The sequence below is a fragment of the Rhipicephalus microplus genome, chromosome 6, assembly GCF_043290135.1.
Source record: "Rhipicephalus microplus isolate Deutch F79 chromosome 6, USDA_Rmic, whole genome shotgun sequence".
In the NCBI taxonomy this organism is placed as follows: Eukaryota; Metazoa; Arthropoda; class Arachnida; order Ixodida; family Ixodidae; genus Rhipicephalus; species Rhipicephalus microplus.
Genome location: NC_134705.1, coordinates 109,346,368 through 109,418,456, shown reverse-complemented (window position 1 = coordinate 109,418,456; position 72,089 = coordinate 109,346,368). Strand labels below are relative to the sequence as shown.

The 72,089-nt window shown below is 46.9% G+C and overlaps 1 long non-coding RNA gene across 1 annotated transcript; it reads right to left on the bottom strand.

Annotated features, from left to right (window-relative positions):
• Positions 1 to 48,529: 48,529 nt before the first annotated feature.
• On the bottom strand, positions 48,530 to 68,637 carry LOC119167423 (uncharacterized). Its single transcript, XR_005109214.2, has 3 exons — positions 68,469 to 68,637; positions 64,026 to 64,200; positions 48,530 to 48,717 (listed from the first exon to the last, which is right to left on the bottom strand). It is a non-coding gene; the product is annotated as an uncharacterized LOC119167423 (long non-coding RNA).
• Positions 68,638 to 72,089: the final 3,452 nt, after the last annotated feature.

Genomic DNA, 72,089 nt, shown 5'->3' with positions numbered 1-72,089 from the left:
GACACGAACGCGAATATGCAGCATGTTTTCCGTCACAGATTACACAGTGCGGCTGCTCTTTGCGGTTCTCAGACACGTGGCCTAGGGCACCACAATGTGCACAGGTCTGGTGACCACGAAAGCTTTTAGAGTCATGGCCATACCGCTGACATTGGAAGCAACGACGGGTGCTTGGTATGTATGGCCTGAGAGAGGACTTCGTGTACCCTGTTTGAATGGCTTTTGGCAATTCACTAGAAGCGAACGTGAGGTTTAGGTGTTTGGTTGGTGTTTATTTGTTGTCTCTTCTAATAATAATTCTGTAATTATTGGTCACATTTTGCCTCTTGCACCCCTCCAAAAGTCCAGTCTCGGTCAGGTGAAGTAAGTCCGTGTCAGATACCACTCCGCTAGTTGTGTTTATTCATCTGTGTTGTGTCACGGTTATCAGTACGTCACCGAAAGCTGAGAGACGGTCTAGCTTTTCAAATTGTTCTTTGTCCCGAATTTCGAGTAGAAGGTCTCCACTAGCCATTTTGGTAACCTTGTACACAGCGCCAAGTGTTTCGGTAAGACATCTAGCATTTACGAAGAGAGAGATGGTCCTGGCTTGCTTTTCAGTTTTCTCACAGTGACATGAAAGTGAGGAAATGTTTCAATTGGCCTGTTGAAAAAGTTTATGTCATCGGTTCGTACCCGCTTCAAGCCGGTACGATCGGTAAGTAAAGGGAATGCTCTATGCATGCTTGGTTTTATTTTTATTTAGCAACGTTGGCGACCACCCACCTTGGAGCCCAACGAGAGGTCGTTGCAAGTTTGCAGATGCTGAAAGCTTGCAGACGTCAGCCGTAAACCACTGCGATAACCCAATGCGCCTAGAACAAGGTGAGCTATTAGCACAGGGTTAACCCTTGCCGTCGAGAAAATTAAAAGTAAACAGAAGGAAGAAGTAGGCAGGAAAGATAAAAAATTGGTCCCGTATCTGCAAGTAATCTGCAAATGTCGTCGATGGACGATAGTCTTGCTTGTGGAAAGAGTGAACAAAACATTTATTCGAATTTCTGCGCAAGAAAATCGGTGAATGGTATTCCGGAGGCGCTGCGTTAGAGTGCCTCGAGCATGCAGCGGAGTCGAATGAGCGCATCAAGTCACGTCACACGTGAGACATGAGTGCCATCTGGTAGGTTTTTTTAAAACAAAGCGCGTGGCCATGAGACGGGCGCGCACGCCCGTCTCAGAGGTAATAAGGTGAAGAACGCAAGGCGACGGGTAGGTGCCACCACCGTGTTGTCTTATCAAAGCCTTGGAAGCACTCGCTTGTTCGTGCAAGCGTTGCATGGTAAGCGCAGCTTGATAAGCGCTATGGTCCTTAGAATTACTTATATATGCCTTTTCTAGTAAAAGACGAACATGCGTGTTGTTATGGTGCCTCATATATGCGCAATATTTGCTTCTTAGTTGACAATCGCAAACGTATGAACACTGATTTCTGAGCAACATTAGTGGGCGCTGCGGATGGGGTCGGCCGTTCGGGGTATCGGCTGGTGCTGTTTAGAGTACCCGGGTCGCCGTAACGGTCAACAAACAGACAAATGTACAGACAGACAGATAGACAGACAGACGGGTAGACAGACAGACAGACAGACAGACAGACAGACAGACCAATGTTTTTGCGTTGAAGGTCCCCAAGAAAGACTATCGTATTTAAAGTGAGAAAGACGAAGATGTAGGGAGAGAGAGATAGGAAAAAGCGACTGCCACTTTCCCCTAGGTGGGTCAACCCAGTGGTGCCGTCTACATGAAGGCGGGGCCAAACGGGTGTGTTGCCCCTGCCGGGGGCCCTCAAAGGTCAAATCACCCAGCGTCGGCTCAGCCCCAGGATTCTCTTTTCCCCGGACACGTCAAAGCCCCGCACGGTTAGGAGTGGGAGGGAGTCGAAACTCCACCGTTAACTTGGGTCCGTGGTGTCGCTGCGTACCAAACGCATTTTTGCGCAGACGCCCCTGCGGGGTACAACAATTGGATTTTCTATTTACTTTCTAAGATATGTGTGGTGCGAAGTAACTAATTATTGTCCTTTGTCACAGTTAATAGCGAGTAATAAACTGTTTCAAGTCAAAAAGCACGTTTTCAAGAAGACACTACGGTCAGAAATAAGTTGATGCTGATCTGAACTTACAGATATTGTGCATGTGCGACTAATGCATTGTCCGTGCAAGAGTAATGTATTGCGATCGCCTTTGCGATTCATGCTAAACTGTGTAAGTGTGCAGAAAACGTAGAGCTGTGGGGCTGACAGCCAAAACTTCACGCATTTGTTTCAGTGTTTCCAATGTAGGATTGAACCCAGAAAACTCGGACCATATATGTCAACAATTTTCTCTCTTAGCAGTACGGTGAATTTTAAAAGCTTTAAAGTTATTGAGTTGGTCGTACATATTAGCGAAAAGAATTGTCCAATGCAGCGCTATAGCATCAATGGTTTTTATATTACCATAACCGCACACGGGCTATGATTTTTGTATACTCTTGCTTACGGCACGATAAAACACTTTTGGGCTAATTTTGTAAGATGTTGGCGAGTTGCATTGAATTTTCATTTCTTCGAGCAGCACAGGCCGCCTTTACATTGGCTAGTGGAATGGCATAGTGCACGTTCAGGCTTATTCTGTAATGATACAACAAATGTGCACTTTAACTTAGCACATTTTTGATATCATTATCATTTTTGAAAGCATTACTAGGAAAGCAATACTAGAGACACAACTGTGGCTACACAGTTTTGTCCCTGATAACTGCATTGTGCCAGAAGGATACAAAATCATTAGATCTGATAGGGACTCTCGAGGGGGCCGGGTCGCTATCATAGTAAAAAACTCTGTTGTGGCCACGCATGTTCGAAGCAATGTACCAGAAACGGTGTGGTGTAAAATAAGCCTTTTTAACACAGTACACCTCCTTGGTGTCGTGTATAGACCACCCGCAAAAGCAACAGAATATCTTGATAAATTGAATAACTTCCTTTGTGGCCATGTAAATGGGAACGCCAGGCTAATTCTTACTAGAGACATTAATCTGCCTCACATTAACTGGGAGGCTTTTTTGCCCGGACACGTCGGGAATGATAGTGGAGAAAAGATGTTAGAAATTATGTTCGCTCATAACTTAACCCAAATAGTGCGCAAATATACACGGATGACATCTTCTTCTCGGTAAGTGTGGGACCTGGTGTTCCTTTCAAACAAATTGTGCAATTATAATATCTGTGTTGATGAGGGAATTTCTGCTCATAGATTGGTCTCTGTTACTATTTCACTGAGTGTTTCACGAGCTAGAACCTATAAGACCGTGCAGTAAAAGATTACACAAACGCGGATGACACTTCAATTCTTGACATGCTGGGGTATTCATTTGGTAATTTTGAGCGCGCATCCGAGCGCCAAACAGTTGATGAATTGTGGCACCGTTTTAAAGATATTAATAAATATTGTATCGACAAATTCGTTCGTAGTAGAGTAAAACAAACAAAAAAGCGCAATCCTTGGATAACATGAGATATTATTCACAAAAAGCAAAAATTAAAAAGGCTGCGGAGAAAGAGAAGTCATGAATCCGAGGATACAGCACGTGTACGAAAAGAATTGAAGAAATACTTGTTGGAATCTAAGCGCGCTTTTTTTGGTCAAAAGTTGAGTTCTTTTATTAAACATTCACCTCGCAAGTTCTGGCTTTATATGTCCGATCGGTGCGATAAAACTGACCAGCTGAAACGTGGAAATGAAATCGTGACGAAGAATGTTGATATTGCAGATAGTGTTAACATTTTTTTTTCAGTCAGTTTTTACAAGGCGCAGATGTGACACTGAAACAGGGGATGTAGTATGCCACTTATTTGAGCCGATGGGTGAGGTTACTATCAGTCGAGAAGGAGTATTGAATAGTCTATTGTCTCTTGATTCCAAAAAAGCATGCGGACTTTATAAAATACCCACCCCCTTTTTGCAGCGTTATACGGAGTGGATATCTTACTACTTAGAAGTTATTTTTCAAAAATCTATTTGCACTAGTTCAGTGCCGTCGGAATGGCGCACAGCTGTAGTTGTCCCTGTGTTTAAGAGTGGTGATCGGTTGTCCGCCAATAATTACCGTCCCGTATCGCTCACATCTATCTGCTGCAAAATATTGGAACATGTCATTGTAAAGCATGTCATCACATTCCTAGAAAATAAAAATCACTTTTATCCTTATCAGCATGGCTTAGGAGTGAAGTTTCGACTACAACACAGCTTATTGAAACTATTCATGACTTTGCGACAGCTTTAGATATGAATGAACAAATTGGTGTATTCTGCATAGATTTCGCTAAGGCCTTCGATAAGGTACCTAATGACAGATTACTGTATAAGCTCCACTGCGCTGGACTAAGTAAACTTTTACTTAATTGGATTAAAGCCTACCTAAAAACAGGAAGCAATTCCTGAATATTGATAACTCTATGTCTAGCTCACCAGAAGTGTTTTCTGGGGTTCCAAAAGGCTCGGTGCATTTACTTGATTTACATTTATGTGATTTATTGTAAATAATATTGCGATTGTTATTTCTTGCATTGCGAATCAGGGTGTGTGTTTTTCATTTGAAATGAAGAGCTTTCACGGATTTGTATATATGTATTCCTGGTTTATCATTGGGAGATGTATAGTTATATCCCCAATTTGTTTGTACAGTGTGTCGTACCTTTCCCGTAATGACCCTCAATAGAGGGTTTACAGTATTTCTAAATAAAATACAAATAAATAAATAAATAAATATGCACATCATGTATTATATGGTGTTTCTGGCTATCCGTTTCAAGAAAAGATAAAAATGGAAAGTGTGATGACAATAATTTATTTTCAACGTTCTAGGTAGAATTTAATGTCATTTATGCGATTTTGCTAAAGTGTGTATTAATTATGCAGAAAGGCTCTCATACTGACAATTTTCAGAACTGAAATTCTGGCGCATCAGAATTGAGTAATGTAGCTAAATGAGTTGACGACGGCCTGAACAACGTAATGCATGCCTCAACCACTTATGTCACAATAATGTAGCTGCGAAAAACAGAGTGCTTTGAATTCTGTTATTTCGAATTCAAGTAAAATAATAATTATTGAAAAAATAAATAAAAGAAACTGAATACTGATTTGAAATAATGGTGCCATTTTATTCGGAAAACAAATGCAAAGAGTTTGCGCTGATTCTGGCAAAACTTGGCACATTGAAGCTGGCCGGGCTGCTGCCCTGAAATCACATCTTTGACGGCAATCAGTTTGAGCGTACTTAGCCGAATAAGCGGCAGCCAGAAAACGGCAACGGATTAATCGGGAAGACGTGCGAAGCTTACCAGTCTGAAGCTATTCAAGTCATTATGGCTGAGTAACAGTGTAATAAACTGTGGCGGTTACTATAGCGATTGCTTGGTGGCAATCGCACCTGGGCGCGAAAGTGGCTTTGCAATCTTCAGTTCAGGTGGCGCGCAGCGGTGGCGGTTGCTAAGGCGACGAAGAAACATGATTTTTATGTTTACGGATTCCTTTCTGCCAGCTTTACCAGCGTTGTTTATTTAAAAAAGGAGCTTTTCAATCAGCGGGAAACAATTTGCAGTAAAGTTCTCTATTTATTTTTTTCCCTTTTTCACAAGGTAGCCGATGGATTAAAAGTGACATTGACTCTGCTCTGTAGAATTTGAAAAGTTGTACACTTCAGAGTGTTTTGAGCTGACACATGATTTCCAAGGATCCGTTGAACACATCTTGATTATTGTGCTGTCACACTAAGCACTACGGCTAGCCGCTGTTAAAGATCGCTGGCTTCACGGCAGACGTACTACATAACCGCAAATAGTATCGTAGTCAATGAATCGCAAACGAGTGGTTCTGCGAATGATTGAAACTGATCCAAAAATGAATATTTTAGATTTCATTGAGTGTTTTGTATTTTATGCACATGTAACCCTGCAGCCCGAAGAGCCCCATTATTTTCTTTTTACGTGTTTAACTAAGGAGGCGAGGAATATTGAATATGTTTCAACAAAGTGGTACCAATCTCAATACCAGTCGTAATTCAACGTTCATGACGATGCAACACAGAAATATTGCTGTCCCAAATATTCATTTCATGTATAGAATCTATACACATCAAAGACTAGAGCAACAGTGTCTGAAAATTGCAATGTGAACGAAAGCATTTGTGAAAAATGTTAAAATGTGGGTATTTTGAACAGTCACTACATAAAAGTATCTTATCAACTTTGTCTCCAAAACAAGTTTTGCTTCTACTTGCCTGCAACGGCAGCTATGTTTCCAGTTAATGAATTCTTGGTGGTAGTAAATAACTTTATTTGTGCGAAGGACTGAAGGAAAAATAGTGTTTAAAAATTATAAAAAGCTGTATTGAAGGAGGCCTCTATTTAGGTTCCTGAGTGAGCGAGGTTGATAAATGCATTTTTTCCCACAAGAAAATTTACCGGACGAAAGGTTGCTGCTAATACAAGCCAGCAGAATGGTCTTTCGATGTCCATAGTCTGCACATGCACACCGGTATTGGTAAGGCACGTGCGATATTTCTGTATTCGTAGGCAAGGAGGAGACGACAGATGCAGAGCAAAATACATCTGTCACAGAAGTACAATTTCCCCCTCCCCCACCCAAAGAAAAACAAAACGCACCAATTCCAGCCTCCCCTATTGCCTTTTGGCGCATGGCGCGCCATTTCGAAGGCTAAGTTTTGATTTGGATGAGTTCCACTGGAGGCGCTGTTTATATCAGGAGAAGGACGACTGCAGCAGATGTCTTGAAGGTTGAGCGTTAATTTTCTATGAATACCGTGGTTGATTGAATTTAATATGCCGTACAATGTATCATATAAAATAAAATTGTTTCACTGCTTGCCAAAGAGTCAGAAGCGAGCACAAAAGTTTATACTTGAGCGTGCTTGACAGTGCAACGGTCTGGTACATTTCCACAAATAAAAATCTTTAAATGAGCATTTTGGGCGTAATCTTTGTTTGGATTAGACGTTTTGTGTCAAAGTATGAGATAAAAAGACAGCTCCTATTATGAGTTCCGTAAGCGAAAACCTGCCTATTAAAAACTTATGATTGCGGCGTAATCTCTGAGGTAACATCCGTTACTTCACTTTGATTACAATAGCAGTAAGATGTTATCTATTATTTAAAAAAAACTTATTGTGGTTAGGCATTGTTTTGCATTAGAGCAAGGAGTAAAATATTACGTAACTTTATTTCGGTGGCGCCTACAAAACTGGGGCAGACACAGGTTAAGCGCATCAGAATTGAGCCTCGTTCTGGGAATTGGAACTATTTATAATTATCCTCTTGATCCTTTGTTTCTTAGCACCCTTTCAGTGCTGATAATTATCACTAAACAATGCTTTACTTCTCCCATGGTCACATTAAGTTCTTCCTTCAATTTAATGGTGTAAGGATGCTTCGAAGTATAAACATTTATAAGTGCTTTTCATGAAGTGATTTATCATACTATGCTCTATTAACTTAGCTGTGTATTTTTTTGTGATTACCCTACCATGCCATAACAATCATTGACTGGTCATCTTGGTTAACCTCTATACATTTGCTCTTTATTTCTCTCTCTCTCTCTCTTTCTCTCATGACTGTTCATAATGGGTTCCTTTCTCTAAATACAGGTATTCTGCACCTAACACCATCATGATACTCCAATGAACATTTTTTCCCTTCAGTTAAGTGCTAGGCGAAACCACCTGGCAATCATTTCAGGGAACATTGCACGCAGGAAGAAGGGTTTTGAAGACAACAATTAAAAATTACCTAATTTTTATAAATGAACTATAACGAGCAAATTATTGTGCTTTTGAAGCCGTCGTAACTCTTGGGTTCGTCAAATTTGGCTGTGAATACATCTGCAGAAAACCTACTAGGTTACTTGTTCAGAACGAAATGCACGATACCACTTACCTTTCTTCGATGCGTTCCGTTTTTCATTATTACACGTTTCATTGATTGAGTACTGCTTATAATGCATATTGAAACCAGCATAATGCAAAATATATGCAAATAGGTACACTTTTTTTCATGGCAACTTTATCAAAGTGGTTGACTATAGGAACTTCTAGAGCCACTAGGCTTTAAATACTTATTGCTTGCGTAGGCACAAAGACCTACAGAGAGTTTTTTCATTAGCATACTGTAGCATTGTTTAAACCAGACGAAAATACCTGAATCAAATACCAACAATATCACACGCATATCTCCAGCTTACCTTTATATATTGTTTTGAGCACTTGCGGCGTACCATCGCGCTACTCCGCATCGAGACTAACCAACTGAAAGCATTGATCTCCGAGCGAGCTCTTACAATGTTGCCAGCATATCCTGCCATTAACGCAGTGCTGGATGCAGCTGCCTTGCACGACCTTAAGGCAAGCCCACCGGAGCAACGCAAGGAGCTTCGGTCTTCTCTCATCGAGCTCCCGCACCAGCTCGCCTGCTTCGCGTCGGTGATCTCTGCGTTACCACCTGCCACCCCACTATCGCCGGCCGTCTGCGAACTACCGGAATCCCACGGGTTCCAGAACAACGCCGACAGCTGGGTGGTAACCATGAACGCACTAGCAGTGTGTGAGGCTTGGACGGAGCCTCAGGAATAGTGCGTGGCCATAGACCGCCTTCGGGAAGGTTCCGCGGCGTGACACCGGTTTTTCACCCGCTTTTCTTTCTTCTTATTTACAATATATTGGTTCTATTAACTTCCCCTGTACATTGCTTGGCATTATTGTCTGTTATATCTTATTAATATTGTGTCAAAACACGAAAAAACGAGCCCTTAGGTATACACTTCTTCCCTATATATATATATATATATATATATATATATATATATATATATATATATATATATATATATATATATATATATATATATATATATATATTGCAAGGGAGTTCAATAGCGACGCCAGGTTGTAGGCAGACAGCCGGTACAAACAGAAATACTCGAGCAGTCCAGCGTCTACAGCTCGGGCACACGCTCGCGCTTCGCACTCAGAGATGGTCCCACTGGTCATTGCCTTTCGAGTTCCCCGCTACAATGCCCCGGTGATGAGGACGAGTCATCCTGGTGGTGACTCAAGATGGCGAGAGAACAGGAGGGTCGCACCAGGACTTGAGGCGACTGACGTAGACCGTCTCACGACCAAGGCGGAGCTTGCCCGTGGATGGCTTGAGTGGTTCTATCACATAGGTGACAGAAGAATGGCGCTGTATGACGCAGTAAGGGTCAGTATACTTCGGTGCAAACTTGGTAGCCAGTCCAGGAGAATAGAAAGGAAGTCGAACCCACATGAGAGAACCGACGGGGAAACCTTCCTGGACAAGATCACGTTCGTGGCAATCTTTTTGAATAGCTTAATTGATTATCGGCTGTGAAGGACCGTGAGGGCTGACGACCCTCTTCGGCATGTTCGGCCATTTCAGAAACTGGGCTGAACTCGGAGTCATCAGGATTGTATGGCAGAATTGTGTCGAGAGTGTTGCATGGGTCATGACCATATAAAAGAAACAAAATGAAGAAAAGCTTGTTGTTGATTGAATCGCCGTACTGTAAGCGTACGTCAAGTAAGGAAGAACGACGTTCCAATTGGAGTGGTCGCAATCAATATACATAGCGAGCATGTCTACCAGGGTTCTATTGAAACGTTCCGTTAGGCCGTTCGTCTGAGGGTGTATTAAGACGATCGAGACCATGAACTGCTTCGAACGAATACGGTTTATTAGAAAGAGCCAAGTAGCACGCGCTCGCTCCAGGCAGCAGTCTTCTTCTTCTTCCGGCGTTTGATGATGTTATTTTATAGGCTCCCGCCCGCCCAACTTGAAATGTGATAAGCTTTCGCGGGCTATTTGAAACAACCTTCCTTAGGGTATATGTGGTTCACCAATCTTCTTAAAAGCTCTTTTTTGCCTGTGCGAAGGAGACAAGCTCTTGTTACTCCGTCTCGCCCAGGGTAGAGTTTTTCAATCCGGCACATTTTCCAAAATTTTCTTGGAGCCTTGTACTCAACCAACACGATGTCACCCTGTGAGAGTGGTTTTGCTTGCTGCGTCTTGGCTTTCACCGTCGCTCCTGTTTCCTTGATGTATTCTTGATGCCATCTTTTCCACCAAGCGCGCTCGAGTTTGCATCTGCTTCGCTATGCATCTTCAATGTCACCGTTGTACAGTCTTGATTGTCCGTCTTAAAGCTGTCGCCGTCCACCTGTAATGTCTGCCGGCGTTAGTGGCATTGGCTCGTCAGGCTCTCCATATACGTAAGTCAATGGTTGATTGTTGAGTGTTCCTTCAACCTGTGCCATAATAGTGCGTAGCTCCTCTACCGAAGCTGTGCTTTTCGATAGTATTTTTCGCTTCGACGTCTTCAAGCTTGTTATGAGGCACTCGTAAATCCTCCCCACCATGGCGCGCACTCGGCTATCGTTTTCCACTGAATTTGTTGGCCACTGCAGTAATTCTTTAAGACCTCGTTTTTGATTGTTTTGAGCATTCTGTTGATTTCTTTTCCAGCTTTTATAAATGTGTTGGCGTTGTCCGAGTATATTACTGCTGGCATTCCTCATCGAGCTGTAAATCGTCGGAATGATTGTATAAAACTTGACGATGACAAATCGTTGGTAACTTCCAATTGTACTCCTCTCGTTACCGTGCAGGTGAATATCGGTACATATTGCTTCACAATCTGGTACTTGTCCTTTGCGTAAAGAGGTCCTGTGAAGTGAACTCCCGTAACTTTGAATGGCTCAGCTTCAGTGACTCTGTCTGCCAGAAGTGGAGGTATGTCTTGAGTCGGCGGTCTGGAGTTATGCCTCTTGCAGACTACACATCTATTCAGAACTCTTTTCACTGCTTGTCTACCCTGCAATATCCAGAACTTAGTTCGAAGTTGCGCTAGGGTAACTTGAACTCCTCCATGTAATACCATTTCATGCACGTGATGTATTAGCAGTTCCGTGAAATGCTCATCCTTTGCAATTACTATAACGGGCTTGTTCAATTCTCGGCTGCACTGCAATCATCCCTTCTGTCTGATGACTCCATCGTTATCAAGGTAGACTTCGTGTCCATTAATTTCAAATGATTGAGTGTTTGAACAGGCCTCACCCTTTGTTTGTCTCAGTGATATTTGGGTCTGTCTTATCCAGTATTTATCTGCATTTGTTACCTCTTTTCCTGTGAACGGCCCTTTGTCATTTTCCTTTCTTGTGTTGCCTATGAATCTGAACACCCATGCTGTCACTCTTATAAGCCGTCCGTATGATGAATACCTTTCGATTTCCAAGATTGGCTCAATTTCGGCTCTTCCCATGCTTTGGTGACATTGTGTTTTATGCTGGTCTTCTACGTCTGTATTTGTGCCATTTATGCTTACTAAGTTCTTTTCCAGTGATGTTATCCATTCAGAACTGTTCCATCATAACTTTGACGTTATCAATGCCTTTGCGCTTATTCCTCGTGTAAGTAGGTCAGCAGGGTTGTGGTCACTTTGAACGAATGACCAGCTTTCTTGAAGTGTTTTTTCTCTAATTTCTGCGATTCTGTTGGCAACAAACGAATCTCTTTTGCTTGTTCCCTTGATCCAGTGAAGCACAAACATCGAGTCCGTCCAGCAGTGTATTTCCTGAAATCTTTCGTTGAATTGACCTTTGATGTAGTCGCATAATCTTGATGCTACCACCGCTGCCATCAGTTCAAGTCGCGCCAATGTCAGCTCTTTAATTGGAGTACGCAGCTGTTTGCTGTTACCAGCCTTGATTCTTTGCTTCCATCGTGGTATACTGCTATCAAGTATGCTGCTGCTCCGTATGCTAATGGGCTCGCGTCGGCAAATACATGCAGCTTGTATACTTGTACTGGTTGATTCTTGCTTGTGTAGCATCGGGGGATTTCTAGAACTCCAAAGTCCTCCGCTTCAGACATAAGGTTCTTCCATTTGTCGCATTCATCTTTAGGGAGCTGGTTGTCCCACGTGACGTTCGTTTTCCACAGTCTGTGCAAACCCATTTTCGCACGTACTGTGAATGGTGACAACAAACCGAGCGCGTCAAATATCTTCGATGTGGTTTGTAACACGGCGCTTTTTGTCAAGCAAGTTGCATCTGTTAATAAATTCCACTTTTTCATAGGGAAGCAAACCATGTCCTTTGAGTGTTTCCATATCAAGCCCAGAAGCATTGTAAATCCACTAGATGGAATATCTATGTGAGAATCGTCCCTTTTGTTTTCATCTATTATTTTGTTTAATCTCTCTTCATTGGATGTCCATTTTCTCAAATTCATCGCTGCCTCTCTGAACACTGGCTTTGCCTCTTTGTACAACTTGACTGCTTCATCAAGCGTTGCTTCTCCCAGAATGACATCATCCACGTATATCGCTTTCTGCGGTTTCCCTGTCCTATCAGAAAACAGCTCTTCCACTTGTTTCAAATGGTATTTAATTGTAGCTGCCAGTATAAACGTGCTCGGTGTTGTTCCGAACGTTACTCTTGCCATGCGCCATGTTTGCACTTCATTCATTAACCTTCCTTCAGCGTCATGCTTTCACCACAGAAATCTCATTGCATCTCTATCCTCTTTGAGTATGGAGATTTGTAGAAATGCCTTTTCAACATCTTCAACTAATGCCACCTTTTCTTTTCGGAAATCGATGAGCACTGATAGCATGTCCTCATTCAAATTGGGTCGTGCCTTAAGGTTCTCGTTTAAAGACATGCTTCACTTAAAAAAAACAGCGCCAATAACGAGGGACAAGAGAAAGAAGGAGAAAGACAGCGGCACTGACTTACAACAAGATTTATTTGCTAGAACCGCACAATATATACTTGGGCAAAATCTGACAAAAAGTGAAAAATACAAAACAAACAAAACAGAATCCACCTAACAACCACGTAGTCATCTCCACAACGCACCATGAACAACACGTGTGCTACCGTTCCGAAGGAAATCTATTTCTTTTAATGATAGTGTAATCGAAGGCCTGCTGACACATGCACTGCCCAGCCTTTCTATTTCTGAACCCTCATAAATTTCACGTACCATCTGGTCCCGATGACGCCTAATGACGGTACAAAGCTGAAAATCAGCGACACAACCACAGTCTTGGCAATGAATGCCGAGATGGCCCGAAACTGGAGAGGAGACGTTGTAAGCGTGCTCTTTCAGCCGCTCATTTAAACACCTGCCTGTTTGGCCGATGTACCACTTGCCGCAGGACAGGGGTAGAGAAAGTAATGCTCAAACCCGTACAAACGATAAGGGACGGGAGAAACGAAACTTCGTCGTTATTTCCTATATCCACGGCGTCACCCACAATCTCAAAAAAAGTGGTCAGCAGGTGCGACGTAGATTTGGTTTTTTCTGCCCCAGAAAAACTGGCTAGGTTGTGCAGGGCCGTGAATCCTGGTTCGAGGGGTGAACGAGGCTGCAAAATCAAGCATCGGAAGAAGTACGTTCCATGCATTGAAGGGGTGGTGTACTCTCTACCAAAACATTACACGATTCTCAGCGCAAACCGCGCCTGCAGTTTTCGAGAAGCGTCTGTACTGTAGTAGATCATTTCGATAAGATCACGCCCACTCTGCGAACGGTACAGATTATTCTGGAACCTACGCCACCGCCAGCGATAACGCTAGAACATTCCACGGCAAGAGTATAAATGCCAACGCGCTTCGCCGCTTGTCAGTTGTTGATCGACGGCCGACGATCGCCGATCTAGCTGTCTCTTCTCGAGTCCTCGCGCGAGACCCGTGGTCACGTCACGTGGACGTCGACCCCAGGGGTTCATGTCGACAAAAGCAGTCTACGCGGCACCGGCGTCTTGTACGCCCGACCACCGCCCCTGGGTCTCGGGCCTTGCTGCCTGAAGCCCGCCTAACCCATGCCAGGAGGAGGTGCAAGGTCCCCGGTTCACGCCCGCCGTCCCGGAGTCCCCCTGCGGTCGACCTGGTACCACCAAGACCTGCGCGGCGCCCGCCTCGGCTGAGCCGCTTCCTACCAGAGTGCAGCTCGACTGCACGTTACAAGTCACTCACGAGCCACGCCCAACCGGCGGCCTGCGGGGTTCGCCCACCAGAATGGCCACGCCATTTGAACTCCCGGTTAGGGAGAATTGTTTCATGTTTTCCGCGCCCGAGGGCGATATCTCTGTCGATGAGTTAATTGACGCAATTGAAGAGACAGCTGGTGACGACAGCGTATTAGTACTGCAACATATGGGGGGCGCAAAATTTCTTGTATGCACCCGCAATGCTGGCCAGGCGACGAGGCTAATGGTGGCGGAAGGACTTGAAGTGAACGGGGCGAGGGTGCCAGTAGAGGCAGTCGGGCCACCGGTTACATATGTGAACGTTTACCGTTACCCGCTTTTCTATCAGACGAGGCCCTTAGCAACGCCTTAGCCCAGTTTTGGTAAAGTGAAGGGCATTACGTTCGCCACCCTAGCCACTCGCCAGACCAAGTTAAACGGGGTACGTGTGGTTAAAATTGAGATGTGCCGCCCAGTCCCCAACTTCATCACTATTGCAGGGCACAAAGTCATGTGCGAGTACAGAGGCATGCGCCGGGTGTACGCGCGTTGTGGTGAAGTCGGGCATATGGCGGCTGCGTGCACCACGGCGTACTGTAAGCGGTGCGGCACCTTCGGCCACGATACTGAGGGCTGCTCAGCAGACTGTAAACGTTGCAGGGGTCACCACGGAACACGCGAGTGCTTTCGTAAGCGCTCATACGCTTCGGCCGCCCGCGGCTTCCCCTCGCTATCTGAATCCGCTTCGTCGCACTCTCAGTCAAGCGGCCCCGCCTCTGCCCGAGCAACTTACTCGCCGCGTATGCAGGTCCTTACTTCCAGGTCCGCATCCCGCACAACCGAGAGGGGATCCACTTCCGGGGACCGCGACTTAGACTCCAATCTGACTTCAGGCAGTGGCATGGGCAATCCGTCCGCCAGTGAGGGGGAGAGGCGCGGGAGTTTTGACGAGACTACCACCAGGTCGACCGAAACAGAGTCGAGCGATATTAAGACGGATTCGGCGCAATCGTCCCCCCCCCCTGAGCCGCCTCCACCCTCTGCGAGCCGGGATGACTGCGGGAATTCGCTGACCACGGCTGAAGCGACCCCCGAGTCCAACGAGCAGGGAGAGGCCCTCCTCGCTTTATCCCACTCACCCGTCAACGTCCGGGACCCAGTGACCAGCCTGGCCTTGGAGGCCGGCACCCAAGACCCATCCGGCGACGACGCCCCCATAAAAAGTAAAGGGTATTACTTTCTACCCGGCGACAGCGAATGCGACCATGCTGCACCGACTTCCTCCTCCGCCTCTCATTCGGCACGCCCAAGCCGGAAATCGGACGCGAAAACAGGACAGATGGCCACTGCGCTATAGCAGAGAGCTCGCTCGCGCTCACGAAGACGCCCTGATGACGATAAGCGGTATCTCGGTGAAAGGCCAGCCAGCAAGGAGGCCCGGCAGCGTATACCCGGGCCAGCAGGCCAAAGCAGTGATAGGTGGTGGTGGTAGTGGTTAGAATGAAGAGGAAAAAGGCACCTAATTTCTGTCTGCCTTCAGGCGACACGGCGCAGTGCCTTATAGGGGTGGGGGAAGGAGGGATAAAAAGAATAGAAGGAAAATAGATGAAGAAATAGAGAGGCAAGCAGCGGAAAAAAGAAGGAGATAGGAAAGTGGGGATCCGGTCGAAGCAGTCCAAGGGCGGGGCGCCACAATGCGAGAGCTGCACGGCGTCAGGAGACCGCAGAGGGCGAACCAGTCGGCGGGAGCTACGCTGGCGTCGGAGATCGCGAGGGCACAACCGTCCAGCTTGAAATCCTGCGAGCGAATCCACAGTGATAGCGACGCTCCACCACACGCGAAGAAGCTCAAGAAGGACGGTGTAGGCAAAGGGGAACCACCCCCCAAGCCCCGAGACGCACGTCACTGAAGCGGCGCGCCTGCCCTGTCGGCTTCACGGCCCTTTTCCCTTCCTCTCGTTTGCTCTGGCCGCACTATGTCCCACTGGCCTTCCCTTCTCCTTCTGGTGCAGCACCCTCTTCGCCCCTTTCTGTCGGCACGCGGCTGTCGCCTATCCTGCTCGGTGCATTCGCTCACCCTTCTTCCCTTCTCCCCTCCAGCGCTTGGCATAGCGCCCAATCGGCGGATGACGGCCACGCTGCTTGCTAGCCTCGATACTTGCCGCGTTTTGTTTTCTTCTTTTTAGGGTTTTCGATGGCCTTTTTGAAATTGGCTACGTGGAATATCCGAGGGTTTAGAGCTAGGGCGAAACAAGCAGCCATCCTAGGTTTCGCTAGGAACCAGAACATAGACCTCCTCTTTATTCAAGAGGCGAATTTCCGAACGCCGCTGGCAGTGGTTCATTTCCGCCGAGATCATCAGACCAACGCCTTTTTCTCTCTGGCGACCACGAGAGCATGCGGGGTCGGAGTAATATTCGTACCAGGCAGATTTCGATCAAAATCCCATTGTATTTTCGGGGCGAATGGTAGGTACATAATGAATGACATTTTCATCGAAGGCAAAAAGATACGCATTTTGAACGCCTATGCACCCGTGACAAGAAAACATACAAATAAGTTCTTTCAAGAGGTGCACCAACTCCACCTAGAGCCCATTCCCCACGTACTGGTCGGTGATTGTAATTGCATGGTAGATTCTAACCGGGACGTGAGGGGGCCAAGCCAAGGAAGATCAACCTACAATGCAAAAGAGTTGGTGAAAACCCTTCGGCACCTAAACCTCTCGGACATATGGGTACACCTCTATAAAGACCGCTTCGTAGCAACCCGTACCTCTAGATCAGCAGGAAGTAGAATAGACCGGATGTACTTTCCGGACCTCCTCCTCCCTTTGGTTGAAGGATGCGAAGTACTCGCGCTCCCGGCCAACCTGAAAGAGAAGACGGATCATGCCCCGCTCGTCACGATGGTAAAGGGATCCCCCAGCCCGCACTCTGATAACAATAGCTGGAGAAAAGATGCTGAGCTGCTGAGAGATGAGACTTGCGTAGAAAACTTGAAATCTGCCTTCAGAGCATTAGTAGAAAATGCCGGACATATTACCCCCCCTCTGTGGGATAAACTTAAGGAAGAATGGAAGGCCCTGTTACAAAAAGAAGGCAAAGCCAGAAAAAGACATCATACACAAAAGATGAAAGAACTTCTTCGCCGAATGCAGATCATCAAGGCAGCCGACACGTTGACCTCATGTACAACAGAGTACCTGACCTCGCTCGAGGAGCAATACAACCAACTCCTCAGAGATACCATGAGGCGACCTAGAAGTGAGCATGGACTTTGGGCACGGCGATCGGAGTTGATGTGAGAGAAGTACGTGAAAATGGCTGTTTGCGAATTACGGAGGCAAAGCGCTGAGACGGTTCTGTAACCGACGACCCAGCAGAAATTGAGAACATCTTCAGAGAGTACTTCAGCCTACAGTTCCAAGACACCGAACCAATAGACACCAATAGGGGACCCGACCATGCCAAAGAACTTTGCAAACATCTGCAGCGAATTAAGGAGGAGGAGGAGCCAGCAACCCTTAGCGCTGAAGTCTCCCCTGCAGAGCTTCGCGAAGCCATAAGAAGCATGATCCCCAATTCTGCCCCAGGTGCTGATGGTCTGACTGCAGCCTTTTATGTGACTTTTCTCGAAGTTCTCGAAGAACTCTTGCTCGCGATGGTGAATGCGATCTTCAGGTTCTTCAAGAAACCCGACTCCTTCGGAGTGGGTAAAATATTCCTACTACAGAAAGAGGGTGCAAGACCAAACGAGCCCACGGCGTGGCGTCGAATCACGCTTTTGAACACCGATTACAAGCTGGTAGCCACTATACGGAAGAACAGGCTCAAGCTCCTGTTACCGGACATCATTAGCCCGTACAAAACGTGCGCGATTCCAGGAAGGTCGCGTTTTGCGAACCTCACAGTGATCCGTGACTCTTTCGAATACGCAATGACAAGAGGTATCAATGGTGTTTTTATTTCCCTAGACCAAGCTAAAGCTTTTGACAGGGTACGACACCATTACCTCTTCGACGTGATGCAGGAGTTTGGCTTACCGGCAAGTTTTATAAAACTGGCAAAAACTTTGTACGAGGACCTAACCTGCTCCGTTGTGATAAACGGAGTCACAACGCCGGCATTCAAGTATAGCAGAGGCATAAGGCAAGGATGCCCATTGGGCCCGACCTTTTTTGTCATGTCGTGCGAGCTGCTGATCACAAGTGTTATTGCGCATGAAGGCATTCGGGGCTTCCCACTGACGGGCCAGGAGCAGGTGAAAGTGCTGGCATACGCGGACGACATTTCTCTGTTCGGGATGAAAGCAGCCTCCAAACCTTCAGTGCGATGTTCACAAGATACGCGCAGGCATCCGGAGCGGCGATAAATGCGGACAAAAGCAAGGCGATGCTATTTGGAACTTTCCCCAGAGAAGCCCTAGGAAACATCGAAGTGGTGTCCATCGTTAAAGTACTGGTAATATACTTCTCCAGTGAAGGGATGGCACCAGCCACGTGGCAGAGAGCCCTCGAGAGGGCAAAGCAGGCAGCCGACCACATTCGCCTCCTAAGCCTCACGTTACGTGAAAAAGCGCTGGCAGCAAGGACCACCGTTTGTGCGTTTGCGTTCTACGCCAGTAGGGTAGCGGTGATCCCTAGGAAAACCACGAGCCAACTGAACGCCGTGATCACCGTTTTGCTATGGGAAGGAAAACCGGCACCAGTCAAGCGACACCTCCTTCAACTACCCGAGGACAAAGGTGGCCTCGGCCTCCCACACGTACAAATGACCAGCCAGATACTGGCCCTCAAGATTACCCGCATGCTTTGTTACGCAGCGAGTTACGTTGGGAAGAATCTAATCAACTACTGGACAAGCACCATCACGCACTATCTTGGAAACCACAAACACACTGGCCCACGCGCGCAAGCGCCCTCACACTTTTACAGGATGGCGGCAACTACGACAAAGATCATAGAAAAAGAAGCCCCGAACTGTGACATTGACAAGGACCCACCCGCCCGAATCGTCGAAGCGATAACAGAAAACCAGTTGTCCGAAGAAGAAAAGGAGCAGATTAAAAGCCTAGGACTGTGCAAACAAAAAAAGCAATAAGTACTGACCGCGCGAAGTACATGACTTCGAGTGGAAGCGCAAGTGGCAAGTTTTGCCAACGAGACATCGCCTGCACCGTTTTAGCATCACGCCGAATAGCCAGTGTCCTAATTGCTGCGCTGAGAAAACGATCTCCCACGCGTTGTTAGAATGCGGGGCGGCCAAGTCGGTATGGCGCCTGGTTGCGAGGTGCTTCAGCATCCGCTCTCCTCCGGCCCTCGAAAGGAATAGGGGCTGCTTCGCAAGGCTGGTGATTGCCATCACACTTTTGTGATTTGGAAACGCCGGTGCTTTGCTGAGGTAAAGAACACCCCAGTGAGAGCGGCCTACCCAGCACTAGCCATGATCAGGCAGAAAATAGTGCAGTACTTGGCCAAGCAACTGGAAGCTGGCGGGGAAAACCAGTTCCTTCGCCGCTGGCACACAAAGTTTTTTTCGTCAGAAGTGCGAAACTCCGTACCCCCAAAATCTCCTACTAACCCCTTCTCCCCACAACATCTTGTTACAAGTGTATGTATAGCGCCAGTCTAAGAATTGTAAATATGCCTACCCATGTTCGCGATCTGTTGTAAATATATGTATATGTGATTGTAAATATATATTTGTGGTTTTTTTACGAATGTATGTGTAGATTAGCACAAACTTGTATATATATATATAGAGGTAGATATCTGTGTATGTGCCGCTAGTTTCCTCTATGGATAATGGAGTTTGTATGCTCCATAGTGTACAAGAGGGGTGTCTAAACGAGCACTGTATGTATAAAATGATGTAAAGAGTTTTTTTTGAGTTTGAAGTTAATAAGCTTCTCTTTGTATCAGTCCAAGACGGCTATCTGTGCAAGACTGCTACTGTAATTGAACTTTACGTTTACCGGGCACAGGTTCGCCCAAATAAACAGTTAAATCCCAACACGAAGTCTCCTGTCTTCGGCCACGTCACGACCCCGTGATATCTGGTGGAGGTGCTGTTTCTTCCATGTACCGGACGCCTCCGTCAAGCCGTGAACCCAGCCCACGCCGTGAAGACACCGACACCAGCAACGAGCAGCGAGTTAGCCGCAGGCAACAAGGTCTGCCAACGGAGTGCGGGCTTTTACTGGACAATGCTCAGAAAACCAAGACGTTGACGTCGACCACGGCGACCATGTCAACGCCGGTTCTACCTGCACCACTCCTGCTCCGGCAACCCAAAGAGCTGCCAACGTTCCGCGGTTCGCCACTGGAAGACGCGGAAAGCTGGATCGAAAGGTTCGACCGCGTCGCCGCCTTCAATGACTGGACAGATGATGACAAGCTACGGCATGTGTAATTCGCCTTGGAAGATGCTGGTCGAACCTGGTTCGAGAATCAAAAGCGAAGCCTCACAACGTGGGACGCCTTTCGCGCCAGGTTCCTCACCACTTTCGCAAGTGTGGTGCGCAAGGAGAAGGCCGCAGCTCTCCTCGAAACCCGCATGCAGATGCCAAATGAAAACGTGGCGCTATTCACGGAAGATATGATTAAACTCTTCCGCCACGCTGACTCCGACATGTCCGAGGAGAAGAAGGTTCGTCTACTTATGCGAGGAGTAAAGCAGGAACTCTTCGCAGGGCTGGTCAGAAACCCGCCTGAGACGGTCGCCGAATTCATTTCAGAAGCATCTATGATAGAGAAGACGCTCGAGATGCGCACGCGGCAATATATGCGTAGCTTCTCGTCTACAAGCTACGCCGGCATTCAAGCGCTAGGAACCACTGACTTGCGTGAGACGATCCGAGCGATCGTGCAAGAGGAGCTGCGAAAATTACTTCCTTCAGCGCAGCCTCACGTGGAATCTATCGGGGACGTCGTACGCCAGGAGATCCAGCAGTCGCTGGGCGTTCCTCAGCCTCAAGAGCCGCAGCTGCAAGTCATGAGCTATGCTGCTGCAGCACGCCGCCACGCACCTCCTCCACGCGCACGCCAAATCGCCGCCCCATCGCACTTCCGTCGCCAGACGCCACCGCCGCCAACACCCCCACCGACGACCTACCATTCGCAGCGGGCCAGCGCAGTGCGTCGAGAAAAACCGACGTTTGGCGCACCCCTGGCCACCGCCCACTGTGCTACCACTGCCGCGAGGCCGGGCACACTTACCGCTGTTGCCAGTACCGACAGATGGGACTGCGTGGCTTCGCCGTCGATGCACCACGTCCGCAGCCAGGGGAACGGCCACGTGACATCACCGACTACCTGACAGGAACTCAATGGACACCACGAAGTCCTTCCCGTTCGCCGTCGCCCAGTCGCCGCATGTCACCACCGCACCCCCGGCAGTACTCTGGCCAAACGCGGGGCCGGTCTCCTAGCCCGTATCCGGGAAACTAAGGGCAGCAACCAATGGAGGTGCGGTTGCTGTGCGACGAACTACCGAAGATCCTCCTCCGACGACGACGGAGCTTTCCAAACACAACGACAACCAGGCAAAGCCCTGACTTACCGAAGGTGGCCTGACGACGCAACATGGAAGCAGCGGAACAAGCCGACGCAGCCATGACCCGACGCCACGCCCTAACTGTAATGCGAGACGACGAACTAGTGACCTCGACGTTCTTATCGACGGCCACAGTGTGACCGCTCTCGTCGACACTGGAGCCGACTATTCCGTCATCAGTGGGTCGTTCGCCGCGAAGGTAAAGAAAGTTAGGACAGCTTGGAAAGGCCCTGAAATCCGCACAGCCGGAGGTCATCTCGTAACGCCTGCAGGAATCTGCACAGCGAGAGTCACCATTAACGGCCGAATTTATCCTACAGACTTCGTAGTCCTACAGCGTTGCTCGAGAGATGTCATCCTTGGCATGGACTTCTTATGCCTCCATAGTGCTGTCATCAACCTAAAAACAAAGTCGATAACGTTATCCACAGAAGAAGCACTACCGACGCGCACGCCGTCAGAAAACCATGCCTTGAATGCGCTGGAAGAACAAGTCAGCATTCCGCCTCGCTCAAGCGTCATTATTTCAGTCGGCGCTCCTAAATCACCTGACTTGTAAGGCGTCGCTGAAGGCAGTCAGCATCTGTTGGTCACCCGAAATATTTGCGTCGCAAGAGAAATTGCAGAGCTGCGGGGAGGCAAAGCAACGGTTATGCTCACGAATTTCAGCAATGAGTACAAACATGTGAACAAAGGAACAACGGTAGCATACATCAAAGAAATTGTCGAAGCCACCAGTGCTTTCGCCCTCGCTGATTCTGCGGAACCTGCTCAGAGGAACCAAGCCCCTCCCATAGCTTTCGACGTCAATCCCAGACTTCCGAACGATAAGCAAGAACAGCTCAAGGCCCTGCTCCTGCAGTACGAAGATTGCCTTTCGTCGTCATCGAAAATTCGGCAGACCCCAATCACGAAACATCGCATCATAACCGAAGAAAATGCCAGACCACTCCGTCAGAGTCCGTACAGGGTTTCGACGCGAGAACGTGAGGCCATGAAGAGACAAGTTGATGAAATGCTGCGGCATGACATTATCCAGCCGTCCAAGAGCCCATGGGCATCCCCCGTGGCGTTAGTGAAGAAAAAGAATGGGACCTACGTTTCTGCGTCGATTATCGCCGTCTGAACAATATGACAAGAAAGGACGTGTATCCTATCCCACGAAAAGACGACGCACTTGATCGGCTCCATAACGCCAAGTACTTTCCGTCAATGGACCTCAAGACAGGCTATTGGCAAATTGAAGTCGACGAAAGAGACCGAGAGAAGACGGCGTTTATAACACCGGACGGCCTCTTAGAGTTTAAGGTGATGCCCTTCGGCCTTTGCTCAGCGCCTGAAACTTTTCAACGCGTTATAGATAAGGTACTGGCAGGATTGAAGTGGCAGACTTGCCTTGTGTAATCGGACGACGTCGTCGTGTTTTCCTCGAGTTTCGACGAGCATCTTCGGCACCTTGAAGCTGTACTTCAAGCCATCAAGACGTCCGGACTCACACTGAAGCCAGAAAAGTGCAGATTTGCGTACCAGGAGCTCTTGTTTCTGGGGCACGTTATCAGCATGTCTGGGGTTCGTCCCGATCCACCGAAAACAGCTGCCATCGCCGACTTGCCGCCGCCCACTGACAAGAAAGCCGTACGCCGATTTCTGGGACTGTGCGCCTATTATAGGCGGTTCGTGAAAAACTTCACCCGCATCGCCGATCCTCTCACTAACCTTACCAAGGCCGACGTTGAGTTCAAGTGGGAAACGCCCTAGGAACACGCTTTCCAGGAGCTTAAACATCGCCTCCAGACGCCTCCGTTACTTGCCCATTTCCACGAATTCGCCGAGACAGAAATACATACTGACGCAAGCAGCGTAAGTCTTGGCATCGTTTTTGTGCAGAGGGCTGACGGACATGAAAGGGTTATTAGTCGATCGCTATCCAAAGCTATCCAAAGCAGAACGCCAGCCGATCGCTATCCAAAGCAGAAGCAAATTATTCCACAACAGAAAAGGAGTGCCTCGCCATCATCTGGGCTACGTCGAAATTTCACCCCTACCTCTACGGCAGGCCATTCAAAGTTGTGAGCGAACACCACGCCTTGTGTTGGCTAGCCACCTTGAAGGACCCTTCAGGTCGCCTCGCATGATGGAGCCTGAGACTTCAAGAATATGACATTACTGTCATTTACAAGTCCGGCAAAAAACACTCCGACGCCGAATGTCTCTCTCGTGCGCCTGTCGACAAACCGCTACCCGACGACCCGGATGACGACTACTTCTTGGGAACGATAACTACCGACGACTTCGCTGAACGACAGCGGGCCGACCCGGAACTTAAGGCCCTAATAGAATACCTCGAAGGCAGGATCGCCGAAGTCCCGAAGGTATTCAAGCGCGCACTTGAGTCGTTCTTTCTACGAAACGGTCTTCTACAAAAGAAAAACTTTTCACCGCTTCGAGCTAAGTACCTCCTTGTGGTGCCTTCAGTTCAGCGACCAGAACACCTGCAAGCCCTGCACGACGATTCGACGCCAGGGCACCTCGGTGTTTCTCGCACGCTCGCGAGGATACAAGAAAGGTACTACTGGCCACGTCTTGCCACCGACGTCACTCGTTATGTGAGGACATGCCGGGACTGTCAGCGACGCAAGACACCGCCGACAAGGCCAGTGGGACTTCTGCAGCCAATTGAACCACCTTGCCGACCTTTCCAGCAGATTGGTATGGACCTACTTGGGCCGTTCTCGACGTCGCCTTTCGGAAACAAGTGGATCGTGGTACCTACTGACTACCTCACCCGCTACACCGAGACAAAAACCCTGCCAAAAGGCATTGCATCCGAGGTAGCTAAGTTATTCGTTGAAAATATCGTCCTACGTCACGGCGCCCCGGTGGTCCTTATAACCGACAGAGGAACGGCATTTGCTGCCGACTTAACTCAAGCGATCTTGGCATACAGCCAGACAAACCACCGCCGGATGACAGCGTACCACCCACAGACCAGCGGCCTCACCGAGCGGCTTAACAAGACGATTGTCGACATGCTGTCAATGTACGTCGATGTCGAACAAAAGACGTGGGACTCCATTCTTCCGTACGTGACCTTCGCATACAACACGGCAGTGGAGGAAACGACGCAGATATCTTTATACAAATTGGTCTACGGAAGGAGCCCGGCAACGACGCTCGATGCCATGTTACCCAACGTCACCGACAAAGAAAACCTCGATGTGAGTGAGAAGCTTCGACGTGCCGAAGAAGCCCGACAACTCGCACGTCTCCGTATTAAGAATCAACAGACGACCGACAGCCGCCGTTACAATCTTCGACGAAGCTTCGTGGAATACCAGCCCGGTGAACGTGTTTGGGTGGGGACGCCGATACGCCGACGTGGATTAAGTGAAAAGCTTCTGAGACAGTACTTCGGACCGTACAGGGTGGTTCGACGTCTCGGCCCACTTGATTACAAGGTTGTCCCCGATGGCATCACGAACTCTCAGCGACGTCGATCGCGACCTGAAGTCGTCCATGTCGCGCGTCTCAGGCCGTTTCATGCGCGCTAAGAAACTGAAACAGTGTTTTTTTTCTATTATTGTTGTATTGTAATTTAATCATTGTACTTTCTTGCATTATTGTTGTACCTTCATCTTTAGTTAAAGCACCAGGACGATGCCTTTTTCTGACGGGGGGCAATGCCACGTTCCATTTCCCAAGTTTTGTTATCGTCCAAAAACACCACATGATTCTCAGCGCAAACCGCGCCTGCAGTTTTCGAGAAAGTTCCGGACCGCAGTAGATCATTTCGATAAGATCACGCCCACTATGCGAACGGTACAGATTGTTCTGGAACCTACGCCACCGTCAGCGATAACGCTAGAACATTCCACGGCAAGAGTATAAATGCCGACGCGCTTCGCCGCTTGTCAGTTGTTGATCGAAGGCCGACGCTCCGTTCGCCGCTATCAGTCCGAGACAGCTATCTGTGCGAGACTGCTGCTGTAATTGGACTTTCCGTTTACCGGGCACAGGTTCGCCCAAATAAACAGTTAAATCCCAACACGAAGTATCCTGTCTTTGGCCACGTCACGACCCCGTGACATCTGGTGGAGGTGCTGGGTAACATGGCATCGAGCGTCGTTGCCGGGCTCCTTCCGTAGACCAATTTGTATGGAGATATCTGCGTCGTCTCCTGCACCGCCGTGTTGTATGCGAAGGTCACATACGGAAGAATGGCGTCCCACGTCTTGTGTTCGACATCGACGTACATTGACAGCATGTCGGCGATCGTCTTGTTACGCCGCTCGGTGAGGCCGTTGGTCTGTGGGTGGTACGCTGTCGTCCGGCGGTCGTTTGTTTTGCTGTATGACAAGATCGCTTGAGTTAAGTCGGCAGTGAATGCCGTTCCTCTGTCGGTGATAAGGACCTCCGGGACGCCGTGACGTAGGACGATATTTTCGACGAATAACTTAGCTACCTCGGATACACTGCCTTTTGGCAAGGCTTTTGTCTCGGCGTAGCGGGTGAGGTAGTCGGTAGCTACCACGATCCACTTGTTTCCGAAAGCCGACGTCGGGAACGGCCCCAGTAGGTCCATACCAATCTGCTGGAAAGGTCGGCAAGGTGGATCAATTGGCTGCAGAAGTCCCGCTGGCCTTGTCGGCGGTGTCTTGCGTCGCTGACAGTTCCGGCATGTTCTCACATAACGATTGACGTCGGTGGTAAGACGTGGCCAGTAGTACCTTTATTGCATCCTCGCGAGCGTGCGAGAAACACCGAGGTGCCCTGCCATCGGATCGTCGTGCAGGGCCTGCAGGAGTTCTGGTCGCAGAGCTGAAGGCACCACAAGGAGGTACTTAGCTCGAAGCGGTGAAAAGTTTTTCTTTTGTAGAAGACCGTTTCGTAGAAAGAACGACGCAAGTGCGTGCTTGAATACCTTCGGCACTTCGGCGATCCTGCCTTCGAGGTATTCTATTAGGGCCTTAAGTTCCGGGTCGGCCCGCTGTCGTTCAGCGAAGTCGTCGGTAGTTATTGTTCCCAAGAAGTAGTCGTCATCCGGGTCGTCGGGTAGCGGTTTGTCGACAGGCGCACGAGAGAGACAGTCCGCGTCGGAGTATTTTTTGCCGGACTTGTAAATGACAGTAATGTCATATTCTTGAAGTCTCAGGCTCCATCGTGCGAGGCGACCTGAAGGGTGCTTCAAGGTGGCTAGCCAACACAAGGCGTGGTGTTCGCTCACAACTTTGAAGGGCCTGATGTAGAGGTAGGAGCGAAATTTCGACGTAGCCCAGATGATGGCGAGGCACTCCTTTTCTGTTGTGGAATAATTTGCTTCTGCTTTGGATAGCGATCGGCTGGCGTAACTAATAACCCTTTCAAGTCCGTCAGCCCTCTGCACAAGAGCGGCGCCAAGACCTACGCTGCTTGCGTCAGTATCTATTTCTGTCTTGGCAAATTTGTCGAAATGGGCAAGTAACGGAGGCGTCTGGAGACGATGTTTAAGCTCCTGGAAAGCGTGTTCCTGTGGCGTTTCCCACTTGAACTCCACGTCGGCCTTGGTAAAGTTAGTGAGAGGATCGGCGATGCGGGCGAAGTTTTTCACGAACCGCCTATAATAGGCGCACAGGCCCAGAAATCGGCGTACGGCTTTCTTGTCAGTGGGCGGCGGGAAGTCGGCGATGGCGGCTGTTTTCCGTGGATCGGGACGAACTCCAGACTTGGTGATAACGTGCCCCAGAAACAAGTGCTCCTCATACGCAAATCTGCACTTTTCTGGCTTCAGTGTGAGTCCGGAAGCCTTGATGGCTTGAAGTACAGCTTCAAGGCGCCGAAGAAGCCCGACAACTTGCGCATCTCCGTATCAAGAATCAACAGACGACCGACAGCCACCGTTACAACCTTCGACGACGCTTCGTGGATTACCAGCCCGGTGAACGTGTTTGGGTGTGGACGTCGATACGCCGACGTGGACTAAGTGAAAAGCTTCTGAGACGGCACTTCGGACCGTATAGGTTGTTCGATGTCTCGGCCCACTTGATTCCGAGGTTGTCCCCGACGGCATCACGAACTCTCAACGACGCCGATCGCGACCTGAAGTCGTCCATGTCGCGCGCCTCAGGCCGTTTCATGCGCGTTAAGAAACTGAAACAGTGTTTTTTGTATTATTGTTGTATTGTAATTTATTCATTGTACTTTCTTGCATTATTGTTCTACCTTCATCTTTAGTTAAAGCATCAGGACGATGCCGTTTTCCGACGGGGGGCAATGCCACCTTCCATTTCCCAAGTTTTGTTATCGTCCAAAAACACTACACGATTCTCAGCGCAAACCGCGCCTGCAGTTATCGAGAAGCTTCCGGACTGTAGTAGATCATTTCGATGACATCACGCCCACTCTGCGAACGGTACAGATTATTCTGGAACCTACGCCACCACCAGCGAAAACGCTAGAACATTCGACGGCACGAGTATAAATGCCGATGCGCTTCGCCGCTTGTCCGTTGTTGATCGAAGGCCGACGGTTCGTTCGCCGCTATCAGTCCAAGACTGCTATCTGTGCAAGACTGCTGCTGTAATTGGACTTTCCGTTTACCGGGCACAGGTTCGCCAAAATAAACAGTTAAATCTCAACACGAAGTCTCCTGTCTTCGGCCACGTCACAACCCCGTGACAATATATTTTATTTGAGACCACGTAAAATGCTGTCCATCATTCGCTCGAATGTGGTGGGTGGATTGCAGAGTTTGATTTGCATTAGGGTAAATTAATAGAGGGCAGCCGGTGTGACGAACGCTGTTTTCAGATGATCAAACTCAGACATTGGAACCTGCCAATAACCTGAGCGAAGTTCAAGCGAGGAAAAGAATTCTGCACCTTGGAGGCAATCGAAAGCGTCGTCTATGCGGGAAAGAGGGTAAACATCTTTCCTGGTAATGTTGTTTAGGCGCCTGTAGTCTACGCAGAACCGGATCGAACCATCTTTTTTTTTCTGACAAGTGCAACTGGTATAGACCATGAACTACAGTAAAGCTTGATGACTCCACGCTGTAGCATGTCGTCTATTTGCTCTGCAATTACGCGACGCTCCGCCGGCGACACACCATAGGGGCGCTGGCGCAAAGGACTGCTCTTTCGTGTGTCAATTGTTTAAACAATGGCGTTCGTTTTTCCTAGCACCGCTTGGGGAAAATCAAACGAACGACTAAACTCGTGCAACAGGGCAACAAGCCGCTCTCGTTGAGCCAGGGTGAGATGGCTGTTAATAGAATGGTGAAATGCATCGGAAGACACGCTGTCTGAGGCAAGGTGAGGAACCAACGCGTTCAGCTACATATTCGGCTTGGTGTCAAAGAAATTGACAGGCACGAAGGTACCTTCATCGATAGGCTGAATGTGGCCGAGCGTCTCGTTGCAGCGCAAAATGAGGGGGCACGAGTTGGGATTGGCAATAAATACTCCGGTAGTGTCTTGACAAAGAGCAAGAACGGAGATGGCAGCGATGTATGGTGGCGGCTACGGAAGATGTCAGATGGCGTGAATGAGACGGTAGCGCCAGAAAGTGAAGCACAGTAGGCAGGAGCAAACTGGACGCTGAAAGGAGGAAGGTCAATCAATGTCCGCCGTGACGACAAGGTTAGCCACACTACATACGGCCTCATCAACAGAAGGCGCACCACGAAACGGTAACTGGTTCACTTTGTCCCGAGTGCAGTCCACGAAGGCGTGATGACGTGATAAGAAATCCCATCCTAGGATTACATCGTGGGAACACGAGGCCGACACGTGAAATTCAATGGTGTACAGCACGTCTTGAATTACCGCCTTTGCTGTACATGCCGTGACGGGCTCAATTTGTTAGGCGCTTGCAGTGCTAAGTTAAACAGCGGGAGAAAGCATGGTCACTTTACGAAGAGAATGGCAGAGTACTTGACTAATCAAAGATATGGCGGCACCGGTATCGATTAGTGCAAGTGTTCGTACACCTTCGACGATCACAATGATAAGAATGGCGGGAGACAGGCGAGGACTTGAACGATTAGACGATGACGCAGCTCGTGCCTCCGGACGTGCGGCAGTTAGTTTTCCGTCTCAATGGAGGCGGGTCGTCGACAATTCGCGATACAGAACGACGACTTGTTGAAGGGGAAGGCGAGCGGAAAGTGGAACGTCGACAAGTGGAGGTTCGGGTTCCGGAACTAGCTTGCACGTCGCGTTCGTGAACTTCAGGTGGCACGTGAGGCACGTGGTATGGAGGCCGAAATGAGTAGTCAGGGTATCTTGGTGCGTTAACTGCGAAGCGCCGACGACATAGACGTGCAACGTGGCCTGTAATGCCGCAAAAGTAACCAATGGGCTGGTTGTCAGCCGTGTGCCAAAGATTTCCGATGTGCTGCTGTGTAGCTGGAAACAGTGCGGTGAACAGTCGCACAAGTTGTGGCGTATACAATGGTAGATGAGGTGGAGGCACTGCGGCGACTGCCACATAAGTCAGGGGTTGGTGGAGAGGCAGACGTATGTAATGGCAACACCTCGAAGACCTGCTCCTGAATAGCCTTTCTGATAGTCGTCGTTAGGTGGTTCGTTGGCGCTTTGGTGGTCGGCAGATATGAGAGACACGAAAGCTGTCGTGCGACCTCTTCACCTACATATTCTTTTATTTGCTCCAGCAGGGTGCTGTCACCACCGAAGGCCAAAGCAGCGAGAGAGTCGTCTGCTGTCGTCGACGTCCAAACTGACGCACGTTGTTTGTGAATATCTTCCAAGCTCTGGCACAAGGTCACAAGTTTGGATATGGTACTTGGGCCCTACACCAGCAACATTTGAAAGGAATCGTCATCTATGCCTTTGAAGATATGCCTGATCTTGTTTTGTTCGGTCATCTCAGGGTTAAATCGCCGGCATAAATCGATAACATATTCAATATAGCTTGTGAAGCTTTCGCCCCGCCTTTGTGCACGTCTGCGTAGGCACTGTTCAGAACGATACTTCCGCATTGCGGGGTGATCAAACACAGCTGCAATGGTGGTCTTCAAAGCGGCCAGAGTGGTAAATTCAGCGTGGTAGTTTGTAAAGCACAGGCTGGCGACGTCTTTGAGGTACAATGTGACATACTCCGATATCTAGGGGTTGTCCCACTTGTTGGCGGCGCTCCCCTTTTCGAACAGATGCAAGCAGCCTTCCACATCTTGGTCTTCGGTGCCGCTGAAGAAGGGAGATCCCGTTGGCGCAGGTTGGTAGGCAGGATGGCCAGTTAAGATTGGGCCGTGCTTTTCTGGGTGGCGCCTTGCTCGGTCGTCTGATCAGGCATTGCTGATGCAGTGGGCAGCTTCTGCAGCTTCGAAGTTACAGGTTTGCGTACCCAGCACACTCCCACCGCTTTGTAGGGGTGTTTATAGCGACGCCAGGTAGTAGGCAGACAGCCGTTACGAATAGAAATACTCCAGCAGTCTAGCGCCTACAGCTCGTGCACACGCTCGCGCCTCGCACTCACAGATGGTTCCACTGGTCATTGCCTTTCAAATTCCCCACCACAATATATATATATATATATATATATATATATATATATATATATATAATGAGATCTAACAGACAATGGCGTATACAATGGTAGACGAGGTGGAGGCATTGCCGCGACTGCCGCATAAGTCAGTGGCGCGGCAACAGGGGTTGGTGGAGAGGCAGACGTATGTAATGGCAGATTTGGCAGACGTACTGGCAGACTCGGTGCTGTTAGGTTGTATACGAGGGACTATTGGTCAGCTGCCTGCTCGTAATAAGTTCACGTGCTACATGACGCCACACAGGCTCATAATAGGGTGCTCTACACTTGCCGCTGCGGCTACAGATGGCGCTGACTGACACTCCCACGTTGAACTTGACATATAAACCCAATAATGTGGCTGGACGGATCGCCGCCGTGATAGCTCAGTGGCTATTGCATCGAACGCGTTATTCGAAGCTCATAGGTTCGATTCCTGCTCACGGCAAGTTATTTTTTCAGCCACTTTTCTTTCTTCCTATTTACAATACATTGGTTCTAATAACTTCCCCTATACACTCTTTGGCATTATTGTCTGTTACACCTCATAAATATTGTGTCAAAACACGGAAACACGAGTCCTTAGATATACACTCCTTTTCCTTATAAATAAATAAATAAATAAATAAATATATATATATATATATATATATATATATATATATATATATATATATATATATATATATATATATATATATATTGTTAAGACGTTTATTGGCGGACACTCGTTGATGATTTACGACAGCGACAGTCAATGCGGGGACCGACTCTCTGCACGAGCTGCTCTTCTTCTTATGAAAAGGGCAGCCCACTAGAAGGCACTCGAGAGGACGACCCACTGTTCGAAGGCTTTGCCACAACTACCGCGGGTACGAAAAGGGAGCCGCCTGGCGACCTAACAGGTGGTTACAATGAGCGGGTCATGGTAGGCCTTGAGACGCTCCACGTTAACAATGTCGCGTCCTCGACGGCGCATGTCCGAAGATGGTTCGATTGGTTCAATCAAGTAGTTGACAGGAGAAGTTCGTTTGACGACACGGTAGGGGCCTTCGTATTTGGGCAATAGTTTTGAAGATAGGCCAGTTGCAGTGGTAGGGATCGAGAGCCAAACGAGCGCTCCAGGGAGGAACGTGGGCGCAGAAGTGTTTGCGTCAGCGCGAATGCTTTTTTGCCGCTCTTGATCATGCGCAGTAAAGGTCTTTGCAAGCTCTCGACACTCTTCATCAAGCTTGGCTGTAGCAGAAATAGGCGCCCACTCAGACGGATCTGGCCTGTACGGAAGTATCGTGTCGATGTTGTGCGATGGGTGCCTTCCATATAATAAAAAGAAAGGTGAAAAGCCAGTAGTGCTCTGAGGGGCGGTATTATATGCGTAAGTGACGAAGGGTAGAATGGAATCCCAATTTGTGTGATCGGCGGCGACGTACTTGGAGAGCATCTCGCCGAGCGTACGGTTGAAGCGTTCGGTGAGGCCATTTGTCTGCGGGTGGTAAGCAGCAGTTTTGCGGTGAACAATGTTGCACTCTTTAAGAATGGCTTCAACGACTTCAGACAGGAAGACGCGGCCTCGGTCACTGAGCAGTTCCTGCGGTGGACCGTGTCGCAAAATGAATCGTTGGAGCAGAAAGGAGGCCACATCGCTCGCTGTAGCCGCAGGGAGAGCGGCCGTTTCGGCGTATCGCGTGAAGTGGTCCACAGCGACAATGGCCCAGCGGTTACCAGCCGACGTCAGTGGAAGTGGCCCATACAAATCGATGCCAACGCGCCCAAAGGGCCTGGCAGGGCAACGTAGAGGTTGCAGACCTGCCGGTGATAGGTGTGTTGAAGCTTTTCGGCGCTGACAATCTATGCAGGAGCGAACGACCTTCTGCACGTAGCGCTACATGCCGCGCCAAAAGTGCCGTTGGCGAATGCGGTGGTAAGTCTTCGATACCCCGGAGTGCGCACATTGCGGATCGGAATGAAAGAACTCGCATATGTCAGAGCGCATACTGCGAGGTATGACTAGTAGCCACTGGCGGCCGTCACCGTTGTAATTGCGCCTGTGGAGGAGGTCGTCGCGAATGGCGAAATGGTGGGCTTGACGACGCAACGCGCGAGTGGATGGAGTAGCTGGATCAGCCAGCAAGTCAATCAGTGAGGCGATCCATTGATCCTTGCGCTGTTCAGTAGCAATGGTATGAATGCTAATGGAAGAAATGGCAAGGTGAGACGCGGAGTTGTGGGCGTTCTCGTCAGGCAAGGGAGAGCGTGACAGGGCGTCGGCGTCAGCATGTTGCCTTCCATTGCGGTACAGCACGCGGATATCATAGTCTTGCAGGCGAAGTGCCCACCGGGCGAGACGGCCTGAGGGATCTTTCAATGACGACAACCAGCATAGTGCGTGATGGTCGGTGACGACATCAAATGGGCGACCATACAAATAAGGTCGGAACTTCATAAGGGCCCAGACAATTGCCAAACATTCCTTCTCGGTGACGCTGTAATTAGTCTCGGCCTTAGTAAGCGTACGGCTTGAATACGCCACGACATATTCCGGGAACCTTGGTTTGCGCTGCGCAAGGACAGCGCCAAGGCCGACCCCACTGGCATTCGTGTGTACCTCTGTAGGGGCCGTAGGGTCGTAGTGGCGGAGTATGGGAGGCGACGTCAACAAACGACGGAGCGTTGTGAAAGCGTCGTCACACTGTGATGACCACGAATGGAGAGGCCCGTTACTTCCAAGGAGCTTCGTCAGCGGCGATATGATAGTCGAGAAGTTTCGAATGAAGCGCCGAAAGTAGGAACACAGCCCTACGAAACTGCGCAGTTCCTTGACGGATGTCGGCTTGGGGAACTCGGACACGGCCCGAAGCTTAGCTGGATCAGGGAGAATTCCGTCCTTGGACACGACGTAGCCGAGTATTGGCAGCTGCCGAGCTGCAAATCTGCACTTCTTTAGGTTCAGTTGCAGACTGGCGTCACTCAGACGCGTTAAAACATGCCGTAGGCGCTGAAGATGCGTCGAGAAGTCCGGAGCGAAAACGATGACGTCATCGAGGTCGCACAGGCACGTGTGCCATTTCAGGTCACGCAGAACAGTATCCATCATGTGCTCAAAGGTGGCGGGCGCGTTGCACAGCCCAAACGGCATGACGTTGAATTCGTACAAGCCGTCGGGGGTGACAAAAGCGGTCTTCGGGCGAGCGTCCTCAGCCATAGGTACTTGCCAGTACCCTGAGCGCAAATCGAAGGATGAAAAAAATTCTGCTCCTTGCAGGCTTTCAATAGCGTCATCTACCCGCGGTAGTGGGTACACGTCCTTACGAGTGATCTTGTTGAGGCGTCGGTAATCCACACAGAACCGCACAGAACCGTCCTTCTTCGTGACGAGAACGACAGGAGATGCCCAGGGGCTGCTAGAGGGGCGAATAACATCGCGGCGAAGCATGTCGTCGACTTGCTCGTTGATTACACGGCGTTCTGTGGGAGATACGCAATATGGACGCTGTCTCAGTGGTGGCTGTGTGCCTGTGTCGATGCGATGCGTAATGGTGGATGTGCGGCCGAGAGAAGGTTGGGCGACATCAAAAGAAGACCGGAATTCTTCCAACAGGCCCAGAAGCTGGGAACGCTGGCCTGGCGTAAGGTTGTCGGGAACGGAGAGACTGAATACATCATCGAATGATGAAGCCGATGTCGAAACAGCACTAAGCGTACTGGAACTTGAGCAGTGCATGTCATCGGGTTGATCCATAACTTGTTCCATAACTTGTTTGTCTTCGATGGGTTCCACACTGCCGAGACATTCCCCTCGCACCAACGTAACGCTGTACGGGGATGAGTTCACTACAAAAATAGTGGTGGTGCCGTGAGTGAGTTGCACGGTCGCGAAAGGAACCAGCAAGCCTTTTCTGATGAAAACACGATGAGATGGCGAGAGGAGTGCAGCGGTGTCAGAAAGGCTTGCGCAGTAGACCGACACCGTCGTGGACGAGTTTGCAGGTACTTGGGTGTCATATCTGACGAGTAACTTGCTTGCGGCAGATGGACTGTCGGCCGGCGTCAAAGAAGAGAATCGGGTGAGTTAAATTTCTGCTGGTGCGCAATGAATGACGGCGTCATGGCGGGAGAGAAAATCCCATCCTAGGATGACGTCGTGAGAGCATGAAGGAATTATGATGAATTCGACCGCATACATCACGTCCTGAATCGTAAGGCGGGCTGTGCACATCGCCGTAGGGTGAATGCTTTGGGCGCTGGCTGTACAGAGGGAGAGCCCGGAGAGTGGCGAGGTCACTTTGCGCAGTAATCGGCTAAGTTTTGCGTCCATGACAGATACGGCGGCTCCAGTATCTACAAGGGCAGATGCACGAACGCCATCCACAAGTACGTCTATCACGTTCGATGGGCTTTCCTGAGGGCTTCCGCAGTTCGACAGCGTCGCAGCCCTGGCCTCGTGGACTGCGACGACTAGTTTTCCTGGTCGCCCTCGAGTGGACGTGGCCGCATCGGCGACAGTGACAGTGAGCGACGTCGCGGAGATGGTGAACGGCGGGTAGACGGAGCGGGGCGGGACGACGGTGACAGGTGGCGGTTGGTCATAAGAGCGGCTTGATTGGCTGGGAAAGTTCGAGGTGACCTGCGGTTGCTGCACACGATTGCAATAGCGTGCTACATGACCGACGCGACCACAAGCAAAGCAGATGGGGCGATTGTCAGCAGTGTGCCATCTGTTCGCGGGTCCCATCCATGTCGCAGAACGCGTTGGGCGAGCCGGCTTCTGATATGAGTGCATGGTGGGCGGCACTCGGGGCACGTGGGTGACGTCGGCGTATATAGGCGACACAGTTTCTCCGAAGGCCTGGGGCCTCGCGGTGGTTTCGGTGTAACTTACAGGGCAATCCACAGAAATCGGTGGGGGCGGCCTGGCTACAACTTGGGCACAGCTCAGTGGCGCAGATACAGGAGGTGGCTGGTGGTATTCTGGAACGACCTGCGCGATTTCCTGCTGAATGGCTCGGCGGAGCGGAGGTACAAATGTACTTGATGGCTGCTGAGGATGTTGCGCCGGAGCAAAAGCCAGTAAAGAGACCTGGCGGGCAACTTCCTCACGCACGAATGACTTGATTTCGGCGAGCAAGGTTGTGTGGTCAGGAACCGCTGACAAAGCCGAGAGACCAGCATCACGTGATGGCGATCGACGGGTCATCAAGCGCTGCCGCCGCAGCTCGTCGTAACTTTGGCATAATGTAATGATTTCTGCCACAGTATGAGGGTTCTTGGCCAGGAGCATAGTGAAGGCATCGTCGGCGATGCCTTTTAGAACATTCGTGATTTTTTCAGCCTCTGACATGTTCAGGTTGACTTTCTTGCACAAGTCAAGGATGTCCTCGATGTAACTTGTGAAGGACTCGCCAGTCTGCTGTGCTCGTTCACGTAAACGCTGTTCGGCTTGCAGTTTACGAACGGCAGGGCGGCCGAACACGTCAACGACAGCGGTCTTTAAAGCGGACCAAGTCGGGAAATCAGATGCGTGGTTATTGTACCAAATTCCGGCCACACCCGCAAGGTAGAAGAACAGGTTACCGAGTTTAGCTGCCTCATCCCAATGATTGGGGACGCTCACACGTTCGTACATGGCAAGCCAGTCCTCGACGTCGGTGCCATCCGCGCCGGTAAAGACAGGAGAGTAGCGGATGCGGGGGACACCGGGACATGGCGTCGGTGTAGGAGGGAGCCAACGACGCCGATCGCGACCTGAAGTCGTCCATGTCGCGCGCCTCAGGCCGTTTCATGCGCGTTAAGAAACTGAAACAGTGTTTTTTTGTATTATTGTTTTATTGTAATTTATTCATTGTACTTTCTTGCATTATTGTTGTACCTTCATCTTTAGTTTAGTTTAGACGATGCGTTTTTCCGACGGGGGGCAATGCCACGTTCCATTTCCCAAGTTTTGTTATCGTCCCAAAACACTACACGATTCTCAGCGCAAACCGCGCCTGCAGTTTTCGAGAAGGTTCCGGACTGTAGTAGATCATTTCGATAAGATCACGCCCACTGTGCGCATGGTACAGATTATTCTGGAACCTACGCCACCACCAGCGATAACGCTAGAACATTCGACGGCAAGAGTATAAATGCCGACGCGCTTCGCCGCTTGTCAGTTGTTGATCGAAGGCCGACGCTCCGTTCGCTGCTATCAGTCCAAGACTGCTATCTGTGCAAGACAGCTGCTGTAATTGAACTTTCCGTTTACCGGGCACAGGTTCGCCCAAAAAACAGTTAAATCCCAACACGAAGTCTCCTGTCTTCGGCCACGTCACGACCCCGGGACAATATATTTTATTTGACATCTACGACGACACGCTCCGCTAATTCGTTAGCTGATGGGTGGTAAGGAGCTGTAACATTCAGGGTAATGTTTCTTTCTTTGCCCACTTTGCGAATGCCTGGCTCTTGAATGCGGATGCATTGTCAGACACACAACACTTCACGCCTTTAAACATGTCTCTGCTCAAGAGTGATATGACAGCAGCGGCCGTTTCTTTTCCTCGCTTGGCAGCTAGCATCCGCGAGCATACATCAATGCGCACTAAAAGGAATTGCATTTTCTTCACTCCTTCGTTTTTCTTCTTCAGTTCAGCAAAATCAACGTGCCCGATTTCAAAAGGGACACTTGAGTAAGGGGGAATTATTATGCTGTCTGTTTTTCGCTTACATTTTGCTTTGTATAGTTGACGTTTCTGACAAGAGCTAATATAATCGCTAATATATTTCTTCATGCCACGCCACGGACATCTTCTCCTTATTTTGTAGTATGTCCGCCAGAAACCGTCAAGCCCTCATGACTCTGGACAGTCGTGATAAAATTAAAAAACTCTTTTTCTCAGAGTATTCGGAACCTGAAAATTTCCATCTTGAAACATCAGCTAAGTGCCTTACAATATTTTAATTGAATTAACTCTCTCATCCCCCGTACAGTTATTGACAATGGGAAGCCGAGAAAGGGCGTCAGTGTCTGAAGAATCTTTTCTGCCTCTGTGTGTCACCTCAAAATCAAACTGCTGGATTTCACTTATCTCTCTAGCGAATCGGCCTTTCGCTTGAGCACCATTTAGCAAATACTAAGCGCCTCGTTGTCAGTGAACAGCTTGATTTTCGTGCCCTCTTGGTACGATCAAAAATACCTTATCTTCAGAACAACAGCCAATGCCTCTTTTTCAGTGGTGCTGTAATTTTGTTCCGGCTTCATGAAAGTGTAGGAGTAATAACACATCACATAGCGTCTTCTTCTTTCGCTTGCACTTGTGTCTCTTCGGCGGTATAGCACAGTACCTGCGCCGCAGTTTAATGCATCCGTTGTGAGTTCAAATGAAACAGTGAAGCCGGGTAGCACGCCCTCTCACATTGTTCTGTCCAGATGAAATCTCTGTATTTACAAAGCAAGTTGTTCAGCAGCCTTGCTCGTGCTGCAAAATCTTTTGTGTACCATCTAAAACGTCCTGCGAGGTCGAGAAGCACTCTGACGGCGTGTACAGTGTCTAGCTTCTTCATCAACTGTACACATTTTACGGACTCTTCTTTCGTACTCTTTGTAACGGCGTCAAAAATGCGTCCGAAAATGCAATCTCCTGTTGAAAAAAATCATTTCTTAAAGTTCAGTTTCAGTTTGGCATTGCCTAATGCCATCAAAACAGATGTCAAGGATTCTGTGTGTGATGTTTTATCTTTGGAATAGACTATGATATCGCATACGTATACATTGCCGAATAATTCTAGGAGTGGCTCGAGAACACAATTCATAATCTTTTTAAACCATGCCGCGATTTTTTTTCCAAACTAAAGGTAAACGATTATATTCGTACACGCCAAATGGGGTGAAAAAAGCAGTGTACATTCTGTATTTCTCTTCCGTCGGAATCTGAATCTGCCAAAACTTTTTGCAGAGGTCTATACGAGAAAACATCTTGCAGCCCCGATTTCTTCAATATTGTCATCAACCCAGGGCGTCAGAAAAAGAAGTATGTCTGTTTGGCTATTTAGGATTCGGTAATCAGTGTACAGTCGCAAAGACCCGTCTTCTTTCAGAGCCGAGGTTATAGGCGAGGCGAACGTAGACACCGACGATCGTATTATTTCAGCATGTAACCTATTCTGGATTTCCGTCTTCAACCAAATTTTCTTTTCGCCGGACATGTTGTAAGGTTTTTTCTGATCGGCATAAAATCTCTCAGCTTAAAGGGAACAGTAAATTTTGTTGTTGTCGGTGGATATTTGCCAATACGGGCAAGTTCCAGGAATTTCCCACGCACGTCTTTTTCACACTTAACAAGGTGGTCCGCAACTTTCAAGGAAGCGCACGTCTCCTGTACCACAGTTACTTCATCAGTCCAAAAAAGTTTTAACTTCCTATCAGGACGAGAAAGTGAAAATTTGTAGTCACACCCTTTTACCTTGACAGCGTCAATGCCAGCATTCTGGCGTTAAAAAGAGACACTTGTTTTCACTCACTAATCATCAATTTGTCTTGTGTCTTAAAAACTTTGTACTTGTACCGGCCTTCCTTGAACAATTTCTTTCCTCTTTACAAGTGCCTCATTTATGAGTTACAGGTGCCCCACTATGTACTAGAGCATCAACATCTTCACCATTTACCTCTAGTCGGATAGAGAAGGTCAAGAGCCGTAATTTTGGCGTCAGGTGGGACTGTGCACCCTCTTGTATTCATTTTTTTGTTTTTAGCTGCATCTGGAGTCGAAGCAGACACATATTTTTGGCCGCCACTAGCGTCCGAGATAACATTGACGACTCGGTTTCGACAATGCCAATTGTCAGGATCACGTGACCTCCAAGGTGCCCTGTCGGGATGGCAATCTTGCCGTCATGGGTTTTGGAAAGTCGAATTGATTAGGAGGTTCCTGAAAGAAGCTAGAAGTTCTGCGACAGTTTTTGGCGATTTAACTTGTGCCTGTCTCTGGAGTTCTTTAGGAAGGCCATGAATATTGAGAGGAACTATGGCGGACTCTGGAAGTTCGGGGTTCGCCATTGGAAGAAGCCACCTTTTTCCATAAAAATACTCGAGGGACATTCCTCATTGATATTTGCAAAAATTGCTCAATCCCACCTTTTAACAGTGTTTTCGTCGAAAGCTGCCACGAAATTTTTTTCCGCTCGTCCAATGTGTCGGTCTCGTGTCCAGCGTAGTGAAGCTCGTACCACTTTTGAGTCAGTCCGGTAAGAAATGAACGCATGTTGCTGATGCGCTCGCTCGATTTGGGCCACGAGTTGTCCTCACACGCTTGTTCATAAAACTTGAGCCAGGAGTCCAGCCTTCTCATTTCACCATCCAATGGGCCAGGCTTTCCTATCTACTTGTTGTGTCTTTGCTATCTACTTGTTGGGTCTTGCTTGCTTGCTTGCTTGTTCCTTTATTTTGTGGCTCTCACCCACTAGGGGGAATTGGCCAAGAAGCCGGTGGTTAATGCAAGTCAATACCCTTAGGTTTTCTAGACTAGGGGAATATGATTACTGTGTTTTGACTGCGAAATTATTTTGGCGCAATGTAAAAAAACGAAAAAAAGGGGAGAGAAATAAGAGAATTTGTTGAATATCTGAGGTGTAATCGTTATACGAAGTTCTCCTGAAAGTTGAATCATTGCAGTGTATCAGCTAATTAATAAGTGGTAGTGTGGTTAGTAAAATTCGAGAGCTGATCGCTGACTCAGCCCAAAGCACAATCTCTTTATTCTTCTTCTTCGTCTTTCTTCTGTTCCCACCAAATCTGTCTTTCGTAGTACTTGCCCACTACAGCAGGTACTTTAAAGGGCGTTTGAGTAAGGAAACATCACAATATACATTGCAAAAAGTGAGTACAGGCAGAACGTAAAATGAGAACTAGCAAGAGAACAAGCAAAGTAAACAAGTGACAAATAGCCAGGTGAAACAATATTATACAATAGTAAAACACAACAAAATCAGGTTATCATGACAGTTCGACTATTAGAGATGAATAAGATGTGAATAGGAAGGCCGTTTTTATGTGCTTTTGCTCGAGGTAATGAGGATAACTTAAACGTTTGTGTGTGACTGAATGTGTAGAAACATTGTGTGCCATGAATGTGAACTTGTTACGGTAGATACACCTATCCTATGAAATACACATAAAAGAGCAATGGTGCGGCACTAAATCTGTGACAAAAATTCAAGTTCTTATTTTTATTAAAGTGATGCTTTAGTATTCGGGATCCTTTCTAACGTGCGGGCAAGGTATTCTAGATATCATGACCATGTGAGTACACATGCTCTATTTGAGGGCGAACATAATAAGTGAGGTAAGACAATGCGCGAGCGATAGAAGTGTTACGCAACTTTCTGCGCAGACCTATTTATTTATTTATTCATTTATTTAATAATTTATTTAGGGTACTTTCCAGGCACAATGGCACTATCGAAAGGACGGGTGTAAACAATCGTAAGTGCAATTTAAATGAAAAAAAACAAACAAGCAGGAAAGGAAAATTACAGCGCATCCTATATCGCGAATTGGAGGTCTTTTTGGCCCGTTATACCGGCGATGAAGGCAGAAAGGTGGTTGCAGGCAGCGCTTGTCCTTGACACAAATGAATCATTACACAGTCAGGTACGGCAGGATGGCAGGCCAACCTAAACGCGACGATTGGGCCTAGGTGACTTGAGGCGCAGTTGAATAATGAGGGTACCTTTCAAATTGCTGGTATAATGAAAGGTTTTGCGAAAATACTAAGGCGAGACAATTTGCAGCGCAATGAAAAATCAGGCAAGTTTAGGGTGCTCGTCACGGATGTGGCACTGCATTGACGTGAATATTTTGATAAGATTAAACATGCTGCGTGATTCTTAGTGGCTTTGAGGAATTCACTAAGAATGGCGTGAGTTTGGTCTCATATGGCGCATCCGTACTCTAAATTTGACATGACATGGCCAATGTATTATACAGTGTTAAATTGAGTCGCGATAGACGACAGGAAGCGTTATGGCGCAGGTAACCAATCATACGGTTAACGTTGCTAATCACATATTCTGCGTGCTTTTTCCAGGAAAGATTTTAAAATATGTGAACACCAAGGAATTTATAATTCTCAACTGGTGGTAATGGAATGTTATTGAGGGAATAAGTACATGGACAGTGGATTATAGTGCGACGTGCAACTTGCATGCTCTTGCATTTAGATATATTAGGTGTCGTGAACCATATGTTACACCATGCGAATATACTATCTAGATCGCATGGAGGGTCAAGATGATATAAATGACTGGTTATTTTTGTTAGAGGACAAAGTCATCTTCAAAGAGTTTGACAGCAGAGCAAAAAGCGCAAAAAAGATGTAAATTAAAAAAAAACATTGGACCTAAAACGCATCCTTTGGGTACGCCAGATGTTACTGCGGAATAAAGTGAACAGAATGATTAGCTGTCACGTACTGGCTACGTTTAGAGAGTAATTACTCAATCTAAGTACATTAGGGTTGATGCTGAGCTGAGTAAGTTTGAAAATGAGTAGTTAGCGTGAAACGTAGTCGAATGCTTTAGCGAAATCTCAGTATATGCAGTCAGTGTCAAATTCAACGTCTGGGTTATCAAACAAGCCGTTTGTGAAACACAGCAACTGCATTTAGCATAAAACTGCGTTAAGGAAGCCATGCTTATAAATGCTAAAAAAAGAATTAGATTCAAGAAATTCAATGAGGTGCAAGTATACGACATGCCCTAAGATTTTTACAGATATAGATGTTAACGATATGGCATGGTAGTTATTGCTGAAATGTGAAGCACCAATTTATGCACATGAAACACCTTCACAGAGTCACACGGGAGTGTGGGTGTTTGTATTGACTGTTCAAAAACTTTTGACAATATCAAAGAAGAATACACTTAAGTACACTTCAACATTTTCGACAAAATGCAATCTGACCACCTGGTGATGACCCTTTCAAGTTCACAACTAGTCTTTAGAACCCATTTGTATCATTGATACTGGGATTCATTGGCATGAAATTGGAGCTTGCTAAATGCGGAAACGTACTGGGGAAGCTGCTATGAAAGTGCGCTGCAAAGACTATACTCATAACGTTGCAGAACTCGCTATGAGCGAATGACACATCAGACTCAATTATTTTATTAGGTCGCGTTTTAGTTTTGCTAATGATGCTCCAAACTTACGTGAATTAGAGAGCAGCAGTGCAGAAAGAGTTTAGTCAAAAACTGAATTTCTTTTGCTTTCAAAAGCGCGTTACAATATTCTCTGTTATGGTTCGTTGGCCTTTTTGTTTAGGAATGCCAATGGCATGTACTGGCTGTTAGTTCCGCGCGTCTGAATAGCCGCTGTTTTTATTGCACATGCGTTTCAATGTGTTATAGGCTCACGGAGAACAAGGATTCGATAAAACTTGCCTCCTAGGTACTAATTGGTCAATTAGAAATAGCAGCTTGTTATTATATTCTAACCTTTTGAAAACAAGCAAAAAACAGGTCAGGGAAACATTTTAACTTTTTAATCATTCCATAAAACTTCCTCAGAAGTAGTCTTGGTATATTTTCGTTGCTTAATTGATGAAAACCCGTGCTTCTATTGTGAAGAAGAATATACAATGGTCGCTGATTTCCGGAAGATGAGTGAGCGGAGAAAATAGGTCAGGTGTAATGGTCAGTACTAGGTCTACACTAGCGGAAGTGGGAGTAGCGCAAGTAGAAAAGAAAACAAGCAAAGTAAAGTTAAAGTCGTACAAAATACTAAAATAACTAATGCCAACTAAAATGCACTTCAATGCAACATGGTCTCTTTCCCACATATGTCTTGAAAGTTAAAAGCCCCAAGAACGAACAAAGGTCATATAGGGTATCTGACGAACAGCTGATGACAACATGGTGCTGGTCATTGCGAAACGATAATGATGCAGTTGGTGGCTGAAATTAAATACAAAATATTATATTGCGAGAGTCGATGAGCATTCGGATACAAGCAAGTTAGAGTAAAGACGTAACAGGTATAATATACAAAACAAGATTATCAGCAGCGGTCAGCAGAACACCCCAGCAGACCCGTAATCTCGGTCGCATTGGTAAAATTTTTAGCGCATTTCACAGTACAAGATTTCTTGGTGTTTTACTTTTGCAAAAAGTCAAGTCTCTGTGAGACCCACATTATTATCCAAACAAGAATCAAGTGCTGAAGACAGCTCCAATTGTTTATTCACGACGCTGCACACATATGAACAGAACGAAAAAGAGCGTTTCCTGTGCAGCAACAAGATGGGCATAGCCATCAAGTGCTAGATGTTTCAGCGCGTGCAGATACAGAGCGTTCTTTGCCCGTATCTTGAAGTGAATTTATTTCGCAAATGCTGACACTTTGAGCGCAGTAAACCTAAGTAGTTTTGTTCATAATCAGCTTGTTATTGGGAAGCAAATACAGTTGCCTGACTGCCTTAGTCAATTCTGTTAGTTTCCTCCTTAAGTTTCGCGTGATTGTGCAAAACATTTTCCCTAGATGAATCACCAGTTCCTTGAAACTTTTTTTCTGCGCCAGAATAGCATCTCTGACCTTAGATGACGCAAATGGGATGAATGTTGGCGGAGTCTTTTCAGCGGCGTGACCTAATAAACATATCTGCTCGGGAGAATTCAGAGTGAAAACAGTGCATGTCAAGGTGTCCCGACAGTAGATCATGAAAATGGCCTTCAGACAGAGCCCACGTCTCATTAGGGCTGTGCGATATACGAAAGAGCAATGAGTTCGCCCATCTGGACTTGTCTTCAAGATCGTCCAGTCGGGCACTGAGTGCCCGGCCTTACACCTTGAGAGTTTCAGTGATTAGACGTGGCATAGCGCTGAAAACTGCAGAACCATCACAAAACTGAACGAAAGCTTCCACCACCTACAACCACACCATGGACTCAGCGATAGTTTGCACTAACGCGTCTTGTCTTGTTTTAGGTACGCAAGAGCTTCCATTAGCCCATCATGGCGGTGGTCACCTTTTTCAAGCAGCTTAGCGATAGCGTCTAGTATTTTTTGTTAGTACTTATTATATAGCCAAGAGACTTGGAGACTTCTGAAGAGACAGCTGTTACGTGGGTATTCAAAGATTAACCTCATCAAAGGTGAACCCCGAGATATTTGTATGATGGTGTGGCTGAAGCAGAAAAATTAGTACGCTTTCTAGTGAACAGTAAGCGTACTAGCTAACAGAAAGCATAAAAACAGGAAAAATGAGTCAGTACGCTTTCTAGTGAACGAGATCAACTTGCATTTGGAGGTGTTAAGGCACATATGCCAAGCTTCGCACCACCTGTAGGTTACATTAAGGTAGTTTTAAAGAGCGGAATGATCGTCAACAGATTCACTAGTGCGGTAGATTACGCAATTATCCACAAACAACCAAACCTAGGATGAAATGTCAGCGGACTATTTAATAAATAAAAAGAGTAATGGGCCCAGTGCACTGCCTTGGGGAACACCAGATGTGACATTGTGAAAACTAGATGAAGTGTCGTTAACCTCCATGAATTCCTGATGGGAAGACAGGAAGTTGCGTAGCCAAGATAGTGTTAATGAATCGATACACAGGGAAGACAGTTTAGTGATTGAAAGACAATGAGAGACAATCTCGAAAGCTTTGGCGAAATTAAGAAAGAGGCAATTGGTTTCATTGTCAACGTTCATAATAAAGTGGCGATCAGTGGCGAATCAAACAATAGAGTGTCATACGAGTGGACTTTCCAGAAGCCTTGCTGATTGAGGTAAAATATGTTATTCGATTCAAGATGATCATACTTGATTTATATGTGAGGTTTAACATCCAAAAACCACTATAATATTATGAGAGGCACCGCAGTTGAGGGCTCCGAAAATTTTTAACACCCGGGGTTTTTGAACGTGCACCAGAATTTGAGCACATGGGCCTACAGCATTTCCGCGTCCATCGGAAATGCAGTCACTACAGCCGGGAATTGATCCCGCGACCTGCGGGTCAGCAGCCGAGTACCTTAGCCACTAGACCATCGTGGCGGGGCAAGATGATCATACTTATGAGAAGCTATACTATATGTTCAAAAAGTTTGGAAAATATGCATGTTTCAGAAAAACGCAGATAATCACGGGGTGAGTGCCTGTCACCTGACTTAAACATGGGAACTACTTTGTCAATCTTTTAGTCTTAAGCGACTCAGCAGATGAGAGAGATTGGTTAAAGAGGAGACACAGAAAGAGGCTGGAAATACCAGTGGTGGTCCTATTATTTAAGAGGTAATGTTATTATTACTTGATGAAGTAGAAACTTCAAGCTTCGAGGTGAGGTTAGTGATACCTCCTGCACTGACGGGAGCCGAGAAAGAAAACGGCTGATGATAAGACAAATAGCGCATTACAACAATCTTCTTTTGTAAAAAACAGAGGCGAAATTTGCAATGAAGGCAACTGCGGGAGCTTCATCAGAAAGCGGAATTCTTTTGTCATTGTGTAATGTAAAGCGACCATAAAAATTATTGAAAGAAGATTGTTTGCCAGATTTTTTAGAACTATTTTAGATAAGTGAGGGAATGTCCAGCGAATAATATTTTTCCTTTGCTACGCCTAGAACAATACAGTACTTTTGCAAGCGCCCCCCCCCTTTTTTTTTGCCAGCAGGAAACCTTCACGATCGTTTCTTTTTATTTCTTAATGTCCTAAGTTGCATGGTAAACCAAGAGTTAGCCTTATTGTTCCTTGTATAATTGAGATATGAACTGATCAGCTAGCTGTATTATTTTTTGCTTCTAAAAGAATCCAGTTGGCGTTTACGGTAAGTGAGGCAAATGATGACGGTAGAAAATGCTCGTAATAAAGAAATTCAAAATCATTGTCGAATTGCACATAGTCACCGCGGTTTATCAGAAAACAGTTTTGTTCACTGCGCCTGTAAACATTACGGGCAAATCGATCAGGAAATAAATGATCTGGTGGTCGCTAACTCTTGTTATACTTGAAGCCGCTCCAGTGATTTCAGGTGAGTTAGTGAAAACCAGGTCCAGTAGGTCGGTACCACGTGTACGTGGCTGAACCACTTGTGAAGAGTTGTACTCGAGGATGCTGACCTACAGGTCGCGGGATCAAAACTCCGCTCTGGCGGCTGCATTTTGATGAAGGCGAAAATGCTGTAGGCCCGTGTGCTCATATTTGCGTGCACGTTAAAGAACCCCAGGTGGTCGAAATTTCCGGAGCCCTTCACTACGGCGTCTCTCATAATCGTATGGTGGTTTAGGTACGTTAAACCCCAAATATCAATCAATCAATCAGTTGTAGTAGAGAGTTAATTTAAAAAAACAATGAGATGCGACATGTGGTAGATACGGTAGAACAATCAATGAGCACGTAATTGAAATCACCAAAAATGTATATTATAACAGCTGAATAGAGTCGTGTGGCTCGCGCTATGTCATTTTTCTTCATAATATTTGTTCTCTCACTCTATATTATTTGCATTTTTCTAATTCTAACTTCTTGGTAAATTTCGGAAAAAAGGTACCTTTAGATATCTCCCTGCATTAGACATAACAACTAGCAGGCCCACCCTACTCAACCAACCAAACGCTTTAACCCATTATTTTTCTGTCATTGAACAATTTTAGACTTTAACGTTTTCCAAGAGCCATTAGTGAATAAAGCACCACCGTGGTGGTCTAGTGGCTAAGGTACTCGAATCCCAGCTGCGGCGGCTGCATTTCCGATCGAGGCGGAAATGTTGTAGGCCCGTGTTCTCAGATTTGGGTGCATGTCAAAGTACCCCAGGTGATCAAAATTTTCAGAGCCCTCCACTACGGCGTCTCTCATATTCATATGGTGGTTTTCGGACGTTAAACCACACATATCAATCAATCATTAGTGAATAAAGATGCCACACTATTAGATGAAACCAAAGTTAAAAATAACGTTCTTACCCCTGTATTGTTGTTGTGTCACTGCTACTTCTTTTGTACTTGCATTTGTATTGACTGACACGTACGGATTACGAGTCCACAAGATTGCAAAGTCAGCGCCAGCTTCAAGCTATCACGTAATTTTCTTCATTCACCAGCGCCGCCCTATTGTCTTCGCAACTGTGGCAGTTGAGGGGCCAGTATGATGAAAATACCGTGCTCCTCATGTATGGAAAATCTAGACAATATCATAAAATATGCATTATTCTGAAAGGTGGCGTTATATAGATTCTTAAACCACTTCATAAAATGGCAGTACAGGTATAATTCTGGCGAATACACAATGCATGAGATATTTAAGTCTAATCAACCAATGCAAAGGGTTTCACACAGTTCGTCATCACGAGGACCAGGCAGACTATCAAAATACTTTGGCACTCCAAACATGATCCCAAGAGTGTTTTATTTGAAACATGTGGTAGGTGAGTTGTTTTATCGCAAACACGGTTGCATTTATTGTTTGTAACGACAGAAAACTTCTGCATAGTGTACTACTGTCAAGAACTACAATCTTCTGCGATAAGGCTGTCTGTTGGTATTTTCTAGCTTGCATGATCCAAAAGAACACCTGCCTGAAAGAAAGACACAAAGCAATATTGCTTCATTGACAAATTTGACTTGATGTGTGCAAGCTGACATAAAATACTGACATTCGCATGCCAAGCCTTCAGACAGGATTTTGTTTTGTGAAAAGAAAATATTAATATGGTCGAAACCTCAGATGCCTCATGCAATGTAAAGTTTGATCATTAAAAGCTACAGCGCCCATGTTGATGTGGACGAGGGAAGTATACATAAGACAAGCGCTGAACTGCAATGGATACTACATTCTGTGATTGAGCCAACTTTCATCGACGCAAGAAGACTATGAAAGCAATCTACGGTCAACAACCAAGCACATGATAAAGTTTCAAAAAAGCAAGATTCATCAATCTTTTAACTCTGCCTATGGTCGCTCATAATTTTAGAAGACGCCAGTTCAAAAACTTACAGTAGTTTGAAGGAACTACCCGGTTCTTTGCCAATACCCCAGCGTGGGTGAGTGCCACAGATTGCAGGCTTTACTTGTACTTCTACTTCTTGACGTTCAAAGTTTTTTTATATTAGAAATACTATTTCTGACTATCGATTGTCATTGGCCGCGGCATTGTTGATGAGTAGTAAAGTTGTAGCGCCCTTCTTTGGGCGACGAACAACACTTGAAAGCATGTTACCCCTAGGAAAAATGAAAAAGACACTTTGCAGCGGCTCGTGAAACTTGGGCTTCGATTCCTCTTCCCCTAGAGTCGACAGAAGGCACCTTGTGAGTTGTTTCTTTGCATCTCATGACGGCAACTAACTATAATAAAAGACCCGGGAGGCATGCAATGACACAAAATAAAAAATATCTGTCGCCGCATTGACGTTCGAGCCAAATGCGTATTCAAGCCTATGTTCCTGAAGTAAGAGCATCGGCATTTCCACCTGCACGTGTAATGAACCCATTTCGGGCTTTGTAATGGTATCCACTCTACTCATCTATTTTATACCTATACCACAATCGAGGGGGTTAAACATTGAGATACGAGCTTAGACATTTTACTGTAGATGATCGGCCAATAGCCAAAAGTGGTAGATTTAGTTCATAATGTAACTGATTCAAGAGGCGAAACACAATACTCAAGCCAAGTTTCAACGAAGGTGCAAAAAAAGGAGTCCGTCGCAGCATTCCAAACGAAAACTGTCCATCAGCCAAAGCCTGTTCTACTCCCTCGCTAGACAAATTCATACCGAGTTGCGCCCGTGCGTGAGAGGCATAACCTGCGGTGCCAGAACGTGAGCAGGCGTGAGACTGCAGACGCAGACACCGCACACTACTGGCTTTCATGATATCGGTCATTGTAGTCAGTCTCTGTCGCATTAGTCCCACTTCGGAATACCCATAGCCTTGATGCGCGATGGAGGCAGAAATTGGAGCGTTTTGACGCGAAGCAGCGCTTCAAATCGCGTGTGTAACGTAGTACGAACGTGCGTCCGCACAAGCGCGCCACAACGCGTTTCCTTGCCGCAGGTGTTGGAGTGGTGGCAACGAAATCGCTCCGCAGCTGCTTGTTATGATCACGCTGCCCTCGCAAGCTTTCCTCCCAGATGTGCGCTTACTTGACTCTCCCCTTTGTCTGCACCACGCTCCTTGCAGCACACGCAGCTACCGGCAGCAACCGCTTTCAGTTTTGATGTAAAGTGTTTTTCTAACACCCACGTCGACACCCGTATGAACCGGGTCAACACCGTGCGCACCGCTGATGCTTCCATTCGCTTATTCGATTCCAAGCGCATTCCATTCCGGTTCCCTTCGGAGAGATGGTGCATAGTTTTTTCTATTGTCACTCACAATAGGACTTCATGCGACTACGTGTACCATCTCCGCTGTTTTTTACCGTTTTGATGGTAGTGTGTATCGTCAATACCTTTGTTTTTAGGTCACTGATTCCTTGCATAATTTCAAAGGGCGAATGTAGCGACGAACGAGGCTTTCTAATATTCGTGGCGTTGTATCAGTGCTCATATTCACAATCGGTTGCCCTGATGGAACTGAACGTTTCTACGGAGTGGGTTATAGTAGCTTGCGTCCTTGCGTTGTTGATGTATTTGGTGTCGTGCCAACTGGCGTGCTTCTTCAGCCCTTTGCAGGAAGTCGTGATGTCGAGTGTCTCAGTGACACAGCGGCTGTAGACCAGCTGTGGTCACTGTGGTCACTGAAGTTGACAACATGTGACAGGACACATCGTGTGCGTGAATCCTGCGAAAAGATGACATCAACAAGCACACGCTAAGCACTTTTTTATGCCCGTCTTCAAAGCGTTAAATAATGAGTAAAACAGCACGATGTGTGATCTTGAGTAATCAGGGTGAGCCCCACCTGCACTCAAGCGTACACTACCAACACCTCCAATATACACCCCCTCAATGCACTTTAGAAACGTGGGAGGCGGAGGTTCGCTGCTTGAGCCGCGAACGTGCGTTGTGTTCCACGTCTAGCTAGCATCATTTTCGCTCCACCAAGGCATGACATTCGCCTGTCGACATCTTTGCTATGCTGCAGTGTATACCACAACAGTTTTTTTTTTCAGTGCATAGTGCAGTAGTTTTATTAGCTTGTCAGTGGCGAAATGCTTAGGGAATGTGAAACCGGTACGAATTCGACAACAAGCTGTCACATGCTAACAGAAACAAAAGGTAAAAAGAAAAACTTCCTGTGTTCTCTCTTTAGTTGAGCTACTCATGATGATTTTTATGTCTCAATACCAAATCGCCTAACAGTCAACTCTTCCAAACTTAACTGCGTGGGCGACTCCCCGATGCTAGCGCTGCCAGTGTTTTTTGCTGCTGTCTAGAAGCATTACCCAGGGCCAAGATTGCGCGCCGGGGCACCAATTTAGACACCGTGCTTAAACTATGTCGTCAAGGAATTGTTCTCTGTAGACTCTAGTAAGTGCCACGCCACATTAATTCTCTTCAGTGTTCACACAATGTGGAACCGCTCCACATCGCCAACACGGATCACCATGAGAGAGAGAATGTTTGAGATGTATGACACGTTTGTAACGAGAGTTGTATCCGCTATGGTAGCTCATTGGGCAACGCAAAAAGCGCTTGTGGCTGTGGGACAACGAGTCAAACGTTCTACTCTGAGGAGGCGGCGAGACTTTTTCTCGATGTCTTTTCTCCTCATTTGGTAGTGTTTTAGCTTTAGAACGTCATATAAGTGCCGGATATACCTCGTAGGTCTTGGTGAATCATGGCATGATACACTTGTGTTTAGATAGAACGATTGCAATAAAGATTTCAAAATGACAGTCAGTGCAGTCAGTGTGGTGCACTCAGGCATTTTAGGGTTCATTTTGTGGGAATTACTCGCATCGTTTGTTCGGAAACACGCTGCCACTCGATTTGACCAATTACAGCTGCCCCAGCTTTTTGACTTCACTACTCGGCTTCACCTCCATCCTTCGAGGAAGTCAAAAAGTTTTCTATGTTTCTGACAAGCCTTAGGCTTGCGTGTGGGCCGCAGGCGGTACACGCTCTACGTGTTGCTATCTCTAGATAGCTGGCATACATGACTTCACAGTTATTTTTCACGATAATTTCTTGCGTGCTAATAAACACCATTAAGTTACCATTTTCGAGTTGCAGTCTGTGCGTAATTCAAAAAAGGGAGAGCAGAAGCAATTTGTCGGACGTCCAATATCTAACTAACGTATCCAGTGCTAACGATCTTCAAAAACTAGCGATCGAAGCAGGGTCCAACCAAACCCAAGAACTGGAAGGTCGTCCACAGAATTCCGTCCACAGTGGAGGCATTTCGGGAATAGTAAATGCTTCAGACCAGAGTACTGAGCTTTTGCTGCTGCTTAAGAACACTAGATGATCAATATCAGGAGCCCTTCAGCAGGGCGGTCCTCTTCCAGATATTGTGGTTTTGGGATGTTAAGTTCGAGTCATCACGAAAAAATCTGGCAGACCCAACATACCATGAAAATTGTCGCAAATACGAATCATGCGGAAGGAAAGTGCCTCTGGTGAAAATTTATTGAGCGAATCTTTGCGAAATGATGGTAAATACGCGCACAGAATAACAAAGTGCTTAGCAAGTTGGTATGTATTCAATCTAAAAATCCAAGTAGTAAAAAAACTTACCGATTATGATGTGTGATGCTAATGGCGCAAGGTTCGATTGATGGGCAAAGAGCGCCAAGTCAAAGGACAGAAGATGGGAACAATGTATATGTTGAGTGGCTGTAAAAGGCTCTTAAAGCTCTTCACGCTAAAGCGGATAAAATATAAAAGTGATAAAATTATGACAGTGACGTTAAATGTGTAGTGAAAATGGATGGCGAAAGGTTCTGTTAATAAAAGCGTGATGGAAACAATTCGCACTAGCACACGTACTTTGTCAGCGCCCCTTGTGTATAAGGGCCACGATGCAAGTGCATTTAAATGTAACCACTGCAGCAGCAACCTGTCTTGAGCAGTCGGGCTACGCGATGCCTGGGTATATTACATGGAAATTGTGGACATCGTTCGAAAGAGCCAATACATATTTATAGTGGAATGTAGTTCCCTACCGAAGACACATTGCAGGGTGAAGTGGTGTCTGTTGTCGGTAGGGAAAAGGAAAGTGTTGTCTTCTTATTGTGTCTAATTGTTCACACTGGATTAAAATGTGAAGCAACGTTAGTGCTTCACCACATCTGTCACATAGTGGTGGATCACCACCAGACAAAAGGCATGAGTGAGTCATGTATGTGTGTCCTATTCTGAGCCTTGCTAGTGTTACCTCTGTACGACGTCATTTCAATACTGGTGGCCAGTTACCAAGGTGTAACTAAATAACATGAAGTGTAACATGAAGTTTAATAACATAACAAGCCTCTGACCATGCAGGCCGATGTCTGGATCGGGATGAAGGCCTCAGTTTCTTGTGAATAAAACACATGTGCTTTTTTGGATTAATGCTAAACCCATTCTCGTCTGCCCCCTTGGTTACCTTGTTCAAGCCAAGTTGAACCAGCCGCTCGCACATTGCGAGGTTGCACAATCTGTAACCTACCTGCGCATCGTCAACATAAGTACAATAAAACATATTGCGCGGAATGCGTGGAGGCAAGGTATCTTCATTTTTATAACCAAAAGTGTACAACTCAGCACACCACCATGCGGCACTCCCGTCTCCTGGACGAAAGTTCAAGACAATACATTCCTCAATTAGACACGGAAAGTGCAATAAGACAAATAACTTTGGATTATGTTCAGCTTATTACCTCGGACACCTAAGTGTGATAGGTCTCACAAAATCTGAAAGCGCCATGTGATGTCGTAGGCTGTGTCTATATCGTAAGCGCAATATTGACAACGTTTGACCTTCATCTTCTTCATCTGTATATAATCATCATCACCAAAAACGTCGTCTTCGTTCGAAGGGTTGATCAGGCGACTCGGCCTAATAAAAGCCGTCGAGACTCCAACGCTGCTACTGTCTTACAGAGTGGTGGAGGCTGCTTCGATCCCCAAGTCCTCTCCGACGTCACGTTCCCCTGGAGCTTCGTTCGGGTCGCCGCTTGCTTCCCCCCGTCCGCTGTCATGGCTGAAGAACCACTGCCCGGAACATCCAGCATCCCTGTCCAACAAACCATTCCTGCGTGGATCGTCAACGCGCGGCAGCGCGACTCACCCATCTTCTGTGGTCTTCCACGCGACGACGTCGAGGTATGGCTAAAAGAATACGACATGACCAGTGTTTATACCCAATGGGATGAGCCTCAAAAACTTCGTCACGTCGCCTTCTATCTGTCCGATGTCGCGAAAACGTGGTTTTTAACCACGAGAGCAGCTTCCCGGATTGGCCTACTTTTGCTCACCAAGTCCGTAGGATTTTTGGAAAACCGAACATTCATTCCGAAGTGTCGAAACAAAAGCTCGATGGGCGTGCCCAACTTCCCGGCGAGACGTACACTTCGTACATTGAAGACGTCCTTGCCCTTTGCCACCACGTGAACTCGGCGATGACAGAAGCTGATCGTGTTCGCCACATCACCAAAGGGATAGGCCATGTCGCGTTTAACGCTCTGGCTGTTAAAAACCCCACCACCGTTGAGGACGTCATCACGACATGTCAGCATCTTGAACTCCAAGCCATTCTATTGCACCCAGACTACCCAGACGCCAGTAACAGCCAGCCTTCCTCGGATGCGGATTTGCGCGTGCTGATTCGCACTCTGATTCGCGAGGAACTTCAAGCGCAAGGGTTGCCATGTGCACCCGCCCCTCGGCCTCACTCTCAATCTGCTGGTCTGCGCGACATCATCAAAGAGGAGCTCTCATCCATTCCTGGCGCTCTCCCATCGAACACTACGGCGCCACCAACACCACCCATGACGTATGCGCAAGTCGCTGCCATGCTACCTGCCTTGGTTCAGCATGCGCATCCTGTTCCTGCGCAGTCCAACGTAGCAGCATTTGGACCACACTCGCCTGTCCCAGCACCAGTACCAACGCCTGTACCGAGCGCCAGGGGGCACACTACGCCCCCTGGCGCTCGCCTCGCCCAATATGTTACTATTGTGGCTTTCGGGGCCATAATTCTCGATTTTGCCGCAAGCGCCAACAGGACGAACGCCGTGGCTACTATGTTTACGAAAGGGATTCGGAGCCATCCCCGAACCAGTACCAGCGACGCCCTACGACACGTTCCTTCTCTCCAACTTCTCCACTCGCCGCACCTCGCCTTTGCTATCCCGGACACCGCCGGTCCCCTCCACCTCTACGACGCTCAACATCTCCTCTGAGACCGGCTGTACCTATTTCTGACTACCACTCGGAAAACTAGCTGGTGCAGTTTTTGGAGGGAAAGCTGCATCTCTCGAACAAACACCAAGACCTCCAGAGGGCCCAGCCAACTTGTTATTAGTGTTAACGGAAGGGGTACCAGTTCAGGCATTGGTGGACACGGGGGCTGCTATTTCTGTTATTCATGCGGATTTGTGTACTCGTCTACGTAAGGTTACAACAACTTATACTGGCACTCTCTTACGTAGCGCAAATGACTCGCAGATACGGCCATAAGCACAGTGCACTGTTAGAGTTCTCATTGATGGGATCTGGCATCATATTCAGTTTGCCGTGCTGGCTTCTTGTGCTTTTATGCTTATTTTAGAATGGCACTTTCTTTTTGATGCTGCTGCTTCCATCTCTTGTCGACAACGACTCATACATATGCGAGAGACGGATGATATTTCCCCGAAATTATCACGTGACCAGCTACGAACACCTAATGACTTTCTTGTGCCACCTAACCACGAGAACGTTATCACGGTTATGTCTGACTCCATTGACCACGGTGACGTCCTTGTCAGTCCATCAGCCCGTTGTCTATTCAGAGGGATTGCACTTTCATCGAGTCTTGTCCGCTTCTCCAACGGCACCGCATTTCTCGCAGTACTGAATATCACCAATGAGCCGATTCTGCTGACCAAGGGCACTGTTCTAGTTTTCAGCGTGGACACACAACCTATCTCTGTAGTGGCTTCGGATACCAGTCTGGTGGAATCACGTTCAATACCAACAGATGCTCCTCCTACTACGGCTCTCGTCAATGCCATCAGCACGGATCTCACTCCCCCGCAAGCAGACGAAGTACTGGCGTTGTTGTCTAAGCATAAATTTTCTTTCGACGTACATTCCACTGCTCTAAGCCAGACTTCTGCGGTGGCTCATCGCATACACACCGTCGTCGACCATACCGTGTTTCTTCCAGCGAACGCAAGATCATCGACAAGCACGTTGCTGATATGCTCAAGCAAAACATCATCCACCCCTCCTCAAGCCCTTGGTAGTCACCTGTCGTTCTCGTAAGAAAAAAGACGGTTCTGTGCGATTCTGCGTTGACTACCGCGCATTAAACAATGTAACCAGAAAAGACGTATATCCCTTGCTTCGCATTGATGATGCCTTAGATTTCTTACAAGGAGCGGAATATTTTTCGAGCCTTGACCTGCGCTCCGGTTATTGGCAAATTCCAATGCACGAGAATGACAAGGAAAAGCTGCCTTTGCCACACCCAACGGACTTTACGAATTTAACGTCATGCCTTTCAGCCTCTGCAATGCGCCAGCAACGTTTGAACGACTGATAGACACTGTATTGCGGGGCCTTAAGTGGAAAACATGCTTATGTTACCTTGACGACGTCGTCATATTTTCTTCAACAATCGAACAGTACTTGCAGCGCCTAGAAGAAGTTCTGACGTGTCTCGCAGCTGCTGGCCTTCATCTCAACACCAAGAAGTGCCACTTTGCTAGTAAAAGTACTGAAGTACTCGGACATCTCGTCAGCAAAGATGGAATCCGGCCTAATCCCGACAAGATTACCGCCGTTCTTCACTTCCCGGTGCCTCAACGCGTCAAAGAGCCCCGAAGCTTTCTTGGCCTTACGTCGTACTTCCGGCGCTTTATACGAGACTTCGCCACCAATGCTGCACCACTTTACCAACTCCTTTCTTCGGGAGCGTCATACGTATGGTCGGAAGAATACAAAATGGCTTTTGACACCTTGAAACGTGCCCTCACGTCTGAGCCAGTGCTTTGTCATTTCGATAACACCGCACCCACTCTCCTCCATACTGATGCCAGCGGACACGGACTCGGCGCTGTACTTCTGCAACGAACAGAGCGTTATAACGAACGTGCGATCGCATACGCCAGTCGCACCCTCACAGCAGCAGAGAAAAACTACACCATCACCGAGCAGGAGTGTCTCGCCATTGTCTGGGCCATCCAGAAGTTTCGACCATATCTTCACGGCCTCCACTTTACCGTCGTCACTGACCACCACGTTTGTGCTGGCTGTCGACGTTAAATAATTTGTCTGGACGTGTCGGTCGCTGGATACTTCGTCTCCAGGAATACGAGTTTGACGTCATCTACGAATCCGGCAAGAAACACAATGATGCCGATGCCCTTAGCCGCTGTCCTTTACAATCCTCATCAGGCACTCCTGGCCTGTCGCCAACTGTGAGTGAACCCATCAAAGTGTCTCCGTCAGTTCATTCACTCGACGCTGTCGATTTTCTTTCTACCTTCTGCAACGAGACGTTTGCATCCCACCAGCGCAGCGACACTTACTGTCGCTCTATAATGCAGCGCCTTCAAGGCTCCTCTCGTCCTCCCAACGCCCGCACCCATCACAGCTGTGGAAATTCAAGACTGAAAACTCAATCCTTTATCGCTTTGTCTTCCACCCCGAAGGACAGCGCTGGGTTCCTGTTGCTCCTCGTTCCCTAAGGGCGCAGATTTTGGAGGCGTTTCACGATGACCCCAAGGCTGGTCATCTCGGTTTTCAAAAAACCTATGAACGCATCCACAGTTGTTTTGCCTGGCCTGGCCTTTCCTACTGCGTAGCGCGATATGTTGCGTCATGCTCGCTATGCCAACGCCGCAAGCGACCCACTTTATCCCCGGCCGGTCTTCTACAACCTCTTTCGTGACCTGACGCTCCCTTCGATGTCATTGCGATTGACCTCTACAGACCGCTACCAATATCAGCTAGCGGCAAGCGCTGGATTGTCACAGCAGTTGACCACTTGACAAGGTACGCCGAAACAGCGGCACTTCCTTCAGGATCAGCAGAGGACAGCCACATTTTTTTCTGGAGGCAATCTTTCTAAGACATGGGGCACCACGCATCTTATTGAGCGATCGCGGCAAGGCGTTTCTCTTGAAACTACTCGAATAAGTCCTCCACGCATGTAATACGATTCATAAGACGACATCCAGCTACCATCCCCAGACTAACAGCCTCACAGAGCGCTTACATCGAACTTTGACCAACATGATATCTATGTATATCAACGCCGACCACACCAACTGGGATACCAACCTGCCATTGATGACTTTTGCGTACAATACCGCTACGCAGCGCACCACGGGCTATTCCCCAGTCTTTCTCGTCTATGGCCGTCAACCAACATCTCTGCTCGACATCTTTTTTGACGTCCCTGTGAACTGGTCATCGTCATCGAGGGAGCACTTAATCTCTCGCCTGGCCGATTGTCGCCGACGCGCCCACCTTAATACACAGGCAAGCCAACAAGAGCGAAAGACTCGCTACGATGGCGTCCACCGCGTAGTTCACTTCAATACTGGAGACGAAGTACTGTTGTGGACCCCAACGCGGGTTCCCGGCTTGTGTGATAATTTTCCCTCACGTTCCAATTTTGCTACGCTATAGTCGAGCAGACGTCTCCTGTAAACTATGGAGTGTTGTCATGCCTTCCGACGGCCGTTTGCGTGGTACGGAGGTTGTTCACGTGTCACGCCTAAAACCATTCGTGCGTCGTACACCACCGTCATAAACAGCGGCCTAATTGGCCGCTTCTGCGCGAGGGGGAAATTAGTGTAAGCACAATATTGACAACGTTTGACATTCAACTTCTTCATCTGTATATAATCATCATCACGAAAGACGTCGTCTTCGTTCGAAGGGTTGATCAGGCGATTCGGCCTAATAAACGCCGTCGAGACTCCAACGCTGCTACTGTTTTACAATATTGAGAAAGACCGACAGAAAAAATTGCTAATGAAAGAAAGCATCTACGATCTGTGCGTCGATTCATGCCAGGTGGTCAATGGTCATCTATCTTCTCGAAATCCACACTGGTAAGGATCAAGCAGGTTGTTAGTTTCAAGGAAGTGTACGAGTCGGCAATTTGTCATATTTTCGAAAAATTTGCATGGGCAGCTTGTCAGTGCGATGGGCCTATAACTCTTAACAGAGAATGGATCCTAGCTTTCTTTCAAAATAGAAATGACAATAGCCTCCTTTCAAGTGGAAGGTATGTCGCCGGAAAACCAGATGCAATTGTGAAGAAAAAGTATTTTTTTGCGTTTCGAGGGGAAGGTACTTAAACATTTTATAGACCACATGGATCCCGGAGCGGAACTGCTGAAGCAGTTTAGAGATGCCTGTAGTTCAGCAAGGGAGAAAGGTTGGCTGTAGGCCTCGTATGTTGTACATTTGGTATCTAGTTTCTGCTTCTCCACTCTTGCCTTGCAATATTGGAAGTTTTGAGAGCAGTGTGCCAAGCTCGGTGTGATCCTAGGTGGTTAGCCTGTTATTCCAAGCTGACGCCTTTTGTGTGCACCAGATGGAGCAAATATGATCGTTTGGCTACCACTCTTCTCACCCTATTCCAGACCTTACACTTATGTGTATACAAAGTGATGTTAGATAAAAATTTATTAGCTTTCTCTTCTTTTTGTCTGCGCGTATTCCCGCCCTGAGATTTTATGTTCTTAAAATTTGTGAGATTCTCAGCCATCGTAGATTCGCGAAAAAATCTCAACGCTTTATTTTGTTGTTTGCCAGATATTCCACTTGTTTGTGGAATACATTTGGTGGCAACATCAATTTCAAAAGCTGTCAAGTAGTCCACAGCAGCATTCGATGCTTAACGCACGCAAGCCACCCCAGGTTCGGAGAGTATCTTTTTGAAACTGTTTCCAAACAGATTTTTCGGTGAGCCGTTTGGGTACCTGTGAAGGATATTCATATGATGTTAGTGTACTCAAAGCTACCGGAAAATGGCAACTTCCGTAAGGATTATTGTTGGATTTCTATTGAGGCTGGGGTAGAAGCGACGGAGATGCAATGCTTAGGTATATAAAGGAGTAGGTAGTGTTAGCGAGACTGTAGTAGGTAGGCTCTTTCCGATTCAGAAGATAAGCGCCGGAAGAGAAAATGAACTCAGCGACCTCGCGCGTCACAACGAGAATCTCGCGATGACTACTATGCACAACAAAGGCCCTAAGACAAGAAAAGGTTCAAGAAGTTCATATATCAAAGATTGGAATTCATGTTTGTGCATTTGAAAAAGTGGACGTAGCTATATAAACCAAAGGGTAACGAGCTTCTTTAGAAGCACCATTCGGACAGCCACTGCCTCAAGAGACGTTTGGGATTATAAATCTTTACTTCTATCCCTTAGCTAACTTTAACAACTACACCTCCGAATGATGCCAGAGCGTCATCGTAGTCCTTTCCGAAAATAATGTAAGTGCATAGAAAGTTGTGTGTTTACATTTAAGTGCGTTTCCTGTACACACAGAATGTTTCTTGAGTGTTTTTGTTAAATTTCTTGAACGTCGTCAAGGTTCCTGAGAAGGCCCCTGACGTTCCATTGCATAATCTGAGTGTTCGCGGCGAAAGTAAAGTAGTGTGGCGTGTACGTTAAGGGAGTGGCTTGTTCAAGCTGAAAGATTGAAATAAAGTAACAGGGCCATCATCAAGCCCTGTTATTAGCTTTTCAGTTGTCTTGACGCGCTCTAAAAAGCCGCGCCACTCTTTCGGCACCAGGGGTACTACCGTATCTATTCCGTCCTCGAAGGCACTGGATGCCCGCATATGCGACCTGGTTGTTCGAAATTTAGGCCTCGCCTGGTGAGGTGAGGCCTCAAGGCCTGAAGACCCCGGAGTCCCCAGTGTCAGTTCGCTAGAAGGCGGATTAGACTTAACTACTGCCGCCTTGGGGGCAGGCGCCAGAACCGGTGGCTCGCTCTGCGCAGGCCGAAAGAGTGGCGAGGGCTGGTGTGACGCAGCCCCTGACGCGCCGCTTCCGCATATGTGGGTCCATAAAATGGCGAGACTTTTCTTCTTGCTTCTTTCAATGTGATATTTTCTTTTACCTTTATTGTGACGACCTCTTTCTCTTTTCTCTAAGAAGGACAGGACCGTGATTATGCAGCATGATTTCCATCACAGTTCGCACAGTGTGCCGGTTATTGCTATTCTCGGACGCGTTACCCAAGACTCCACATAGAGCATAAGTGTGCCGACCACGGCAGCTTTGCGAGCTATGGCCATATCTCTCACATTGAAAAGAACGGTGGTGGTTAGGAATGTATGGCCTCACGGTAGTCTTTGCATTCCCAGTTTAAATGATATCCAGCAGACAACTTGAAGCAAAGTTCAATATTAGGTGTTTAGTTTGTGTTTCCTTATTTTCTCTTGCCCCGCCACAGTGGCCTAGTGGCTAAGGTACTTGGCTGCTGACCTGCAGGTCGCGGATTCAAATCCAGGCTACGGCGGCCGCATTTCCGATGGAGGTGGAAATGTTGTAGGCCCGTGTGCTTAGATTTGGATGCACGTTCAAGAACCCCAGGTGGTTGAAATTTCCGGAGCCCTCCACTATGGTGTCTGTCATAATTATATGGTGATTTTGGGTCGTTAAACCCCACATATCAATGAATCCTTATTTTATCCTATCATCTTTTTTCCACTGTACGTTGGTTGCGTTCTGGCTCCTCCATCCCTCCAGAAGTTGAGCTTCAGCCAGGTCGAGCAGATCTGCGTCCGATACTTCCCCTCAAGCTAATTTCATGGATCTATGCAGTGTAATACTGATTGATGTATCGCCAAATGTTGTAAGAGAGTGAAGCTTTTCGAATCGGTATTTATGTAGTATCTCAGGAAGCAGATCTCCGCTGGCCATTTTGGTAACCTTGTACCCGGCACCGAGAATTTCTGCTAGCCACTTAGCAATTAGGAAGGGTAATACAGTTCTGGCTCGCTCATTGCTTTTCTCGCAGTGTATAACATAAAAGTGTGAGAATATTTGTCTTGGTCGGTTGAACAAAATAACTGAAGTCTTCGGTGCGTACCTGTACCAGTGAACGAAGATAACGAAGACGAGAAACCCGCCCCAGCCGGAAACGTCCTTCTTCGTGTCTGACATTTTGAGGTTCGCGTCTCCTTGTACGTTTGTTCGAGCCCCTAACGTGTGACAATATAAAGTGTCAAAAACCTGTGCTGCACAGCCATCTACCGCAGCCCTTGTTACGCGGGTATGTACCGCACGTGGATTAAGGAAGAGATTTCATGTAGTACTTGAAGAGATTATCTCGCTCTGCTTTCTATATAACGTTTTTTCAGTCCAAAATACTTTGTGTTTGAAAAACCACAAGCCTTTTACTTAAGATCCTGCCGGGCGGTTCTTAGCCGATCCCCCTTTGTGGGTGTGCGCCACAGTAACAAGGACCATCATCATCATCATCATCATCATCATCATCAATAGCCCTGTTATAACTACTCATAACTGTGAATTCTTTTTAATCTACCATACTGATTTTGCTCTATTCCAAGTTAAGGAGCTTCTCACGAGAGCATCCAGCCGTAGGTTGCTAGATAGATAGATAGATAGATAGATAGATAGATAGATAGATAGATAGATAGATAGATAGATAGATAGATAGATAGATAGATAGATAGATAGATAGATACGTGCATAAAAACGGCGAAAGATTTTACAATACGCAAAGAAATGGGTCGCATAATAAACAGCAAAGGCCAAGCCTGCTCAAAATTGCAGCACACTGACAACGAGCGCTGGGAGAGCGTACTTTCAAGAGGACGCGGTAAATTCTGTTGAGGCTGTGTCAAGTAGGCTTGCAAGGTACGCACTATGTGAAAATTCAAAACATTGATGAAGTAGGAAACATCAGGTACGCCAATATTGTCCATTCTGTGGAAGAATGGGTTACCCGGCCACTACAGCTCTGCAAGACATTTTGTGCACGTTATAAATGCGGTTGCATATGGCAATGAAGAATTCTGACGGAGAATTTTGAAGACCTTGGAAGTTGGAAAAGGATCTCTAGCTAACGCTATTCGCATTGGATGACGCGTAACGGTTAGTTTCACTACCACCACGCAATGTGACATACATTACCCTGAGAGAGAGTGGAGAGCGTGGTGGGAGGCAGCTCGAACTGTATTGCGGGCCTGAGGAAATGTATCGTAGGGGCCTTGTGGACTTCCTTGGCACCTACTCAAAGTACACTAAAGAAGTATCCATTGTGCTATGAATCTTCATAATTTTGTGAAGTAGGACAGCATCTAATATGGCATTATTTTTCGTTTTTTAGAGAAGTGGGGAACCAGCAACACACCTAAATAGTATTATGTGCACTTTATACAATCTATGGACGATGACAATGAAGACTTTTGGCTGAGCCTATTGCAGGAGGTTGGAAGCAATCTGCGAGCTATTCGCTACGCGATTCGTGTTTTGTGACGTCTTGTTGTTATTAAACTTTTCCAACAAGCTATATTATAAAGAGTGTCTTATTGCGAAGAAGTTTCAAGCATCGGCCTGACTCTTGGTACAACGTGAAGCTTGCACAAAGAGGGCACATGTTTGATGGTGTTGGCATTAAAAATACTACCCCTTTCTCTAGTTTTTTTTGATCCCATGCGATAGTTGTTGCGAACACCAAGTTTGTTAATAGCAGACAACTTCGGCAGCGAAAACTGTTCTTATCTAAAACAACATTCGCTGTGAAATTATTACCATGCCCAGGCGCACACGGGCAATGCTGGTGGTATGTTCCATTGAAGTGAACGATTGAGCAGCGATTTCCTCTTCGGGCTCTAGGGTAACACGCTGAATCACGGCCATATTTTCGACAGCACGCCCAATTTATGCACGGTGCTCTTGCATGGCATGGCTGGCCGACACTGCGAATCTGCAATTAATTAGAACATACGACTTAAGTTTATTATGCGGATTGCTACAATGTAAAGCAATTCGAGTGTATTTTTCTTTATATTTCTTCCCAACTCTGATATTAAGGCAGGGTTGAAGTATTAAAGCGCATACTGGTTAACGTTTTTTAAATTAGCACTGCCCAATAAAAAAGTGCTCAGCTGCCACCGTGTATATGCAATAATTTGTTTTGGGGGCAAAGCTCCTGAAGCCCTGGGTCTGTCCATCTTCCGTTGGTGTATGTAGCCACGAGTGGCACTCACCCGCTCTAGAGTAGGTAAGTGCCACTGACTGCCTCATGACTCTTGCGAGATGGGAGATGGCGGTACTTGGAATAATAAATAGATGAACGCACGGACGAACGCATGAATAGAGGGACAGACAGACTATTCGACGGACGGACAGATGGATGGACGCACGGAGCGGGTATGTGCCACAGGGGATGCGAAATGCGGGATGGCAGTACTCTGAGTGTTTACTAGATGGACGTATGGATGGTTGGACAGAAAGACTAGATGATGAACGGACAGATTGACGGACAGGTGGACAGACAGACAAACGCATAGATGGACGTATAGATGGTCGCGCAGACGTACGGAAGCAAGAACGAACGGATGGATGGAAGCACGACGGGCTCACGTCACGTAGTACCGAATTAGGTATATGCAAAGCTGGCAAAAAGGTCGTGAGCTCATGAGGAGTGTGGTATGTGTTTATCTTCTTACATGACAATACTATCATGATTATCACGCTTTCACCACTCGTATACCTTCGTAATTCATTGACGTCACGTAACAATAAAGTTAGTATATGCGAAGCTAGCCAAATGGCTGTGAGCTCATAACGAGCGTGGCATGTAGTCATGTTCTTACATAATATGCATGCCTTGATTATCATGATTTAACAAGCCATATGCCTTCGTCATCCATTCACATAACGTAATACCAAATTTGATATGTGAGAAGCTGGCGAAACGACCGCTAGCGCATCATGAGCGCAGTACGTATTAATGTTTTTACACGACATGCCGGTCATGATTATGTTGTTTGCACCAGTCATATACCTTCGTCATTCATTCACGTCACGTGATACCAATTTCGATATAAGTGTAGCCAGCGAAATGACTACGAGCGAGCCATGAGAGTTGAGTGTAGTCGAGACTTACACGACACGCTCGTCATGATTTACACGTTCGGCCCCATCACTTATATTCGCCATGCTGTCGTGCCATACCATACCGCTTTTGCAATATGTCATGTGAACAAAGCAACCGCAACAGCAGCAAGACCTTGACATGTAGATTGTGACATTCATGAAATACATGTTGTGAGTTTCAAGTTATGACTAGTCAATTATGCTTGTCATACAGTCATGTTATGCCATACTTATTTTGGTATAGATCCCATTATAGAAAAGGCCAGGAGAGCTAAATGACCTGGGCGGCTAGATAGACAGATAGACAGACAGACACGGTCAAAGTCGCCGAAGTTCGCTAACTAATACTTTGCATAAAAAAACAAAGAGAGCGCAATATCTGAACTTAGTGCGAAAATGAATGCCTAAGCCTTCAGCACCACAAATAAAGCTAGTGCTACGTAATAATTTATCCCTGTCGCTAAGGTTTCTGAGTTATAATATTGTTGTGACTGTAGTAAGGTCAATTATTTTAAATAATTGTTGATAGAATGCCGCTCTGTTCCGAAGTTGTGTGTAATTTCAAAACTATTTAATAGCTATCGCCTCTTTGCATTTATTATGTGTAGTTAGGTCAGTTAAACAAAAGCGCATTAGTCCTTTTTTCATAGTTGTGTTTTAGTATCAATTGTATAGTATCTCCAGAATTTTCCGAAAATGCCTTTCACCTAATGCTTACTATTTTGGTTCTCGTACAACTTAAGGCTGTCGAGAAGGCCCACGATGCAGAGGTGAGGCTAATCCTGCCCGTCGCTACGTGAAAGCGGCCCGCGATCTTACCATTATAAAATAGGGGTGGAATCCTTGATGACCCTAATAAAAACTTTCATCCATTCATCCATCTACTCTGCCTTATGGGGACACTGATTATAAGCAGTCGTTCCACGCGTACATACGGCCGGTTACTTTTTTAATTAGATGCTGATTGATATCTGGGATTCACATTCCCAAAACCATCATACGATAACGAGAGACGCCGTCAATTAGGCGTGTATTACTGGTTTAGTACTTAGACAACGTCACTAAAAAGTAAATAACTGTCCCTGAGACTTCCGACTGCTTTCTCAGGCGCACAGCCAGTATGCACCCGCCTTTCATAGCAGAAAATGCGGTGCGCTAAAGGTCTTGTGTCCTGCTTCTGGCACAATACGAACAAAATCCTTCAACACAAAAGAAGTGGCTCGATTAGTGCTGCCCTCGTGAGATCATTTTATGCAGTGTCGTGTATCGTCGACAAACCACTAATAGGTGACAGGCCTTAGGATGTTGGAACTGTGTTTACACTCACACGCGCACTCGCAAATGTGTCCCCAAAGCCTAAAGACCGCACCCGTCTGGAGGAACAGGGCTTAGTGATGTACAAGGTCAGTTGCCTGAACTGTGCTGCCAGCTACATTGGTGAGAAGCGGCAATGCCGTTGTGCTCACCTGAAAAAGCACACGAGAGACCTCGCAAAATGAACACATTCAACACGTGCTAAGCCTGAATTAGTCGACAACTGCCTAATGAAAAAAAGTGCTCAATATTCACGATGTGAATGATGACGAGTGAGCGCAGATCCGGCGGTAAGCCTGGTAAAGCATAAATCTTCCGTACATTTTGCCCACTCGATTTTATTACAATGCTCCCCTAGCGTACGTCACCGCACTAAATCGAACGACTGCCTTCCACCAATTCCACGCGCCATATGTGACGTCATTCCTATTTTATAACAACTCGCATCTTTCATCATCAACTACAAGTACCGCTGTCTAGTTTATAACATCTTGGATCTTTTCATCATCAGCTACAAGTACCGCCATCTAGTGACCACTGCAAGAACTAAACGAGAGATAGTTACATGATGATGATGATGATGATTTGATGTTGTTCCGTTTTTAGCGGGCGGTTGTAGCGGCACCCTAGCATATAAATCGGTGACAAAAAAAAAACGCACACAAAATCACGCTCTGCTCGAGCTCGTAACCACTGCTACACTGTCACTGCGCGGCGCTACCCAGTGCTTTCGCTCGCTGCGAGACAACTACTGCCTTCCAGCGCTCGAGATGCCGCATCGTCTGCTTTACTGCTTGTGGATTAATCACACCATCCTCACCCGCAAAGCCCAGCATTGTGTGCAATGGCTCCGTCCCCAGGAGGCCTATTTGGTCGCACTCTAGCACAATGTGCGCAATTGTTTCCTCCGCACTGCCACACGCGCGACACAACACCGGAAGCACCGCAGTGTCGAACGTTCTTCCTTAGGCGAGGGTTTGGAGCGCACCTGCGCGAGTCTCGAAAAGAAGTGAGCTCCCGTACAGGGGAAAGTACTGCCATCTAGTGAACACTGCAAGACCTAAACGAGAGGTGGCTACAAACAGTCCATGCCTTAAGGAGCTTCGCCCCTAAAACTACGTGTTCGATAACGATAATTAGCCGGTGCTGGTACAGGAAAAACGCTGAGGCCCAAGAAAGTTTGTATCATCACGGTTTATCCATAGTGATCAAACAGCATATAATAGTAATACTGCTACCCTGCGGGATGTTCCTGGCAAGATATAAATAACATGTATTTTTTCATTGGATGCAATTTGTGTACTGACGATGCCACCCACATAGGTGGAGCGACGTCTATGTGCGGTTGATTCTATAGTTGTGTGAAGCCAGTAATAATAAAAAAAAAACATTCGCAATAAGTTTCCCTGCCTTTGGAATATTGTTTTCAAATTTAAATCATTTTTATCACCGCTGCCTGGCAAGAACCACCAGCAAAATGAAATCTAATGAAAGAAGCAACACGTCCTCATTTCCCCAAATTTGGTTTCATCTTTCTTGCTTCATTTCCATTTTATGTAGGCCTTATTAAATGTTCAATGATTTGTCTGATGGTGAGTGCGTACCGCAGTGCGGCAAACTTCACAGAAGTGGATTGATAAGAGCTGCTGCCGAAAAGTTCGAAATATTCAAGGATGTATAGGAATAATTTGCATTACTCTTAAAAGAACCGAAATAGCTGCCCATCATAGTCTCTTTTGATGCTTCATATTTAAAAGACTGAGTGGCGTGACGACTTACCATTCTGTTCAGATTACGGCCAGCACATCGGCTCAGACTCATTGTTAAAAGCAGCCCGATGCAAATGATGTTAAAGCAGCGACACGTTTGCGCCATTCTACCTTTAGATGGCCATGCAAAGCAGAATACTGATATTCAAGTAGCCTTGTTGCTCACATTCTGAAAGAGCACTTACGACATTTTGTTGTTCCACGTCTGGATAAAGGTGGTGTTTCATAATGCGTAACATACATCTTTATGCCTCTTACGCCCAACACACCGTTGTTTGCCCATTGTTCTCCGTTTATTGTGAAAGCACGATAGCTGGCGCCAGGCTCCAGTTGCAGCTGCTTTTTTAGTGACACATATATAAAAATTTAAATGCTGGAAAACAGCCTTTTCACCTCTATAAATTTTATATTTCAGTACCACACAGCTGCTGGATACACTGCTAAGTAATCACATGGTAGCGCTAGTACACAAATGAAAGCATGCTTGATAGCCCTGTAGAAATTATGCAGTTTATTAAACATATTGGTATGTACCTGGAACTTGAAGAACTGATTACATGTAAAGCAACCAGCAAATATCTATCTATCTATCTATCTATCTATCTATCCGCTTGCGTTTGGGTGCTCTCGTAGTCACCCCTTTAACTTGGCGTGAACGAAAGTTAGCATGGTAGGGGAAGATGATTTGACGAATATGAAGCGCTGGTCAAGACATGAATAATATCGCAATTTTGTCGCATATTTCGTCAAAGACTTTCCGCCAGACAGTGGCACATACCATGGGCGGGTATGTCCCGCTGCTATGCGGTTATGTGCCACAGGTGATTGATGCTTAGGATATACCCAGGAATGCTGAGAACACACAAGGACAATATTCACGCGTGAGCCTTAAGTAATACCCGCCATCGGTAGCGTCGACCAAACGATGGCACAAAAAACAATCATTGTTAAGAAAAACATGACATTTAGGCAGTGGTGACACCCCACAAATGCAAATAATAAATTTGAGTGTCCCAACAGGAATCGAACACAAGCTTTCTGCGTGGCAGTCAAGTCATTCTACCACAGAGTTACGCCAGGTCTCGGAACTACTTTTCAAACTGACGCGAATTTTCTAGAAATATCAATGTGGTTGCAATGCTGTTTACCAAATTTTACAAACATTACATATGTACTCTTTTGATACAGCCGTCACGTCAATTTAACGTGAATTGTCGTTAGGTGCCATGCGCTGAAGTTGATTTAAGTAGCAGAATCCAGTACCAGCATCTTCGTGAGCATCAGCGCTTCCTATCAGCTTCTAGTGTTGGTAATACGCATTTTGCAGTTGGCATTATTGCGCAAATCCAAAAATCTGGTTATAAACATCTGCCATTCTTCATATATATGAGCGTGCAACATTTGTGCATATATTTAGCGCTAAATATAAAAATTGTAACACCGTCACGATCCCTCTGCATGCTTCGCATAACGTTGATTCTCAGGTACGTGTGATCTGCTGAGTTTTTTAGGTAACTCAGTAACGTACTCGTTACAATTTCAGAACTGTAACGGGTAACGTACATGCATTAAAATGATGGTCTCCCTCCGGCGCACCCTCTCCGCATTTTAGTCATTGTTTGCCACTACGCTTACTGTTCTCACCGAATCGGTGTGAACTGTATGCGCTATAACACAAATTTGTGCTCCTCTGCAGTGGTAGAGTGATGTTTCTCGTTCACAAGTCTTGTGTTGATGCTGAACATGTCTAGATGACGGCTTATTTGATAAGTTGAACTGCTGCAATTGCAAATGACGCGCCAGACGTTTCGACGAAACAGACTTTTGTTAAATAAAATGATACAGGTTCTAGATTTGTTTGTTTAAAGTTCAAGCACTTCGCTATAACTATAATACTTCGATTGATTGATTGATATGTGGGGTTTAACGTTCCAAAACCACTATATGATTATGAGAGACGCCGTAGTGGAGGGCTCCGGAAATTCAGACCACCTGGGGTTCTTTAACGTGCACCCAAATCTGAGCACACGGGCCTACAACCTTTCCGCCTCCATCGGAAATGCAGCCGCCGCAGCCGGGATTCGAACCCGCGCCCTGCGGGTCAGCAGCCGAGTACCTTAGCCACTAGACCACCGCGGTGGGGCTATGATACTTCGAGCATAGCTAATAAGGCTGCCGCCAAGTATCCTGATTTCCGTGTACAATGCGTGTTACTCTTGCTCTCATACAGAGTAGTGTTTTATTGCAACTGATATCAGTAAATATGTCGGAATTAGCAATTATGTGCAGTGCAAGTCTCCTTTGTAATGACTCAATAGCACTCAGAGTAGTGTAATATTACAACGAATAAATTTCAATGCGAGTTTCAATGCGCTGCGCATTTCAAATATTATGTTGCACATAACAAATGTCTGTACAAAGTATGACTATCCCTGACATAGAGAAACGTATTTCAGTATCTGTACTGCTGTGCCTGTATTCCGAAATACTTTTTTGCCTTTTTGCGAAAGTATCTCTGAACTATCCTGTTATGCCATCTACAAATCTAAGTATCTGAATTTTAGGCTTACAAACTGCGAATTTTGATATTTGTATTCCGAAATACTTCCGGTTTCGACCCAGCCCTTCATACTGATTTTAGCATCTGCAATGAGAGACGCATCGTAGATGTTCCGCTGTTTGCTGCGCAGTTGCTTGTGCTTAATTTATTGCCGTGGCATTATTGTGAGTTCTTTGGCCTATCGATGCGGAGATGAGCACAGCTTAAGTATAGGTGACTGAATCGTTGGTGGAAATGTGTATGTGGTAGTTAGGTTGTCAAAAAATGAATTCCCGACGATGGAACCGTAACTGACAGTAGAAAAGGCCCATCAAAGTCAACATATTGCAGGCGACTAGAAATGATTTTCTTTTATATTTATTTAGAATTTGCTTTGCAATAGAATCATTTACTAGAAGACTCTGGGCCTCCATTTTCATTCATGTATCTCACGTCAAGTGGCAAGTTCGCAGTCAAGTATTTCAGGATAGCTGAAATTGCTTGAACGAACCCAACCATGCGGCTGACACACAAGCCGGACAGCAGAAGGAGCTACCTCCCCGCCAAGAGTGTGATTGCTCCTCCGACGGGTGCTTCCTTTTTACATCCTAAAGAACCCGATAGAACTCGCTGCAGACGAACGTATCTAAACTGCATTAAAGAGCTGGAGAATGGTGAAGCACCGCGAAATGTTAAGCGCATGTTGCACACCTCCCTAATGTTGCAGCGTGGGCTAAACTAGACGTATTTTAGATGCGGAGCATCTTATACTCGCGCCTTGTAGTGCGCCGTCCGTGCCGTCCGCGCCGTCCGCACCGCTTCTCGAACATTCGACAGCTGACGCGCGCGCATGCGCCGTCGCGCCGTCGCCCACTCTTCCACCATCTGTGCATCCCTTCCTCCTCTACACACCGCGCGCGCTTCACTCCTCCACCATCTGTGCACCCTTCCTCCTCTACACACCGCGTTCGACATCTACAATTCTCCTGATTCTCCAGTGGACGCGCATGTGGCGTCGCGCTTCGAGAACATTCAACAGCTGACAGTGCATGCGCCGTCGTGCTGTATATATACTCAAGGTCGGCGCTCGCT